This window comes from Sorghum bicolor, chromosome 6 (genome assembly GCF_000003195.3).
Source record: "Sorghum bicolor cultivar BTx623 chromosome 6, Sorghum_bicolor_NCBIv3, whole genome shotgun sequence".
Taxonomy (NCBI): Eukaryota; Viridiplantae; Streptophyta; class Magnoliopsida; order Poales; family Poaceae; genus Sorghum; species Sorghum bicolor.
This window is the reverse complement of record NC_012875.2, coordinates 7,720,286-7,792,374: the sequence shown is the minus strand read 5'-3', so window position 1 is coordinate 7,792,374 and position 72,089 is coordinate 7,720,286. Positions and strand designations below refer to the sequence as shown.

Below are 72,089 nucleotides of genomic sequence, written 5' to 3'. Positions count from 1 at the left end.
TATTCACCCCCCTCTAGCCATATTAGGACCTTTCAAGTGGTCACCATTTGTGATGGCTTAACAACCTCGGTGCTCAAATTATGGCTCAAATAGTGTTCAACCATGTTGGGGGGCAAACCACTGTTCTTTGATGGCACAAGTTCCTTTGACTATTGGAAGAGAAAAATGAAGATGTACCTTGGATCAATCAATGATAGAGTGTGGGAAGTCATGGAGAATGACTTTGTGATCCTTGACCCCGCCAACCCCACCAACAATGAGAGAGCAAACAAGCAATGCAATACTATGGCTCTCAACACAATTTACAATGGCATTGATTCAAAGGTGTTTGAGCAAGTCAAAGATATTGAGAAAGCTAGTGAAGTGTGGACAAGGCTAGAAGAGACATATGAGGGCACTACAATGGTAAAAAGTGCCAAGTTGTATATGCTCAAGGACAAGCTTTCAAACTTCAAGATGAAGGATGATGAATTAATACCGGAGATGTTCTATAGGCTCCAAGTCATCATCAATGATCTCAAGGGCCTTGGTGAGAAAGTAAAGGATGAGGACTTCATTCACAAGTTCTTGATGTGCTTGCCCAAGAGGTTCAAGACATTGAGAACAATAATATTAAGAGGAGGATTGATGGGTGTATCTCCCAATGAGGTACTTGGAGATATCAAGACCGAAGACCAATACAAAGATAATGATGATGATGAGGTCATGAATAAGGATGATGATGATAAGAAGAAGAAGAGCTTAGCATTCAAAGCTAGCTCTTCATCTAAGAGCAAGAATAAGGGCAAGGCCAAGAAGGAAGAATCAAGTGATGAGGAGTGCTCCAATAATGATAGTGATGATAAAGCACTAGCACTCTTTGTCCGCAAGTTTGGCAAGATGATGAAGAAGAAGGGCTACCATACAAGAAAGAGAAGGGACAACTCCAAGAATAAGGAATATGTGAGGCTATGCTACAAGTGCAAGAGCCCCGATCATATTGTGGCGGACTGTCCATACAATAGTGATCATGATGAGCATGAGAAGAAGAACAAGAAGGAGAAGAAAGAAAAGAAGGACAAGAAGATGGTCTTCAAGAAGAATAAGAAGGGTGGATCCTATGTTGTGACATGGGATAGTGATGCTTCTTCGGATGATGATTCTAGTAATGATGACAAGGCATCCAAGAAGAAGGCGCTTGCAAGCATTGCTATCAACAAGCCATCACTCTTCGACACTCCATGCTTCATGGCCAAGGGCCACAATGTACAATATGATGAGAGTGAAAGTGAAAATGAAAATGAACATGATAGTGATAGTGATGATGAAAATGAATTCACTAATGAACAACTCATGGACATGTTAGAGCAAGCCGATTCACTTATTCAATCTAAAAATAAGAAGTTAAAAGCTCTTGAACAATCCTTTATGAGCTCAGTGCTACTCATGAGAGGCTAGTGGAAGCCCATGAGAAGCTTGGCAAGGCTCACACCAAGCTTGAGAAAGCTCACTCCTTGTTATTAGAAGAGAACAAGGAAAAGATTGTTGTATCATGTGATGTGGGCACAACATGTAACTTAATTAAAGAATCACCCAACCTACCTATTGTTGTTGCCACTAACTCTTCTTGTACGTCTTCATCCACCACCACCAACTTTACCTCTACTTCTAGTGTTAGTATCACTTATGATGCTTCACTAAAGGTTGAGAATGAGACTCTCAAGAGAGAGGTGGATGAGCTCACTCACGCCCTAGGCAAAGCCTATGGTGGTGAGGCCCGCTTGCTAAAGTGCTTGGGTAGCCAAAGGTTTTCTCTCAACAAAGGGGGATTAGGCTATACCCCCAAGAAAGGCAAGGCGGCCTTTGCAACTCACAAGCCAAGCTTTGTGAAGAGCAATGGTTGGTATTGCAATAGATGCAAGCAAGTTGGGCACCTAGAGCATAATTGCAACAAAATAAACAAGAACAAGAAAATTGCTAATGTACCTTACATTCCTTTTGATTCTTGTTATGTACTTACCAAGGGTGAGAAGGGTGTGCATACTAAGTTTGTTGGTACACCAATTGTGGGTCCAAAGAAGAAGGCCATTTGGGTACCAAAAAGCTTAGTCACTAACCTCCAAGGACCCAAACAAGTATGGGTACCTAAGAAACATTGATTTGTTTTATAGGTAAACTATAAAGCCAGAGGAAGGCATTGGGTGCTTGATAGTGGGTGCACACAACACATGACCAGTGATTCAAGAACGTTCAATTCAATCAATACAAATGATGACAATGGTGTTGATAGTATCACATTTGGTGACAATGGCAAAGGCAAGGTCAAAGGGCTCGATAAAATTGCTATATCCAATGACTTGAGCATTTCCAATGTGCTACTAGTAGAGAGCTTGAACTTCAACTTGCTATCCATAGCTCAACTTTGTGATCTTGGTTTCAAATGCATATTTAGAGTTGATGATGTAGAGAACATAAGTGTAGATGGCTCTAACTTGATATTCAAAGGTTTTAGATATGAGAATCTATACTTAGTTGATTTCAATGCTAGTGAAGCTCAATTATCAACATGCTTGCTCACTAAATCTAGCATGGGTTGGTTATGGCATAGAAGGCTTGGTCATGTTGGAATGAAACAATTGAACAAGTTAGTTAAACATGATCTTGTTAGAGGCTTGAAAGATGTCACATTTGAGAAAGACAAGCTTTGTAGTGCATGTCAAGTCGGAAAGCAAGTTGGCAACACTCATCCAAAGAAGAGCATCATGAGTACATGCAAGGCATTTGAGTTGTTGCACATGGACTTATTTCGACCAACCACATACACAAGCATTGGTGGGAACAAATATAGATTTGTGATAGTGGATGATTTCACAAGATACACAAGGGTATTCTTTCTTAGTGACAAGAGTGATTCCTTTGCAACCTTCAAATCATTTGTCAAGAGAATACACAATGAGTTTGAAACAACCATCAAGAAAGTGAGAAGTGACAATGGAAGTGAATTCAAGAATACAAAAGTTGATGAGCTTTGTGATGAATTTGGCATTAGGCATCAATTCTCGGCCAAGTACACTCCACAATCAAATGGTCTTGTTGAGAGGAAGAATAAAACCTTAATTGACATGGCAAGATCAATGTTGAGTGAATACAATGTGAGTCATTCCTTTTGGGCCGAAGCAATCAACATGGCTTGCTACTATAGCAACCGACTCTATTGTCATCCAATGATGGAGAAGACACCATATGAGCTCTTGAATGGAAGAAAGCCCAACATTGCATACTTTCAGGTTTTTGGTTGCAAATGTTACATATTGAAGAAAGGCACTAGATTGAGTAAATTTGAAAAGAAATGTGATGAAGGTTTCTTGCTTGGTTACTCCACTACTAGCAAAGCTTATAGAGTGTGGAATTTGGCTAGTGGTACTCTTGAGGAGGTGCATGATGTTGAGTTTGATGAAACCAATGACTCTCAAGAGGAAGAAGAGAATCTAGATGATGTGAGAGGCACTCAATTGGCCGATGCAATGAAGAATATGGATATTGGTGATTTAAGGCCTAGAGAGGTGATTGATGTTGAAGATGACAAAGATCAAGTGCTTCCTACCTCTAATGTGCAAGCTAGTGGTTCTCATGATCAAAATCAAGCTAGTACAAGTGGTACTCAAGTGCAAGATCAACAAGCTAGTACATCATCCCATGATCAACCAAGTTCAAGCAATCAAGTGCAAATACTCCAACCAACAAATATTGCAAGAGATCATCCATTGGATCATATCATTGTGATATTCAAAGAGGAGTGCAAACTATATCAGGACTAGCATCATTTTGTGAGCATTTCTCCTTTGTGTCTCACATCGAGCCAAAGAAGATTGATGAAGCATTGAGAGATGTTGATTGGGTTAATGCTATGCATGAAGAGCTTAACAACTTCAAAATAAATCAAGTATAAGAATTAGTTGACAGACCTAGTGATCACAATGTCATTGGTAATAGATAGGTCCTTCGCAACAAGCAAGATCAAGATGGGATAGTTGTAAGAAACAAAGCAAGATTGGTAGCACAAGGCTATACTCAAGTTGAAGGTCTTGACTTTGGTGAAACATAAGCCCCGGTTGCAAGATTGGAAGCAATTAGGATCTTGTTAGCCTATGCTTGTGCTCATAACATCAAGCTATACCAAATGGATGTGAAGAGTGCATTTCTCAATGGCTATATCAATGAAGAAGTTTATGTTGAGCAACCTCCTAGTTTTGAAGATGACAAGAAACGCAACCATGTTTACAAGCTAAGAAAGGCATTGTATGGTTTGAAGCAAGCACCAAGAGCATGGTATGAGAGATTGAGAGATTTCTTACTCTCTAAAGGTTTCAAGATGGGCAAGGTTGACACCACTCTCTTCACCAAAAAGATTGGCAAAGACTTATTTGTGTTGCAAATATATGTTGATGATATCATATTTGGATCAACCAATCAAGAATTTTGTGAGGAGTTTGGAAACATGATGGCTAATGAGTTTGAGATGTCAATGATTGGAGAGCTTAGTTACTTCCTTGGTCTTCAAATCAAGCAATTGAAGAATGGCACATTTGTGAGTCAAGGCAAGTACATAAAAGACATGCTCAAGAAGTTTGGTATGGATGATGCAAAGGCAATTAGCACTCCAATGGGAACAAATGGAAGCCTAGATAGTGATACAAGTGGAAATATGGTGGATCAAAAGTTGTATTGGTCTATGATTGGAAGCCTACTCTATGTGACCGCATCAAGACCGGATGTCATGTTTATTGTATGCATGTGTGCAAGATTCCAAGCCTCACCAAGAGAAAGTCATTTGAAAGCAACAAAGAGAGTATTGAGGTACTTGAAGCATAGACAAAATGATGGTTTGTGGTATCCCAAAGGTGCAAAGTTTGAACTTGTTGGATATTTCGATTCGGACTATGCGGGATGCAAAGTTGAGAGAAGAAGCACATTGGGCACATGTCAACTATTGGGAAGATCACTTGTCTCATGGTCATCCAAGAAGCAAAATAGTGTTGCACTATCAACCGCCGAAGCGGAGTACATTGCGGACGGTAGTTGTTGTGCACAAATCCTATGGATGAAGGCAACTTTGAAGGACTTTGGAATCAACTTCAAGCTAGTGCCACTGCTATGTGACAATGAAAGTGCCATGAAGCTCACCAACAATCCGGTTCAACACTCAAGAACAAAGCACATAGATGTCTGTGATCACTTCATAAGAGATCACCAACAAAAAGGGAACATTTGCATTGAGAGTATAGGCACCGATAATCAACTTGCTGATATATTCACCAAGCCACTTGATGGGAAGAGGTTTTGCAAGCTAAGGAATGAATTGAACATACTTGACTTCTCAAATATGTGTTGATGCACCCCCACTATATGACATGCCTCTCCTTCGAGCAAAGCAAGGTAAAATTGTTTGACATGTCATTCATTCTTTGCTAAGGACTTGTGTAGTGCATCGAGTCATTCCTTACATGTCTTAGGATCATTCATGAAAATCAAATGAATTTGATGCTTGTATGGTACCACTATTGCTTCTATGATTGACTTGATCTAGTGGTAGCATATAACATGTTTGTGGGCTTGCAATCCTAGTGTTTGATCTAGAATATGAGCAATAAGAGTTTAACTCAACATGGTACAAGATAACCCTTATTTGGAGGTGTGAAAAAGCTTGTCCTTGGATCAAACTGAGTTAAATATCTTAGGCAAGTAATCTAGATTGGACCAATTTGAAAAAATGATCTCACTTCACATGGTTTCACACTAACCTATCTAGAATTTAAGCTCACCTTTTGTGGTCATTGATGACAAAGGGAGAGAGAATTTCCCAAAGATTTGCTAAAGGGGGAGAGAAATCACAAAGAAATACAAAGATATAGAAGTAACATGATAAAAGAAGGGGATCAATTAAAATTTTGAAGCACACAAGTAGGGGGAGCAAGCTCATAAACTTGTATGTTGCATTTGATTGTGCATCACATATGTTTGCTTGCATTAGCATTAGCTTTAGAAACTTTCTCTCTGATACCTTGCTTGTGTGGTGTATGCTAGTTGTAAGTTTGATTGATGAAATGAAGAACTAGCTTGCATAGGTAGTGTAACTAGACCTTTTAGTTGTTTCACAAGTGGTACTAGAACCTTGTTTATAATGTTGATCTCACGGGGTGTTTTAGTTTTGTGAATGTCTAGTTACTAATGGTGCTAAGGATGGTATACTTTGGCAACTCCGATTGGTATCACACTTCAAAGGTCCATTCTTTACACCTTAGCATCATTTGGTAGAAATTGACTCCTATATTTCCTATTCAAGCATATGTGCAAGCTTTTAAATCCAAACTCTTAGCACATATGTAGGGGGGAGCAATTGCTACCAATTTAGGTTTATGAAACTTGTCCATAACCTTTGCAAATGGTAAAATACTTGGGCAAGCAACATGAATCCAAGAAAATTTTATTGAAAATCTTTGTAAAAAGGGTTGTCATCAATTACCAAAAAGGAGGAGATTGAAAGCCCTAGTTTGGTTTTGAATAATTGATGAAACCCTTGTACTAACCTCTATACTAAGTGTGTGTAGACTTAATGAGGTTGGTACATGCCAAGTGATGAAGCAAGTGATGATCATGGTGAAAATGGTGATGACCACAAGATGATCAAGTGCTCAACTTGGAAAAGAAGAAATAGAAAAACAAAACCCTATGGAGATCAAGGCAAAGGTATTGCTTAGGGTTTTGGTTTTGGTGATCAAGACACCATAGAGGGTGTGATCACATTTAGGATAGATAGCCATACTATTAAGAGGGGTAATCTCGTTGTGAAAACAGTTGTCTAAGTGCCACTAGGTGATTGGATTCCTTACATATGCATTAGGACCTAGTGAACCAATTAATTAACCCTTGAAAATGTGTTTGAAAAATGCTAACACACAAGCTCAAGTGTTGAGACACTTTGGTGTTGGCACATAGAAGCAAGGGAAGAAAGTGTAGAGCGTTTCAGTGAAAAACAGTTTTATGTGAGGCACCGGACTCAAGAACAGTAACCGCCTAGAGTCCGTGTAGATCGTCCAGTGAAAACGTTGTCGTGAGTAGCTCCCTAAGTTTGCGTCCGGTGCATACCAGACGCGTCCGATGTGACACCGGACGCGTCCGAGTTAGCGTCCGGTGCAAGCTCATCTTGGAGAGCTCCCTGAGTTTAGGTCCGGTGTATAACAGATGCGTCCGGTGTGACACTGGACACGTCCGGTGTGTGAGTCCGGTGTGGCGTCTGGTGTTGGCTCAGTTTGCAATGCTCTCTGAGTTTTCATCCGGTCCCTCTTGAGACCGTCCGGTGCTTTCAAAAGAGAGAGTACGGTGCCTTGTCAACGTTGAAGGCAGCGGCTAGTTTTCCAATGGTCAGGAGCACCGGACGCTGGTCTGGTCCATACCTGACGCGTCTGGTGTGAACTAGGATGCGTCCGGTGTGGGCGCAGTCAGTGGGTTTGCCTACCAACGGCTAGTTGAAGCTTGAGACTTCTATAAATATGCCTTGGCCGGTTCATGCTCACCCTCTAGACTCTCTAACTTGTTGATACACCTTGTGAGCATACTCCCACACATCCCACTCACCTTGTTCAAGATTTGTTCATCCAAAGTGAGATTGTGAGAGATCCTAGTTACATTTGCTTAGAGTTTGAGCATCTAGTGGCACTAGTGATCATTGAGCAGCGGGTTTGCTTGTTACTCTTGGTGGTTGCCGCCACCTAGACGACTTGGAGCTGCGGAGGAGCTTTGGCACGAGTCGGTGATTGTTCGTGGCCATCTCCCAGTGATTGTGTGGGGTCTTGTACCTTCCCCGGCGGAGAGTCGAAAGGTAACTCTAGTGGATTGCTAGTGTCATTGAGTTACCTCACTTGTGGGTCAGTTCTTGCGGTGTCCTAGTGAGGACTAGGTTCGTGCTACACCTCTTAGCCGCCGAACCACAAAGTGTTGGTCGACAGAACGGGGATGTAGCGTGCCGGCAAGCACGTGAGCCTCGGGAGAAAAATTGTTTGTCTCCATTGTGTTTGTTGATTGGATTTCTCCCGGTGATTGGACTTCATATTATTGATTGGTTCATCCCCTCTACACGGCGGTATAAAGATCAAACCATCTCTCTTACATTCCCGTAAACTAGAGTAGCATACTTACTTGTATAGAAACTTTAGATAGCTCTCTAGTGTAAGTAGTGACATAGCTCTTGTGTGCCTAGTGATCATATCAACTAGAATTGTTGGATAGGTGGCTTGCAAACACCCCATTAGAGCTAGAGCAAAAAGCTATGCTTTGTTATTTACTAACCACTTGTTCTAGTGAGTTTTGTAGAATTTTTAAATAGGCTATTCACCCCCCTCTAGCCGTATTAGGACCTTTCAAGCAGAAGAAAAGAAAGAAAAATCGCTGAGCATATGAACTTACAAAGGGAACTGCAGTTAAAGGAGGTGGATATAGGACTAACCGCGGGAACATTGAAGTTGATCGCCATCAATTCGGTACAGGGTGGAGATGAAGCCAAAGTCTTGAGGTCTCTGTTTAGAGGGTTCTTGCCAGAGGTTGTGCAGCTGCTCGTCAAGGTCGCCGTCGGGAAGAGTAGGTTTTGGGAGATTGAAATGGCAAGGTAGAAGATGAGTGCCTGAGGGGGATATATTTATAGGTTAAACTGGGCAGGGGCATTTCAGACTTATCTATCTGCCATACGCGTAAAAGTCGAGGTTGTTTAGATAGATATGGTAACTGTTCACACGACAATCAAGGAATTGTGTGGATGATTTGATGGCAAGAAATCATGATTTAGAGGATATTCCAGTATACAAAATATTTTAATACCGAGATCAGTAGGGTGGTATGGTTGGACTCTTGCCAATGAGTGGTTGTCTTAGATATAGTCAGGGCAGGGATGGTTGAGAGTTGTGTGATATTTACTAAAGCACAAGGATCAAGGCTGGATTTACCCGGATTTGACGATAGATCTTGTCAAGAAGAAGATAATTATGTAAAAGCGATCATTATCTGGAGTAAATTTCGGAGCATTAATGATTTTATACTCTGAAATTGTGGAGCATGTGTTGATGCCGTTTTTGGTATGGGGCAAGATAATCGAAGTGGACCAATCGGCAATAGGAAAATTACTGTATTGTACTAACAGGAAGGTGCCGACAAAGATTAGCCGATGGAGATTGGTGCCGATGGAAAATTGGTAAAAGGGTTCTCTTAGCTTAAATTGAGAAGTGTTGATTAATAATGTCAGAGATGGTATTTGCCGATTCAAGGGTTATTTGCGATAGAGTTTTGTGGTGATGCGTTGCCGATGCCGATGAGGGAAGATATGAAGACAGCTGCTTATGGCAATGCCGATGGAGCAGGAGCAGATGAGGACTTCATCGTGATTGAGATAGACACAGGGATAGATAGATGTTGTTTTCTTCTTTCTATATTTGTTAGAGTATGCCTTAATATAAGAGTCCTATTTTACCTTAAAAATTGAATCCTGGTCGTATTTGGTTGTAAATCTTTGAACCAGGGTATAAATATAGACCATAGGGCAATGTAATAATATATCAATTAATATGAAATACAAGTTTACTCCTACTTTTGCATCTACTTTTTCGACGACTTCGTCAATTCACATATTTTCTTTCTTACGAGTTCTCATCGGTTCGGCGAGTTGCACTGATGTAGTGCAATTTTCGACGATCCTCGAGTTCCGCATGAGTACCTCTTGGCCGTGACTTCCGGGCGCATTGCTGTTATCGGGGACCAAAGTATTCAAATTATCATCCTTGTCGATTAATAGGTCAAATCGACTGGCACGTCTTGATATCGAAATCGGGTATTAGCTCTTTGTGTTTGTAGATTTACTTTTGCATCAACGGAATAGAACTAAACAATCCTTAGTAGTCTCCTTTATTCTCGCTATTTTTGACCTTAATTGTGAAGTTAAGTTTATAGACTTAGTTATCATCCTACTATTCCTTTGGTTCTATATTAAAACTAGCATAATCTAAGTGAAGTGTGACAAGGTTATATAATATTTATACGCTTGCGGATATCTATATTTTCTTATGTATATTTAATTTATATCAATATGGAACCAACCGATTCTTCCAAAAGGCAATGGATGACTCGGTGCAGAATGGACACATGTCACATGGGTCCATCCGTAAAAATAAACACGCTGTTAGAGCATCTCCAAGGGTTATGCATTTTTAGTTTTGTATTTGATGGAGTTTGTAAAGTTCTAAATAAAAATAGAAGGATAAAAAGGCGTGATCTCCAACGGTCTTGCATTTTCATGTGGCATTTGAGGAAATTTTGGGCCTACACTTTTTTCCCGGAAGGTTTTATCTTTGCGCGCGATTTTCTTCGTCGCCGGTAATTCTTCGCGCGTCGCGCGCCTTCGTATCGCGGCATTCCTTGCTCAGCCGTCGTCGCCCCATCCAGGTCCTCGCGCCGCGTCGTTTGGTCCTCACCCGTCATGAACCTCACCCCGTCCTGAACCTCGCCCGTTCTAAAGCTCGTGCTGTCCTGATCCTCTACGACAAAACTTAGCGGCGCTCGCACGTGGAGGAGTCGCGCGGGTGGACGGAACGCAGCGCGAGTCACGCGGGCGTGGGGACGATCACGATTTGCAAAGCCCGGAGGGCTTGACATATATGCCAAGTCTATACCTCTAAATGCAAGTTACGTAAATTGCAATGTCTAAATGCAAAAATATTGGATAGCATATTTTAAGTTTTTTTTTGCAAATTAGTAAATGCAAAGTCTAAATACATAACCCTTGGAGATGCTCTTAGAGCATCTCCAAAAGCTTTGGCAAATTGACTTGGCATTTGTTGCTATTTGCAAACTTCCATAACAAAATACAAAGGATAACAATAGGTCATCTACAAGGGAATTGGTATTTGGACTTGACAAAGGATAAAAATACAAGGTCTTTAGGCGCGCGCTTTCCTCGCACGTGACTTTGCTCGCGCGATCGGGTTTGCAAAGTCGTCCACAGCTTGGCATTTTTGCCAAGTTTGCTCCCTCATTTGCCAAGTTGCCCAAATTGCAAACTCCAAATGCAAAACCATTGGATACCTCTTTTGAAGCTTTTTGGCAAATTACTTAAGCCCTAATTTCACCTTTTTTCCGAGGATTTTTTTTGAAATGTTTTCTCGTGGAATTTTTTTGACACTAATTTTCTCGTGGAGTTGAGTTCACGGAGGAGGATGTGAAAAGATGGAGAAGAAAATATGCCATACAATCACTAAAGTTGAGCATGCAGCCCGCGGGCCGAAGGCACGGTCCAAAGCACGGTCATTTGGCCCGGCCCGAACACGGCACGGTCCGATTCTAACCAGGCCCGGGCCGGCCCGAAGCACGTAACGGGCCGTGCTTGGGCCGACCCCTCGGCCCGCCGGGCGGCACGGCACGGCCCGCTTTTAATAGCAGGCACAGTGTCGGCCCGGTATTAGAAAATTTGTGAAACTTGAAGTATCGTTATGTGACTTGTCAAATTTATAATTTTTGACAAGTGAAATATGATCTTTGAATATATAGTGTTATATGAATTATGAAATATTAATGTCTACGAATTAAATATGATTTACTTATGTTTTATTAAATTCTATATTAAATTTGGTATTTTTCATATAACGGCCCATGGGCCGGCCCGAAGCACTTTTGGGCCTCGTGCTTTTCGGGCCGGCCCGGCACGAAAATCGGCCCACGGGCCGTGCCTGGGCCGTCAGGCAGGCACGATGGCCTATGAAGGCACGGCCCGGTGGCCCGCGGGCCATACGGGCCCGTGCCTTATCGTGCCGTGCCTAGCACGGGCCCGTGCCGTGCCGTGCCGGGCCGGGCTGGCTCGTTGATCATCCAATCACTTTGACGAAACAAAATTTTTCACTAATAAAAAGTTAAATCATGCGGGGTCCACACTCAAGCATCGAGCGGGTCCGAAAATTGTTCACCGCGGAAAGGGGGTTTTCTAGGGTTTTGGTACGAACCCCCCCTTCGTTCCGTCGCATTTCGTTCAAAATCCCGCTGCCAAATCCGAGTTCGGGGGCCATCGCCGTCGCCCGCGCCCCCCCATCCCGCGAAGATGAGCTATGCGGCGTACAAGATGATGCATTGGCCCACCAGCATCGACCATTGCGCTGCCGGCTTCATCACCCACTCCCCCGCCGACGCTGCCGCCTTCTCCTCGGCCGCGCCCGCCGCCGCTGCCTCCGGACCCGACGGCGATATTGACTCCGCTGCGGCTAGTGCGCCGCGGCGAGTGGGTCCCACCCCGAACCTGGTTGTGTCGGCGGCTAACGTGCTCGAGGTGTATGCCGTGAGGGCCGACTCCGCGACGGGGGCCGAGGATGTGGGGAATTCTTCGTCGACCGGCGCCATCCTGGATGGGATCTCCGGGGCTCGGCTAGAGCTTGTGTGCCATTACAGGTGCAGGGAGATCGCTCTTCCTTCTCTGCATTCACTTTAGCTGTAAATTTCAGATATTGATTTTGTGCATCTTGGAGGACTAATCATTCTCTGAACGGCATTTAGGCTCCATGGTAATATTGAATCGATGGCTGTGTTGTCGGATGGCACGGAAAATAGGCGAGACTCCATTGCGGTCACGTTTAAAGATGCAAAAATAGCATGTATGGAGTTTGATGACAGCACCAATGGCCTGAGAACAAGGTAGCACATAATCCACTTGTTTCTCACTTTGGACAAGCTAGGAATAAAAATTTCTCATTTGCTGTAGGTGGGCACAATGTTGTAAACTTTAACTGTAGTAGCAGCATTGCATATCAGAATTTTGCTGTTGGCGTGACAGGGGACGACAGGGGATAAATGAAATGATATCAACTTACAAAGAAATATCCCCATGTTCTTTTTTTGTTTTAGATGTTGAAGGATTCTACTTTTTTGTCCTTTTATTAGATTCTCTTTATTGGTTGCTCTTGTTGGGTGTCATCTACGCATTGGTCTACCCCAACTTGCTTGGGATTAAAAGGCTTTGTTTTGTTTTGTAGTTATTTTAGAATCAAGATGCTGATGGCTTATACCACAGTACCAAATTTTTTTGTTTTCCTCACAAATAGATATAAAATTATATGTAGCACTGTTTTTTCTTCTCTGGCTTTCTTTTTAATGTACACTAACCTAAACTAATTGCCCTTTTTGATTGAGCTAGTTTTCTGTCCCTTGCCTAACAGCTTATGATTCGTGATGTTGCAGCTCAATGCATTGCTTTGAAGGCCCTGAATGGTTCCATCTGAAAAGGGGTAGGGAATCGTTTGCCTGGGGTCCTATCATAAAAGCAGATCCTCAAGGCAGATGTGGTGCTGTGCTTGTTTATGGATTGCAGATGATAATTTTGAAAGCAGCTGAGGTGCAGTTTGCTTGATGGTCTCCTTTTTCATCATGAAGTTCAACTACCTGTAGTTTCTTCTTATCTCTTATATTTTGATTCATTTAACCTTAATTTGTAGTTTGGTTTTCCAACATTTCGATAACTTCTGCACTGAGCTCTTTCGGACCAGTTACAAGGGTTTTACATATGCTTTATTAGGTTGGGCAGAGCTTAGTTGGAGAGGATGAACCTACACGTATGTTGAGTTCCACTGCTGTTCGGATTGAATCTTCATATGTGATTGATTTACGCGATTTAGAAATGAATCACATCAAAGACTTTACATTTGTGCATGGTGAGATAAGATCTCTTTTCACTTTATTTTCACTTTGGATTTGTTTTCTATATCAAAGCTCACATTTTAATATTTGTTTTCATTGAAAATTTTCATGCATTTTAAGTTATGTTGAACTTTCATGGACATGTAACAAGTTTGTTATTGTGACATAATGATTAGCTGTATTCATTCTTTTTTATTTGTATCTGTCTTACTTTATTTCTAGCTATGTATTGTTATATTGTACTGACATTATGCTTATATCTACTCTTTGCTCTAGCCTATTTTGATATATGTTTTTTGCAACTTTTCTACGGTTGATCATCATATATGACTATGAGTGCTTGTTGGTACACTTGGTAAAATGGTTTTTCTCCTTCGACACAAATGAGGACATAACTAAATCTGTACACAGCCTCTGTCCACAAAAGAATGCCATTCTTGCTTTTTGAGAAGTCAAATAGTTTGAACTTTGTCTAAGTTTAAATAAAAAAGTACTAACATTCGTGATACAAAATAAGTACCATTGGATTAGTTATAGAATATATTTTCATAATAAATTTATTCAGAGATATAAATGCTAATACTATTCACTATAAACTTGGTCAAACTTGAGTTAATTTGACCGTCACGGATCCCATAATTACACTCTTTTGTGGATGGAGGAAGTACCAAGAAACAACAACTTCCATCTTGTTGTGCTTGTGTTACTAACTGAATAAATGATAATCATTTTTAAGATTTTTGAGGATGACTAGCAGCCATGTTTACTGCCATATCGCTTTCTGCCGGGACCTGAAGTTCTCATAATCTCATGTTACACCCTGTGTTCCAAATTGTAAGTTGTTCTAGGTACAAAAGCTGGCCATGGAGATTGATGGTGTGGCCTGAGATAGTGGCGGAACTTGACAATAGATTTTTTTTTTGGGGGGGGGGGTCTATATAATTGAGGATTATAATGATGAATAGTTCAAAAATCACTATTTAGACAATGGAGATCACATTAGGCAGGGGTTGGCCGTGCCCCAGCTTGGTCTTAACCAAGCTCCGCCCCTGGCTTCTGATATGGTCGGTGTCTGCAGAAATGGATGGCGTGGCCATGCAGAGAGTGTGGCGCGAGCGACGGAGAGGGGTGAACTGGAGGGAGGGGGGGGGGGGGGACCCAGGGGAGCAGCTACAGGCTTGATTTCTCGTACACTATAACTTGGTGATGATTTATGTGACAGAGTTCTTTAATTTTGTTCTTTTGCTCTGGCCACTGCTTCTAGTTCTGTGTATCACAAATTCCTTTGTTGCCACACATTTTGTATACATGTTTGTTAATAGTGGTACAGGCTTATCATATTCAGAGCTATGACATTTCCATTTTATGATGCCTTCAGGTTATATTGAGCCTGTGTTGGTCATACTTCATGAGCGAGAGCCGACATGGGCTGGGCGTATCTCATCAAAGAGCCAAACATGCATGCTATCTGCATTTAGTATAAGCATGGGTTTAAAGCAACATCCGATGATATGGTCTGCTGCTGTAAGTGTGCAAGATCAGTTGTAAGCTTTTGTCAATTCTTATCTATGTTTTCTGTCCTGCATATGTATTTCAACATTGTTTCAGCAAAAGATTCTTGACATATTTATATGGCTTGGTTATCCAAGAATCACCAAATCAATTTGTTATATCTTATTCAAGAAATATGCTAGTGTAGTAGTGTTGTTTTTTTAATTATAAGTTCTGCAATTTTATATAAATGATCCATATTTTCACAGGTTTATATAACTAGTGCAACCTTTAAATTTAGGTCCTCATTGCCTGCATCTTCCATTTTATTTTTCTCTGGAAATTGTTTGGAGGTTTATGCGATGACTTTGATTATTATTGACTTTTTTCTGTTGTTTTGAGCCCAGACCTAATACATAATTACTTGCTAAGCTTACATGATTTGTACTTAACTGTTTTGATGTCCTTGTTTTTGTGGGATTCGAAAAGTTTTATTAATTTTCAATTTGTTTCACGGTGCCTGCTGTAATGGGTTGCTGTGATTTTCTCTCTCTCTCTCTCTTTAGTTTAGTTTAGTTTAGCATGGCTTCTGTCCTCCTATCTTGTGATTCTGTTGGGCTTGTTGTGTTTCTTTCCTTTATGTGTTTATGGCAGGCCAGCACCTCGTAACATCCATTTTCATGGACTCAATATAAACTTTACACTTATCTTTACAAAATACTGTTTGTTCTTTCCAGAAACTTCCGCATGATGCATATCAACTTCTTGCAGTGCCTCCTCCTATAAGTGGCATTCTTGTGATCTGTGCCAATTCAATCCATTATCATAGTCAGGTTTGTTGACCTATGTACTCATGCTTCATGAAATTTATTCATTGATTGGTTGATCTTTAGCCATTGATTCAAAAATTATCTTTGTTGTTGCAGTCCACATCTTGTTCACTTGCCTTGAACAGTTTCTCTTCGCAGCCTGATGGAAGGTTCTTGCTTAAAATCACAATCCCTACTTTCCTTGTGACTTGTCCTACTTCTCATTAGAATAAGTGCTTGCTTGTTATTTGCCAAAAAAAAATGTTTCTCGCTTTCAACTCATAAGCTGCCTTTTGTTATTGTTATATCCTTTTTCACACCTTTTACTAAGTATACATGCATATATCTACTGTGGCATTCACCATTATACAATAATGTCCATGACCTCCACCACTCATCTGAAACCCCTCTTGGACATACTATTTACACTCTTTGTAGAATGTAGATACAGTACTGGAAATTTGATTCTAGTTTAAGCAGCAAAAATAACGCAACAACTAAGAATTTGTTTGCTTGCAGGCAGGTTGCTAAAAGTACTGAATTCAGTGAAACGTCTCATGTGGGCTTGTAAATTAGCTGAACTGATCTAAAGCTCGTCATTTTCTGTGGTCAACTTTTTGTAAAATGATAACCTCATAACAATCCGTGTACCTGAAAAAAACTAGTCTCGGAACATGTTCTGTTTATTTCAGCTGACCTTCTAAATATTAGGATCATATGATCTACAGTTGTTTCTTTCTCACTAAACTCTTTGGCTCAACATTTTTTCTTCTAGATTATGGTAAAATAAAAGTTAGGGAACAAGGTTCCACACTGCTTGGAAGAGTGCTGACCGCCACCTGAGCAAATGAGCAAACTGTTAGTTTGTTTTCTGGGATTCATGCAACTGACTCCTTTGCATTTCCCATTTCATGAATAATCTCCTCAGCTCATTGATACTTTGATTCGTAATAATGAAGGACACTTTTGCTAAGAAGTAAAAAAAAATCTGAACTTTAAATTTCAGAATTGATTTGAAATAGATCTTGAAAGTAATTTCGTTTTGGACAGAAAGAAGGGTTCCTGGCTGTTGGATTTAGGAATTTAAACTCCGACTGCAGGCCCTAGTCACCGGAGTTCCCGGAACGACGGATCGAGGAACGACGAACCGGGAACGGGAACGACGTTTTAGATGCAATTTTTACACTGTGGGAACGATTTCGTTCCCGCGTTCCCGTCCCGAACGCTCGTTCCCGGAACGTGGAACGCTGCATCGTTCCCGTTCCGCGGTGACTGGGCTGCAGGCTGTAAACTTGAACATGCTTTCAAACCTTATGCATACAGCACACCATGGAAGAATCTATACATAGTGTGCGATTGATAAATGCAAAGACTCGTGGTTATGTGTTCTCGTTTCTCACCATACAGGAAAATTATACGCTAATGTGTTGGCTGTCCTACCATGCAATACAATAACTCCTTTAGCTATGAACTTTGAATAGAAATTATAGACTGATGTGATATAAATCATAAATCAAGTGTGGAGAAGTCATGTACAAAGATATAAACCTTCAACTGCATAGTTGAAAGAATGGTACCTGTATATGTGGTGTAGGCTGTAGGCATAAGTGTGTCATTAGTGCAATGCTGAGTTTGTAGCCCAGAGTTCAGTTGGCGTGTAGGCTAGACTATAAGATGTAGAGGCTTCCTCTACCATATTCTCCTAAAAAACCAGTGACAGCTGTTGTGTTTGCAGTATGTACTGTTCCCTCCGTACACAAATATTGAAATATAAGGCATTCTGAGTTTTTTTTTTATTTTTTAAGTTTGTTCACAAAGACAAAGAATTCTGGCACTGAGGACCCCACACTTAATTAATTCTCTCCCATTCTGTTGACATCCTTCCATTTAAATACAGTGGTGTAGCCCAACGGCCGCTTGAATTAAGGAAATTAGGTGTGGTCCTTATCCTTTATTCAGGAGCACACACATCTATTCTATTCCTAATCTGTCTTAAAGTCTCTAGAATGCCTTATATTTGTCGATCGAGGTAGTAGTCAACAGGGTGCCATTGCTGCTGCTCATATTCACTTGGCGGTGCTTATCTAGCATGAAAATTTTATAGTTGGGTTTGATATACAATATAATTTTTTACTTTGATCCATCCATGACTGCAGATGCTGTTTCTTAGTTTCCTTACTCTTCATTGGAGGTTTTAGATGGTCACTTTATTTTTCTCTATCAACTTGGCAGCCCAGAAATTCTTAAGACAAGTTTTCATGTTGAGCTTGATGTAGCTAAAGCAACATGGTTATCCCATGACATTGTGATGTTTTCGTCAAAGAATGGAGAAATACTATTACTAACAGTGGTTTATGATGGGCGGTATGGCACTATTATCACTCACAGTTCATTTGAGAAAGCCATACTTAGTTTGTACAAGTGTTTTAGACTTCATATTGATTATTATTATTTGATTTTTTTATTTACAGAGCTGTGCAAAGATTAGATCTTATGAAATCCAAAGCATCTGTTCTTAGTTCGGTTTGTTATCTATGCCTTTGTTTTGTTCCTTTTTTTTTGACTCAACTGAAGGGATGATGTTTTTATGTTTACTGACCTGCTTGGTATAGGGTGCTACAACTCTTGGAAGTTCGTTCTTCTTTCTTGGCAGTCGTCTGGCAGATAGCCTTCTTGTGCAATTTTCCTGTGGCGTGCCAACATCAGTTCTGCCTGATCTAACAGATGAGGTTAGTTTTATGACCTCTCTCTCTGGATGTGCCTCTTAAATTTTTGTTTTTGTTTGAGAACTTCACCCTGTATGCTTAAAAAATGTACTGCTCACTTCAAATGAGTTCTTGCTTACTGCTACTGTGACACTGTGTAAACATATATAGCTAAAAAGTGCCATTATTATCATATTTGCAGCTAGCACTAGAAATTTTCAGTAAAATAATAATCTTTTTAAATTTCAATTTTTACAGTGAGCACTCAAAAATTTTCAGTAAAATAATCTTTTAAGTTTCTTTCTGTAGATATATAAAGATCCCTGTATGTTTTTCCTAGTTTCTTGTCGCATCATTCTCCTGGCCATCTCATTTGTTCTCTCCTTATTGTGCTGTGTTTATTATGCCTCTTTATTTATGCATTGCTTGTCGTATCCTCACATTGACCCAATTCTTCTCATCTCAACTTATCTTCTCAAGAACTACTAGTCTCAATATCAGCATTCTCCAGTTCCCAACTGTGATCTGTGAGTTTGGTCACCAACTTTAACGTCGAATAAGGGTTGTGCATTGGAGAGGAAATATACACCTTTGCCCAATTTTGTGGCTACTTTGGCTCTTTCTGTATTGTGTTTATTCCTCATGCTCTCCAATGTGGCCATTGGGATACTTTAAAGAGATGGAATTAACTAGGAAAACATGGATTTGGGGATCTAAGTATTGTTGTAATGGGTTGCATCCGAGGAGATGGATTATAGGGTAGAATTGGGGAAATTAGGGCGATTAGAGAAGGGGAATGACTGCCCTAGGTGTTAGTAAATAGGAATTGTACCGCATTGTACGTGGGGTGTTAGTCCTATGTACTCTATATAATCAGCCCATGAGGCCCAATGCAATACAGTGAATATTCCACCAATTCTATTCTTACATGGTATCATGAGTCCAGTTTTAGATCCTAACCCTAGCCACCGCATCGCGGGCCCCTATAGGCTGCCATCCTCGTCGTCAAGTAGTAGATCGGGCCTTCTCGCGACACCATGCCACCTCGTTGCCCTCTTCGTGCTCGCCGTGAAGGACGCTAGAAGTCGTCCCGTCCCATGCCGCCGTGGTGGTGGCTCAGGCCAGGTCAACCCCAATGAGCCACCATGGTGCCAGCCGGCCAATTTGTGCTGTCCTCGTGTGACCCGCCCCGCCGCCGCCCCGACATCTGCTCACCGACACTACCACCGTTTGTCCCCACCGTGCGCCCCGCGCCATTGCACTGGATAAGTCATGCCAGGCCACACTATCGCCGCGTCGCAACTAGTCGGGTCCTGCCTAGTTGCCTCTTGGTCTCCCCGCACCACCCCTCCGTCTGTCCTCTCCCAATCTGTTCTCTTTGTGTGCATGAAAGAGGTCAAAATAGGAGAACAAGGGATGGGGGTTATTGCTGGGTACGCCCAATCCGCTGTTATATCCTTTTGGTTTGCCTGATCACTGTTTGTGATTGAGTCGCCCATCGCCTGACGACCTCGCGTGCTACTCCAAGTACGCCGCACATCTTCTCTAAGAGCATCTCCAACAGTTTAACCATCCGACTTTCCCATCCTTAACTTTTTGGCAAAATAAGAAAAAACTCTCTCCAATAGTTTGGTATCTTCCCTCCCCATCTTTCCCAACCTCGCAAAAATTTATCCTGGGCATGCATATATGCGCGCGGCTTAGGAGCGAGCATCTGGAGTTTCCCGGCCCATCTAGTAAGCAGAAAGAAAGACAAGGTTCCAGGTGAGAAAAACGCAAGAGAGATTTGGTGGAAGGACTTAAACATGTACATAAACAAATTTAGGGTTCCTGATACAAAAGACCGGGTCGTAGGAAAAAGTGACGAGAAAACAAATTTTTGGATAGAAATATAGGAAACTCTTGGAGATGACTTCTTTTTTCCTCGTACTAATTTAGGAGTGGGCAAACACCATATTTTGGGGAACAAAATATGAAAATCTCTTGGAGATGCTCTAAGCAATAGAGCTTCTACTATGTCGCCTTATTAGGCCTCAGCACCGCCGCTCCTGGGTTTGCCTTATTAGGCCTTAGCACTGCCGCTCCTGTGTCTGCTTCGCTGTTGTATCTAAATTACCTTCCCCTATGCATCGACTGCTGTGCTGCGCAATCTTTGTTGTCCCACATGTTTGCACAAGGTCTTTGTCCCGCTGATTGGGTCTTCATCGTCAACTTGGAGCTCGACCTGATGTGCGTGGCGCTTCGTGTCTGGACGGTCACTCCTGAGCATCTGCTCTCGCCCAGCTTGCTGCCTTCAGGTTAGACGCGTCTGCCTTCGGACAACTTCATTTTGCGCAACCATGTCGCCAATGTCGCCGTCTCATCCTCACCTACTTCGTCTACTCGAACACCTGCATGCTGCATTGACATCTTCTACCCCACCATTGTGCGCACTGCAACCACCACCGAGGCCTTCTCTGCTGGTCACTCAGGCAGGCGTGGATGCATGGTTGGGCCCCCCTACCACGTATGTCCAGTATTGGCAACACTGGTGCGTGCCTTCATCCACGACACAGCAACCCCGACGCAAGCTTCGTCCTTGGCAGCTGACTACATCAACTCTCCCTTGATTGTGTCGCCATCTTCAGCTACGTCTTTGATGGCCCTAATTGTGTCAACCTCGGCATCGCCCCGATGCCTCCTTCCATGACAATTGCCTTGATGCGTATCCATCACCTTCATGGTGCATCGTTGTGCCTGTGGCTTTTGTGCGGCCGTCTGGACATCGGTTACCTTGACTGCTACTTTGATCTCTAGCACGGCTCCTCGACCATGGCTCCTCCGCCCTCGTGTTCGGCAACCTTGACATCGGCACAAAGCGCTACCGCTTTGCATGAGGACTTATTGGCTTCTTCTCCAGCCATAGCATACGCGACACATCAATTGTTATGACTGCGGTGGGATGTTAGCTCGTCAGCTTCTTCTCCAGTCTCATCGTCTGTGACTGTGAGGGCATGTTAGATTAAATAGTAATAGTACCACATTGTCTATCCACGTGGGGTGTTAGTCCTACGTACTCTATATAATCAGCCCACGAGGCCTAATGCAATACAACAAATATTTTATCAATTCTATTCTCTTACACTGGGGCTAGCTGCACCTTAGAGAGAGGGAGGGGGCAGCGGTGATAGTAGGCTGCACCTGATTGGGCGGAGGGAGAGCGGCATGTCCAACGGCAGCTCGAGCGTGGAGAGGCTAGAGAGGTTTAGGGTTTTACCCCTTGATTACTCTTGCTTAATCTCAATAATTACATCTCCCCTTATATTTATAATTTTATATAGGGAGGACCCATCCTGACTTGTCTTACGAGCGGTCCTATTTTATGGACTCCTAAACCTTGACTTAGATGGACTTGCAGTCTGCTACAGTACCCACGGGTGCTGTTCACACAAGCCTGCGCTGGGCTGCAGTGGGCCCTGCTTGACCCATGACAATTGTATTGCAACTTTGCAGCGACTTTCTAAGTTCCACTTGGCTATGATTTTATTGTAAGTTGCCCTAGCTCTGAAACATTAGAAGCTGCTATTTTTTTGATAACAACATTAGAAGCTGTTATTGGAATCTAGCTGGATCCATGCTACAATATTGGCCCTGTTTGGTTCGGCTTATGAGATAGCTTCTCATTGAAAAAAAAGCTGAGGCGGAGCCAAATGTCAGGCTTTTGAGGGGCTTCTTCTGTTAGCGCTTCTCCATCATAAGGGGCAAATATATAAGGTAGAAGCTGGCGACGATCTCATTTTCTTAGCTTATTGACTCTCCCCATGCCCTCTGCCTCCATCCGCGTTCCCTGTATAGAAGATTGGAATAACACCTCACTCCATTAGGAGGGGTGGATCTCATATAGGGTTTTTTGGATTTTTGCCATTACAATTTTTCAACTTTTGAAAAACACCATTACAATTCACGTTATTGGAAACTTGCCATTGCAATTTTGTTTCTCCCACAACCATGCCCTGATCTACGGCTGCAGCGTACCTAGTCCTAACTGCAGACGGTGTATTTGCGTATATCCCCGTATTGCCCCTAGTTAGAGGATAAGGTAGGACCTGCGGCGCTGACCTTCATCTTCTCAAGCGTCAGCTCGCGCCGGTTTCTTCTCGGGCCTTGCGGCGCTGCGGGTGCGAATGCGGATGCCACGGCGTGCCTGCTGCTTGAAGCGCAAGCGCAAGGGGAGGTGGAAGGGGAGGCTGCGCAGCTGCTCGTGGAGTCCGGCATCGCGCCAACGCCGGACATCTTCAAGGCGGCAACGGTCATGAGACCAAGGAGTAGTGGCAGCTAGCTTGGGTGCTTGCGTGCTTGCTCGGGTGCTTGCACGGCGCTTGTGTGCTAGCGCAAGGTGGCTCGACACGACAGCTAGCTAGCGTGTGCTTGTGCAATGTTCCGCTCGTGCGCTTGCCCAGCGGCAGCCTGCTTGCGAGCGCTCGCCGGCCATGGTGAGGTTGCCTGCTTGTCTGCTGGGATGGCCTGACGACAACTTGACTGGGATGGCGCGACAGCCATGGAGGGTGGCCGAGGTGCCCGACGGCGGCTGCAGTTGGGAGCTGGGAACCGCAATGCGAACTCTGGGTAGCCTCACCCCGACCTCGCCAAGCCTCCCTTGACACGCCGCGTGGCACCGAGCGAAACCATACCTCTTCGCCGCACCATCCGGAGCCTCACCTGCCGGGCTCCTCGACATTATGATGCGGGAGCCCACCTCGACGTCACGCCAGGCCGCGTCGCACAGCACTGTCTTCCCCACACCACCAGCCAGGACTGCGCCACAGCCTCACCGTTCTGCTCCGCCCGCCTCTACACTAGTGCCGCCTCCGCCTGCAAAGGCGCCACGCCAGAGGCGGGTCGGCGTCGGCGCAGTGGTCCTGCCTTATCCTCGTAAACATGGGCAATACAGGGACACATGGGAAAACATCGCCTGCAAGTGGGCCTAGGTACGCTCCATACGAAGATCAGGGCATGGTTGTGGGAGAAACAGAATTGCAATGGCAAGTTTCCAATAAGATGAATTATAATGGCGTTTTTCAAAAGTTGAAAAATTGTAATGGCGAGAATCCAAAAAACCCTCTCATATATATAGCCAAGATACAATATACATGAGCTAGACTTATACATATCTCTAATACGTGCCCGCAGTCACAGTGGGAGGGAACTGGATGCAGAGACTGGTCCCTAGCCATAATGTCCGCAAACTGATGAGCTGAGGGTACATGTAGCACTATGAACTGCCCCAAAGCCACCTTCTCACAAACAAAGTGAATGTCAATCTCAATATGCTTCGTGCGACGATGATGAACCGGATTGGCAATAATGTAGATTGAGCTGACATTGTCGCAATAGACAATGGTCGCCGAAGGGATCGAGATATGAGACTCCTCAAGCAGCTAGCGCAACCAGCAGCACTCAGCAACTGCGTGAGCAATAGCTCGGTGCTCCACCTCCACACTTGTGGTCTGCCGTTTTGAAGACTAGGAAACCAAGTTGTCTCCGAGGAAGATGCAGTAGCCTCATGTAGACCGCCGAGAATCTGGACATCCAGCCCAGTCAGCATCGGAGTATGCCGTGATGGATGACATGCTGCAAATGCTGAGGTGTAGACCAGCGTCGAGGGTGCACTTCACATAGCGCAGAATGCGCTTGATCAGAGCAAGATATGGCTCTCGTGGGTTGTGCATGAAGAGGCAGACTTGTTGAATGGCATAGGCAATGTCTGGCCGAGTCAGCGTGAGATACCGCAAGGCGCCAGCAAGGCTCTGTATTCTGAAGGCTAGCACCTGGAGCTCCAGTGGTGGCAGATAGCTTGGACTTGGAGTCAACAGGTGTTGCCGTGGGGTGACACTCAGCGATATCGGCCCGCTGAAGAAGGTCGATGGCATACTGTCTCTGGGACAAGTGGAGGCCGTCGGAGGACCAAGTGACGGAGATGCTGAGGAAGTGGTGTAGAGCCCCAAGGTCCATCATGGCAAACTCGTAGCTAAGACGGTCGATGATGCGTCGTAAAAGATCCGAAGAGGATGCTGTGAGGACGATGTCGTCGATGTACAGGAGCAAATATGCCATCACTCCATGAAGATGAAGAGAAGCATCAGACTTGGCTGCAGTGAAGCCGTGGATGCAGATGTAGGTGGCAAACCGCTGATGCCACGCGTGAGGAGCCTGCTTGAGGCCGTATAGTGATTTCTGCAATAGGCAAACATAGTCAGGAGTTGACGGGTCGATGACGCTAGCTGGTTGGTATGCGTAGACTGTCTCCTAAAGGGTGCCATGAAGGAACGCTTTCTTCACATCAAGCTGGTGAATCGATCAGGAGCAACAATGCTGAGCACAGTCTGGATCCTAGCAGGCTTGATGAGCAGATTGAATGTCTCGTTGTAGTTGGCGCCATGCTGTTGGGAGAAGCCGCGGATAACCCAACGAGCTTTGTGGTGTGCAAGGGAGCCATCAGCATGATATTTATTCTTGAATAGCCACTTCCCTGTCGCAATGTTGGCACTGTCAGGCACTGTCAGGTGCCGTTGTCGAGTAACTAGACTCTAGGTGCCATTGTCGAGGTCGAGGAACTAGACTCCAGGTGTCGTTGTCGAGGAGAGCCTGATACACGTCCGCCATCGCAGCACGACAATTGGGATCAGCCAACGCACTGCGATAATTGGCGAGCAGCGCAAGTGCCGATGTTGCAGACAAGCCCTTGTAGTTGACAGGAGGAACAACACCGCTCTGTGTGCGTGTGGTGGGCTGATGCAGGCCCTAGCATAGGCCAACATGGAGGTGGAGGGGGCTGCAACAGCCCTGAAGGAGCATGGGCAGCATCGGTGGGAGGTTGCGGCCCATGCATAATGCGAGGCTGTGGAGGCCTGCCAGGTGATAGTAGACGATGATGGCGACGCAGCCGTGGTGTTGGATGGCAGAGCTGGCGAAGAAGACCGGCGCTGGTACACCTTGCCGCTAAAACATTGATCAGCTGGCGCTGGTGCTGGTGCTGGGGGCCGATGCTAGTAGGTGAGGCCAAGCTAGCCTGTCCATCCTGAAGGCGTAGCAGGGGCAGGGCCTGGTGGCTGTGCAGGATGACCGGCCGTGTGTACTAGGAGGCCAGTCGGCTAGTCAGCAGGGATGGCCGGCTGAACAGAAGGCCGAGCAGGGCCAGCCATGATGATGGTTGGATCATCGCGGTCTTGAGGCAAGGATTGCTCAACCTCTGTAACAGAGGATGCGACCGCTGTAGAAGAAAGTCAAGCGAAGACGTCGGAGACAGGGTAGCAGCAAAGGGAAAAATTGACTCATCAAACACAACATGGCAGGATACAATCACACGCTGAGTGGAAATGCCAAGGCACTGGTAACCCTTGCGAGAAGATGGATAGCCCAAAAAAATGCACGGTGCAGAGCGTGGTGCAAGCTTATGGGGAATCGTGGCATTGAGATTAGGGTAACATAGGTAGCCGAACACACGGAGGTGTGAATAATCCAGGACGGAGCGATGGAGTTGGAATGGAAGCTGATTGTCAACAGAGCAAGATGGGCGCTGGTTCAGCATGTAGGTTGCTGTAGCAAGCGCCTTAGCTCAGTAGGTGGGTGGCATGGAGGCATGAATCAGCAGGGTGCGTACAGTGTTATTGGTGGTATGAATCATGCGCTCAGCTTTGCTGTTCTGTGGAGAGGTGTAAGGACAAGAAAGATGAAGCAGAATGCCACGACTGGATAAGAAGGCATCTATGGCATGGTTGACAAACTTTGTGCCATTATCAGCTTGGAAGCACTTGGGCACACGACCAAATTGAGTTTGGGTGTAGGAAACAAAGCTGCCAAGATGACCATAGACTTCAGATTTTTGACGCAGCGGAAAGGACCAATGATAATGACTAAAATCATCAATAATGATCAAATAGTATTTATAACCCAAAGTACTAAGGACTGTAGAGGTCCATACATCACAATGAATTAGAGCAAAAGGTTCAGATGTGGTGGAAACTGAATTACTGAACGACAGGCGAGTGTGTTTGCCAAGCTGGCAGGCATCACACAAGGATCTTGCTGCTTTATTACACGTGATGACCGATTGATTCTGGAGGAAGGTGATGGCAGAGGCTCTCGGATGACCAAGACGGTGATGCCATAATGTGGATGAGACAAGCGGTGATGGGTGGTGATGCGGATGGTATGGTGTAGAGATCGCCGTTGCTATTGCAGCGAAGAATCACACGCCCCATCCATGGATGCTCAACAGGGAAGCCAAAAGCATCAAATTCGATAGAACAACGATTATCATGTGTAAATCAACGAACAGAAAGAAGGTTGGTATAGAATGACCATTGCCCATAGTAATGGATGAAGGAGGGAGGCGGGTGAGCAGTATACCATCCGAAGAAGCCATGTGAGATGTGGCACCGGTGTCCAGAACCCAGGGACTAGCACTCTCAATGGCCATTTGGTTCAAGGCGCGATGAGACCTTCCTGGTTCCACCCACCAGCTTGAGGACCTGGCAGGGGAGCAAATTATGGCTGCTGAACGACGGTCGGAGTGGAGAACTCAGTAGGAGCGAAGGTTGAATGTGCATGTGGAGGAGCCCCAAGTAGCCCCTGTCCACGCCATTGTGGCTGCTGCTGAGAGGGGGGGGGGGGGGGCGAAATCAGGGCTGCTGTTGTACTTGTTGTCCAGGAAGGGGACCAACACAGAGCCACTAGCCACTTGGGGGTGGAGCACGTTTGCCACCTTGCTGCCGCTGACCCCCTCCTCAACCACCTTTCTTCTTGTGGCGGTTCGAGTTGGTACTGCCTCCGCTAGGAGTAGGACAGGCCGCGCCGAAGCAAGCAGAGGCCTCGCAACATGCTGTGCAGGAAACCTTGCCTTCATTGGTGAGGCGAAGTTCCTTGAGAACAAGCTTTTGGCGCGTGGTGTTGAAGTCGGCCAGAGGCGAAGTGTCAACGATGTCCATCGTGCTAGAGAATCGTGGATTGAGGCCTTGGAGGAGGTTGAGGACGAGCTGTGACGGCGAGACAGAACAACAGTCTTCATGTGCTGGCAGTAGTCATTGATAGGTAGGTCCCCTTGTCTCATGGAGGAAAATTCCTCATTCAGGAAGAAAGCGCGGTGCTCCTTGTTGGAGAGAAACAAGCCCTCGACGACAACCTAGAGTTGGTGTGTTGTCTGATCGTCCTTCGAGGCGAGGTGCTGGACATCAGGGCCGACGAACTCGAGGAGCCAACCGTGGATGTAGGCTTGTCTATGGCCCACAGGGTCCAGTGGGATTGGCCGGAACAGTCCCATCGATGAGGCCGCAAAGGCCGAACTTCCCGAGCAGGGACTTGAAGAAGGGCGCCCACTTGTGGAAGTTGGGGTGTTGCAGCTCGAGGACGATGGGGACGTGAGAGTGGACGATGATAGTGGTGTAGGGTGCGACGATCGGACCAGCGGGGACGGAGCCCTTGGTGCAGGGGAGACCGCGACCCGCGACCTTTAGAGTCGGTGTGAGAGCAGAGGAGACTGCAACCTTGAGTTGTCGCGAGTATGGGAGAGTAGAGGAGACTGCGACTCTTGAGTCGTCGTGAGTACGGGAAAGGGAAGACTCGCGCACGCATGGGAGCGGTACGGCAGCGCAAGGCAGCGTCGCGAGGTGGATGGCACGCTTGTAGGGGTGCGCACAGCTACGTAGCAAGGGAAGCGGCCGTGGCTACGCGAGCGGAGGCGGTGAGGGAGGGAAGACGGGGCCAGCGGTGTAGAGGAGGCGTGCGCGGGCGGCTAAACAGGGCAGTGGGAAGGCGAGGTGCGCGAGGGAGGCTGTGCTCGCATGTGCAGCACCGTTGTGGGCATGGAGGGAGCGAGGCCGCGGCAGAGGCGATCGAGCAGACCAAGAGAAAGGGGTCTGGGTCTCTGGTACCATGTAGAAGATTGGGGTAACACTCCATTAAGGAGGGGTGAATCTCATATACATGCGCTAGACTGATACATATCTCTAATACCCTGCAACCTCCGCCTCCATCTGCTTTTCACGCGCCTCCACCTCCGTCCGCTCTCCTCACTCCCTCCACCCCCATCTCCTCTCCTCTCTCCCTCCACCCTCATCTGCTCTTATCACTCCCTCTGCGTCCTTCCATCTCTAGTCGTGGTCCCTCAATCTCCACCGAACCTTCACATCTCAATGACGTCCATTAAGATTCCCTTCACGTGGTGCGTGGCCGGTGTTGGCAGCCCTTCGGCCTGATCTCTCTTAGTGGCGGCAGTTTGGCTTGGTTTGGCGTGGTGGTGGCACCTGTCTTCATCTAGGTTGGTAGTTGCGCTCCAGCTTGGTCTAACTCGGCGGTGGTTCTCTGGCTCTATCTGACTTGACGACACTTCTAGTTCGTCGAGTTTTCATCCTTCGGTGACGTGAGCTCCAGCTGACCACCTCATGCGAGATCCCGTCCTGCGCTGCCTGGAGTCGTGCTTGTGGCCTTGTTCCTCAAGAGTGCCACACGCTCGTCTCATCCGCTGCCGTCAGGGACTCACATGTAAGTGATGGTGAAAAAGATATAGACAAGCTAAGGTGCCAAACATCAACCTAGGATTTCCAACAAGCAGCTTGTGTGTTGAGCTAAAGAAAAGCTGACTTGTCAAATAAGTTCATGAAAAAAGCAGTTCCAAACAGGGCCAATTATCTAGATTCACATGGTAGGAATGGTAGTGCAGAAAAAAACCTACATTGTTTGTTTTTCATTGGGCCTGTTTGGAATACTTCTGAGCCAACTTCCCATTAGAAAAAGCAGACCCCGTGTCAATTGTCTTGGCTCACCAATCGTCAACTGTGCCTTTTCTTTTACATTATTTATAAGAGTTTTGTGTAGTTCATTAAATTGTTAGTACCTTATTGATTGTTTTTTTTCCTGATTCTGACAACTGACACTTTTTATGATTTATTATGCATCATCTTCTTTCTGTACATACTTCTGGCTATGCACGTATCATTTGTGACACGTGCAGTTAGCTTTTGGGAAGTATGCTAAACTCCTTGAATATTGAAGGTGACTGATATATGGTTGTCTACTTGTGTAACAGTCTGCTGATATCGAAGGTGATCTGCCTTTCTCAAAGCGCCTGAAGAGGATTCCCTCTGATGTTCTACAAGATGTTACCAGTGTTGAGGAACTTTCTTTTCATAATAAGACTGTGCCAAATATTGTAGATTCAGCACAGGTATAAAGAATATACTTTCTGTTGTATGGTAGCTATCTGTTTATGGTTACCTTCTGTTGCGCTGTAATATTTTCCCTTTGCTGTAGGTGATATGATTTGTACTTTGGTTAAGTTCATTTTAATGGTTACATGATGAGTTTGCTGCTGCTCATAGCTGCGTAGCTGCTTCCCATTTTCTTCTTTCTTATTGCTAATTTATTTCACCAAAACTTTACAGAAGATCTCATTTGTTGTAAGAGATGCTCTGATCAATGTTGGTCCTCTGAAAGATTTTGCATATGGTTTAAGAACTAATTCTGATCCCAATGCAACAGGCATTGCGAAGCAAAGCAATTATGAGCTGGTAATTTTTATGATACTCTTACCTTTCAATTGTTGTTTATAATTATTATGTCTACATTTTCATTTGTTCTAGCTTGGTCTAACATGTACATGGAATTTATTACATATTTTTCATGATTGATTTTGCAGAAAACATGGTTGATTAATTGATTCCATCAATTGCTTAAAATGCAAGTGTTTTATGGGATTAATACTAGCTGGGTTTTGAGATGCTTCATCCTACATGCAAATTTAGATTCTGAAGTCAAGGAAAAATAGGGACAAAGAAAATGTGATAAAAGCTTACTAAAACTAACAAGGGAGCCTGACACTGCTTAGTTTCTGTGTATGTCCCCGATTTTTACTTGAATGTGTTTATGCAATTCTCGCAACAAGAACAATGTCAAGAATTGGAGGATGTCCAATTAAGTACATTAAAACATGGAAGATAATGATATATGATCAGGTGCTATTTATACTTCAGATCTCAAAAAACTTATTGCAAATAGGACCTCTAGGAATCAATTTCAGACAATGGACTCAAGGGCTCAGCTCTTATTGGCATGGAGATCACAGATCAGGGTACATTTTTCTCTAATTCACAGGAGAGTTGCGTATCATTTCATTGAAAGGAGAAGAAAGAGTTGTACATAGACCCAAACACACACACACACCTCCTTAAAACATAGCATGCTGCCACATCCTTAAAACGCAGCAAGGTCGGCTTTAGATGTCACAGCACTGAGTTATCTACCTTTCGTGAGATGACAATTAGAGCCATCCTCCTGTTTCCATATTTAGAAATATTCTCAGAGTTAGAGGGTCCCTTTGCAAAGTTTTTCGAAAGAACCAAATAAAAAAAATCGCAACATGCAATTAGCAACCAATTGTTCATGTACATGGCCCTATAGCCCGTTTACGTGCCGTGTAAATGCTACACGGTGGCTTGCCGTGTCCGTTTAATCACCGTTTAGCCTGTTTAAATGTCCGTTTAGCCCGAATAAATAGCTAAACAATAGGTGACTGTTTAGTCTGTTAAAATGTTTAGGCTAACGTTTTCTTTTTTATTCATTTTACTTTATGTATTAGCTGCTGGAGTATTCTTCTGTACTCTGCAATTGACTGATGTTTTTTATGGGGTAAACATTGCTGGAAGCAGATCACCTCTAGTTGTTTGGGATGGGAGAACTTAGATTGGGGTAACGAAGAAACTGGATTTGTTCTTGCTTGATCAGTTAAAGCGGGCTTATGCGGGACCAGCCCTAACACATGGAGCTTACACATCCAATACTTATGCTAATTAACTGAATTAATTTGCGCTAATCATCCTGATTGAAGTGATCCATAATTTTACTCTGGTCACCATTGTTCGCATCAAATCTTTGTCGCTCTTCAGGCAATGAACTGAAAATCTACCTGTCCTGATTTCGTAGTTTAATTACTGAAGCTGTATAATGTTTGTCGTTCTTCATTTAATATAAGTTTCCCTTTGTGATAATATTGGGTGTTTCAGGTGTGTTGTTCTGGGCATGGAAAAAATGGAACACTCTCGGCCCTTCAACAATCTATTCGTCCAGATTTAATTACTGAGGTGCATGTTTTTCTCTTCATTTTCTTTTTGTATTTTTGGTCCAGTCACTTTTTCACTCTTTTGGGAAGCAGATAATTCTTGGTCCATTTGCTTTCTTTGTCAAGATGCCACTATAACACCTGGTATTGTTCTGGACATAATCTTTTTTTCTCGAACCGCGCAGGAGAGCTGTGTGTCATTTCATTAAGGAGATAGAAATACAAAGGAAAGAGGCGAAGTGCCTTTTCCTGACCCCAAAAAACACACACAAAACAAAAAAAAGCGACAAACTTTACAGAACCTTAGATTTTGCAAAATCAGGTTGGATGGGCTGCTGTCGTTATTATGATTGGTAGACAATCTATGTCAGTAGAAAAATGAAACATAAGAGTTTGCTAGTAGCGAAGGCTATAGATGGTTGGTGTTGGAGGCAGATTTGTGCTCTATTTTGGTGGTTGTGTTGTTAGTAAGCAAAGTTTGGCTGTGAGCTTCTCAGTGATGATGAGGGCTCATCAGTGGTTCGTGGTTGTCATGTAGATTTTTTTTTGAACGTAAGGTTGTCATGTAGATAAGGAGGGGGGAGTTGTGTTGATTGTTGGCGATGAAGATGATGACATTGATACGAGGCGGTTGCAATCACTGTCTACTTTAAGTGAAAAATAGTGTAGAAGGTGACAGAAAGTTGGGGAGTAGTTGTTGGAGTATAGGAGTGAGTATTGGCCCATGTGGCTAGGCCCATGAGGCCCATGTATGCTATACTATATTGCTACCCTCCTAGGGTTAGCCTAATCAAGGAAATTACAGTTTCTAACAGTAGGCATAGTAGGAATCTTTATCACTGTTGAGCTGTGTATCTTTGTATTTATAGGAGAAAGAAAAGTGTAACAAAGCACAAGAGCACCCAACCTGGGGAAGAAACTCCCCCACACAGTCCTCTTAACTAATCATGCCCACCATGAAAATAAAAGACTAACAATCATGGTCGCTGCCACCAATCTGACTTGACCACAGGACTCTCAAGCCTTTAGCTTCAGACAGGCACCTTAGGTGGCTGGCCCCAGAGATGTCTCTAAGACGATTAGAAACCCTTGGTGTGGCACCACCTAAAACGCATGCATTCTGATGCACTGATGCTTCCATTCCATAACCACCAGGATCCCAAGATGACAACAGGGTTAAGATAAATCCTTTTCAGTTTTCTTTGTGGAATACAGACCCATACTTGTGTTTTCTCCACCATTCTGCAAATACCAAGTCATGACATTGTGGGAAAGTGTAAGGGAAATTGACATGTTGGAGCTCTGTAGTATCAAAACAATTATATGGTGGATGTTAGCAATATTCCGTAGTTATAGCCTTATAGCTTTACTTTTAGGTTATTCTCAGAATTTTTTTGTTTGCTATCTACTAGTATTTTACTTATGGTTTGTTCATGACTTGTCTAGGTGGAATTACCAAGTTGCACAGGTATTTGGACAGTTTACTACAAGAGTTCTCGTGGAAATACAGCTGACAATAATGAATATCATGCTTATTTGATAATAAGCCTAGAAAGCCGCACAATGGTAACTCTGATTTGATTTTTTTGTTTGCTTGAATATTTACTATAGCGAGTTACTGAGTTATCATTTATAGTTTTTGTCATGTGGACGCACTAAGAGATAATAGGTTTTTTTTTTCGATTCTTGGTACTTAAAGACATTAGAATATAGAAAAAATTCAGACGTTAGTTGACATTTCAATTTTGCTTGATCCTCTAATTTCTATTGAAGAAATGGTTAAATAATTACTAATTGTAAAACCTGATTGTGTGTTACAATAGGTACTTCAGACAGGTGATGATCTAGGAGAAGTCACTGAAACAGTTGACTATAATGTTCAAGCAAGCACAATTGCTGCTGGTAACTTGTTTGGGAGGTATGCCACTGCTAACCTTTATTATTTCATTTTAATAAGGGAAAATTGCAAAAAACCACCCCAAATTCATTTTGTTGCAATGAGCCACCCCCTAGTTTTGAACCACTCCCATATGCCCAAACGAATCTGCCTGTTTTAAGACTGAGATGCCACTATAGGTGAAGCTAGCTGAGTTAGCCTAGTCCAGCACTCATCATGCTGCAGTGGAGACATTGCAAAACCTGGCATGGTCATCCTGAAGTTTTCCTCAATGATTTTCTTGGTGCAAGCCCCAGAAAGTGTCAGGATTGTTGTTAGAAGTATCCTGATTTTAACAAATGGAAGGATCAAAATTGGTGAAAACGGGCACAATAGCAAAATCTGACATGATCTCGTGCTTATGTTTCATCAATGATCTTTCTTTTAAGTTTTTTCTTCTATGTTGGGTGTGTTTCTGTAAGTGTGTCTAGGTTTGTCTTTGGGTGGGAGATTTCTCTCTTATTAATGAAATGATACACAATCTCCTGCATACTATGCAACACGGATACAGATATGTGTATCGATATCGAAAGGATATGGATACATGTTGTAGCACCCAATTTTAAGGACAAAACCAGATACACACTATATATGAGTCCAGAAGTCAAATCTCACATATAGCCACAAATATGGGTAATATCAAGAGACAAATGTTTAGGCCTTGTTTAGTTCGCAAGGTTTTTTGTTTTTGGGTACTGTAGCATTTCGTTTTTATTTGACAAACATTGTCCAATCACGGAGTAACTAGGCTTAAAAGATTCATCTCACAAATTACAGGTAAACTGTGCAGTTAGTTTTTATTTTCGTCTATATTTAATGCTCCATGCATGTGACCAAAGATTCGATGTGACGGGATTCTTGAAAATTTTTGCGAACTAAACAAGGCCTTAATATGTTGGTCTTCAGGTGAAAACTTCACTCCACAGTACAACTGACTGGTTGATCATAAGTGTTAAAATTAGGGTTTCATTACTTGGGCTAACCCTAACCAGGGTGCCATATAATTAGGGATACATGGGTCTCATGGGCCTAGCCACATGAGCCTGTATTACACATACTCCAACACCCCCCGCAGTCTGAACTACCGGCGCAGCGGAATTGCAGACTGGACTCGAAAAGAAGTACACACACGAGCCCCCCCACAGACACAACTAGCCACTGGTGATGTTGAGGCTGGAGCGCAACTCGGCGAAGGTCGAGGACGGGAGGCCCTTGGTGAAGATGTCGGCGAACTGGGAGGTAGTCGGGACATGGAGGACCCGAACATCGCCGACAGTGACCCGGTCCCGGACGAAGTGTAGATCGATCTCCACATGCTTGGTCCTCTGGTGCTGCATAGGGTTGGTGGAGAGGTACACCGCACTGACGTTGTCGCAGTAGACCAGCGTGCTCCGGGAGAGAGGGCTGTGGAGCTCGGCGAGGAGCTGCCGGAGCCAGGAAGCCTCAGCCACGCCGTTAGCGACAGCGCGGTACTCCGCCTCGGCACTGGAGCGGGAGACGACCGGTTGGCGCTTGGACGACCAAGACACCAGGTTGCCGCCTAGGAAGACGGCGTAGCCGGAGGTGGAGCGGCGGGTGTCCGGACATCCGGCCCGGTCGGCGTCAGTGTAGACGACGAGCTCGGTGGAGGACGACCGTCGGTGGAGGAGACCGAAGTCGACGGTGCCGCGGAGGTAGCGTAGGATCCGCTTGAGAGCGGTGAGGTGTGGCTCCCGGGGATCATGCATATGAACACAAATCTGCTGAACTGCATAGGTGATATCCGGTCGGGTGAAGGTGAGGTACTGAAGTGCTCCGGCAAGACTCAGATATGCAGTGGGATCTGTCACTGGTGTACCCTCAGCCTCCGAGATCTTGCCCTGTGTGTCAACTGGAGTGGAGCAGGGCTTGCAGTTAGTCATCCCAGCTCTCTCCAGGATGTCAAGAGTGTACTGCCGCTGGTGAAGGAGTAATCCAGCAGGGTGAGGCTCAACAGTGACCCCGAGGAAGTGATGTAGTCCACCCAGATCCTTCATAGCAAACTCCTGCTGAAGAGAGGCGTTGATCCGCCGAAGGAGTGACTCAGTGGAGGCTGTGAGGACAATATCATCAATATAGAGCAGCAGATATGCAGTCTCAGCCCCATGGTGATAGATGAACAAAGAGGTATCTGACTTGGCCTCCACAAACCCCAGAGTCAGTAGAAAAGCAGCAAACCGATGGTTCCACGTCCGGGGGGCCTGCTTGAGGCCGTAGATAGACTTCTTGAGCCGACACACCATGTCTGGACAAGAAGAGTTAACAAACCCCGCTGGCTGACTGCAGTAGACTGTCTCAGTAAGAACGCCATGTAGGAAGGCATTCTTGACGTCCAGCTGATGCACGGGCCACCCGCGCGTGAGAGCCAGCGAGAGCACCGTGCGGACGGTGGCCTGCTTCACCACCGGGCCGAAGCCCCGGAGAACCCAGAGAGCCTTGTACCACTCAAGGGTGCCGTCAGCCCGGCGCTTGTGGGTCCAGATCCACTTGCCAGTGACGATATTGGAGCCCGGGGGACGAGGGACGAGATCCCAAGTCTGGTTGGCGAGGAGGGCCGCGTACTCCTCTTCCATCGCTCGGCGCCAGTGAGGGTCCAGGAAGGCCTCGCGGACGGAAGAGGGTACCGATGACACCTGCGAGTCCCCGGGCATCGCCGCAAGAGCCCGGGGCTGCAGGGTCCCAGCCGCGTATCGCGTCACCATCGGGTGAACATAACGCGGGTGTCGGTGAAGGAGCGGAGGGTGGTACACCGACGTCGCGACCCGGGAAGCTAGGTGCCTCGGCGGCGCGGTCGGTGTCGCCGGCGGCGCAGGTGACCCCGGCGAAGAGGGGGCCACCGGCGCCGCCGGAGGCAGCGGCGCCAGCCGGGCACGTCGCTGGTAGACGCGCACCGGTTGGGCGAAACGTGCCGGTGGGGCCGGAGTCGGAGACTCCGACTCGGGACCCACGCCGGGAGCACGTCGCTGGTAGACACGCACCGGCTGGGCGAAGCGTGCCGGTGGGGCCGGTGTCGGAGGTGCCGACCCGGGACCCGCGTCAGGCGCAAGGGCCGGGCCGGAAGGTGACCCCTCGGGACCCGGGCAGGGTAGACGCCCAGGAGTGGTAGTGGTGGAAAAGGGAAAGATCGACTCATCGAACACCACATGGCGAGATATGAGGACTCGACGAGAGGTAAGGTCGTAGCATCGGTACCCCTTGTGATCCGGGGAGTACCCAAGGAAGACATAGAGAGTTGAACGTGGTGCCAGCTTGTGAGGAGCGGTGGCGGTGGTGTTTGGGTAACACACACACCCAAAGACTCGAAGGTGATCATAGCGAGGAGGGGTACCAAAGAGAGCGTGGTGTGGTGTGGGAGCTGGACAAGCAGCAGAAGGAAGGCGGTTAAGGAGGTAAGTGGAGGTGTGCATGCTCTCGGCCCAGAAGCGAGCAGGAAGAGAGGCCTGAAGCAGGAGAGTGCGCAGGGTGTCGTTGGTGGTGCGAATCATGCGCTCAGCCTTGCCGTTTTGAGAGGAGGTATACGGGCAAGACATGCGCAAATGGACACCGTGAGAGAGAAAGAAGGCCCGGGAGGTGGAGTTGTCAAACTCCCGACCATTGTTACACTGGACAGCCTTGACAGTGAGGCCAAACTGTGTGGACACCCAAGCGAAAAAGTGGACAAGCGCGGGGAAAGCATCAGACTTTGCACGTAAAGGAAAAGTCCAGGAATAATGAGAATAATCATCCACCACCACAAGATAGTATTTGTATCTAGAAATACTGAGGACAGGAGAGGTCCATAAGTCACAATGTACAAGGTCAAAAATGCGGGCCGCATGAGAAGAACTATGAAAAGGAAGACGAACATGACGGCCCAGTTGGCACGCATGACACAAATGCTCATCGTGAGCTCGAGTACATCGAATATCGGAACTACGACTAAGCTGCATCAAAGCATCACGTCCAGGATGGCCGAGACGCCGGTGCCAAGTAGTAGAGGTAGTGGTGGCGAAGGCAGCTGACAAAACTGGCGAAGGAGGCGAGGCAGATGCCGAAAAGCGAAGAATGTAAAGGGGCCCCGTGCTGTCACATCGAAGGAGTGGACGCCGGGAAGCCAAATCCTTCACACTAAGACCAGAAGAGTCAAACTCCACAGAACAAGAATTGTCAACTGTAAAACGACGAATAGAAAGAAGATTGTGAACCATAGAAGGAGCGACAAGAACATCAGGAAGATGAAAGGAACCATGGAGGCCGGCGGCACCCACAGAGGTGACAGGAAGACAAGACCCATTTGCGACCATAATGGACGAAGGGAGAGAGGAAGATGGAGGGTGAACAGAAGAAAGTATACCGGGGTTAGGAGTGGTGTGGTAAGTAGCACCAGAGTCGGTGACCCACTCCGGCCCAACTGTAGGTGTTAGGGCCATGGTGCTGAAGGAGTGCGCCAAGGCCGCCTGATCCCAGCAGGCAGACCCAGGCAAGGCTGCGGATGGAGTAGCCCACGAGGACGCGGGGAATGGGGCCACCCACGGGGTCACTGAGGGGAACCACAGGGGAGCACCCGCGAGCATGGCCGCCGGCGGGCGAGGCTCGCCACCGGAAGCCTGGAACGGCCACATGGAGATGCGCCCTAACCATGGGTTGTTGTAGGATGGCCAGGGTGCACCCCGTGGAGGTGGCGGTGTCGTGGGGCCCCCACGACCTGCTCCACGTCCCCCACCACGACGACGGCGGCCGCCACAGCCCCCCCCACCCCCGCTCGCCTCGGGGGGAAGAGGACCTAGAAGTGACGACTGTGGTGGTGTGGCGGGACGGGTCGGAGGAGTGGCAGCAAGAGCAGTCGAGGAGGACGAGGACCCCGGAGCGGACGGGGACCCAGGCTGTAGGCCCTGAGTAAGCTCCTCCATGACTAGATCGTCACGGACCTGCAGGAAGGTGGGGAAGGGCCGCTGCCGGGTGATCCACGTTCGGAGGTAGGAGTAACGATCACTGAGCCCACGGAGAATGTTGAGGACCAAGATGCGGTCCTCCACGGGCTAGCCGAGGTCACCGAGAGAGTCTGCCATACCCTTCATCTGGCGGCAGAACTCGTTGTCAGATGTCGCCCTGGACGAAGGTGCGGAAGCTCGTGTCGAGTCGCAGAGCCCGGGCTTCGGCGTTGCCCAGGAACTGGCCCTCGAGTGCTAGCCAGGCCCCGCGAGCACTCGGGGTGTTGCGGACGAGGTCGTGGAGGTCCAGGGAGATCGTCCCCAGAATCCAGGAGAGGACGACGCTGTCAATGCGTAGCCACAAGGGGGTCGGGACCGCCCCCGCGGTGTCGAGGAAGACGTGGTCGTCGATGGCGTAGCGGCGGAGGGTGAGGAGGACCAAGTCCCTCCAGCGAGCGTAGGAGGGCGACTCGGGCTCGAGGACGACCGGGACGAGGAGGCGTATGTTCTGGACACCCCCTGCCTGGTAGTGGAGCTGCACCACATGGGGGTCAGCCGGATCGTGCCAGACGATCGGAGCCGATCCTGAGGACGTGGTCCCGACGTCAGGCGAGGCCGGAAGGCTGAGGAACTGTTCGGCGTCGGCGATCTGGCGGGCCAAGGCGTCAGCTGCGTCACGCTCGCGCTCCCAAGCGAGAGCGGCCTCACGCACGCGGGCCCAGCCCTCCGCAGCCGTAACACGAGCAGTGGCGAGAGCGGCGATGAGGGTGGAGTCCGGACGATGCATCACGGGCGACGGAGGCGGTGCAGGGAATGGGGCTCCGCCCGCAGCTGCACACGGGCCGACAGCGAGCCCCCTGGACAGGGCGCCCCCGGCTGTGAGCAGCGGCCTGGGCAGAGTGTCGTGTCCAGGGGCATGCCAAGGCCTGCAGCAATGGCGGCAGCAGCTCCCCGGGCGTAGGCTGCTGCGGTGGCTTCATCGTTCGCGCCCAGGTTGAGTGTAGGTGCGTCCGCGACGTCCGCCGCGGGATCTGCGCGTGTCCTGTCCGCGTCGCCCGCAGGTGCTCGGTTCCCTCGCACCGCACGCGCTGCAGCCGCGCGCGGCGCCGCGGCGACCCCAGCGTTCGCTGGTGCCGCGGCCGCGACGGCCGCTAGGAGGAGAGGGCGGGCCGCGTCCGCTGGCAAGGGAGCTTGGGGCTGGCCTCCCGCGGCGGCGGCTTGGGACCAGGATGGGTAGGGAAGCGCCGGGAACTGTTGGAAATAGGGAGGAGGGGGAGGAGGCTCCCGGCCTGCCATGGCGGCGGCGGTGGCGCCCAGGCAGCTGGCCGGCCGGCGGCGGCGGCTGGGAGGAGGAAAGCCTAGGTTGATACCATGTGAAAATTAGGGTTTCATTACTTGGGCTAACCATAACCAGGGTGCCATATAATTAGGGATACATGGGCCTCATGGGCCTAGCCACATGGGCCTGCATTACACATACTCCAACAATAAGCCTATTCTCTTCTCCAAACTAGCAATCTGATACCCATCTGGGATTTTTATCCAAATAAAATGTAAAAGCAAGCGTAAGTATATCTCGTACTCAACAAGAAAAACATGGGGTTCATGAGGCTCAAAAGGTTGACACTGGTTTACTGCGATTAGCTTTTAATAAGTCACAATTTTAGCATTTGTAGTCCAAGGCTGCTCATGACCGTGAGCATGTCTGTTATAACAATTTTTAACACTCTGCAAAGGTTGTACATCTTTATCCATAAGTCATGATTTATCCTTTTGCCTGAGGTGATCAGCCTCTTGACCCACTACCAAGGAATGTCAGCAGGGTTCACTATGAAGCCTTTCAAAGTTTCGTCTAACAAGATAGGGCCGCAAGGTATCCAATCGGTGAGCAGATGTAGAGCTTCCCTTTCAAATGACACAATGACGCGCAACCTATACACATAGGGATAGAGGCCGCATTATACCTGAGTCGGCAAGCCTCTTTTGCGCCCTCTCAGGTAACCGCTAACAAGCTAGAAAGGTCCTTATACTGGGCTAAAGCCAGTTATATGGCCCTCATGGTTGTACTGTAAGTCCCGGATGATCACTTATAGATAAGTCCTTAGGGAGGACAAGAGCATCAAATACTCTCAACCTTTAATTCATGTTGTTGAAAAGCACCTTTTATTTCTCATTACATATTCAATTAATCAAGTTACAGTTCATGACCATAGTTCATGGAGCACTAGCATCAGCTATCCACATGCAAATAATTCCTAGGGTGACAAGGAATCAGGATTTCAAATAGCTAGGATAAGTATCTAATGGTTATCAAGGTAGACACATGCATATGATTAAGTGTTTTGAAGTGAATAAGACAACAAGGAAGATCCCATTCTATACTTGCCTTGATGAAACTGCTGATCCTGTTCGTAGTACTCTTGATCACCCACGAATTGCTCACCGTCTATACTCGATCATCACATCAACAACAATCATTCAGAGAAAATCATACAATGCAAATAAGTCTATAATTAGAACAGTACACCAACTGTAGTAAACAAAGATGAAAAGTTTGTAATACAAATCTATGATTACTATGATCACACAGACGCGAGGATCACAAAAAACGGAGCTATAACGAAGAAATTATGATTTTGAACAAGATTTCTTATAGGCCTTGTTTACTTCCCCAAATATTTTGCAAAATATTTCAGATTCTCCGTCACATCGAATCTTGCGGCACATGCATGAAGCATTAAATATAGATAAAAAAGTTAACTAATTACACAGTTTGCATGGAATTTGCGAGACGAACCTTTTGAGCCTAGTTAGTTTATGATTGGACAATATTTGTCAAATACAAACGAAAACGTTACTATTCACATTTTGCAAAAAATTTTGGAAGTAAACAAGGCCATAGTAAAATAATAGATTAAATCTAAACTCGAATTTTAAAAGTGGAAAACATGTGTAACAATGATACTATCATGTAGATTACGCAATTACGAATCTAACGTAACTTGAACGGGTCAAATTGGAGTTAAAACAGAGATTTTATGGCTAAAACAAATTGAGTGGCAATTCTGTAAATAACGTATTTTGAATCTAAATAACTAACTTTACGTTTTTAGAAAAGGAAGACGTATTTTTGAAAAGCGCCATGAACCACGGGTTCTATTCTGAGAAAACAAAGGGGTTCTCTAGCAAAATGGACGGCTGAAGGTGTACGAGCTAATCTCAAGCGTTGGATCTAAAACCTACGGCTGATATTAGATCGGAGGGAGAGGGGGTGGCGGCTGCTGACCCGAACAGGGCTAGCGCGGTGGTGGATATGGTGATTTAGGCCATGATCCGATGAAGCAAGGGCATGCGGAGCAAGAGGAGCTCAAGGTGAACTCACCTAGGGGCTTTTCGAGGTCAGGGAAGGCCTAGAGATGGCCGGCGGCCCGGGATGGCGGGTGGCAGAGGTCCTGCAGCAGTTTGGCGTCGCGACATGAGCAAACCGAAGCGAAAAACAAAAGAATGGTCCGGTGGTTTCGCAAACTCATCAAGAAGCTCGACTACGGCTTACTAAGGAGATCCAGGCGATGAAATCGATGAATTCGAGTTCGGCGGCAGCGCAACTGTGCTGTCCTAGGTTTTGCAGCTACGGCTCGATTCAAGGGCAAAACTGCAGTTAGGGTTCAAAAGGTGGGGGGGGGGGGGCAGCGGACGTGTGCGGCTCCGTTTTATAGAGCCTCGACTTGCGGGACACGCCAAAGAGCACGCACGCATGTCGGATCGGAGTAGAGTCATGCTTGCTCACAACTCGGGGTTGAAGAAGGGAAAGTCACTAACTTGCGGGCCCCACCTGTTGGCGACTGGTGGTGCGGGACCAGCTCGTCAGTCAAAGAAGAAAGAGAGACAGACGTGTCCGCCTTTGGGTGGCCCGGCCTGATAGCCCTGCGCGGGAGAAGAAAGGGGCCGGACTGCTGTGGCTTGGGCCGGGAAGGTGAGAGGGAGCAGCGGGCCAAGCTGGCCGCCTGGGCCGAAACTTTGAGAAAGAGAGAGAGAGGTGTCAGGTGAAATAAACCCTTTTTGTTTTCTTTTGAACTCAATTCAAATAGATTTTTTAAATCCTTGAGTTTCGAAACAAGCCACTCACAAAAAACTTTGAATGCAGAAGCATGAGTGTACAAACATGTAGCTAGGCCTTATAGTTGATTTTATTTTATCAAAGATTATTATTATTTTTCTAAGTTTAAATGCTCACAAAAGGCATATATAATTCAAATTCTCCTAGTTTAAAAACATGAAAATTTTAGGGTGTTACACGTGTATCGGTATCGGAAGGATACGGATACACGGATATGGCAATTCTCAAAAAAAGCCGATATACCGATGCATTTACTATTTTTTAAATGAATAGATAATATAGTTGTGAAAGTAATAAATTTTCATGCAATACAATTGCTGGCCAAAGATTGGAAACAACCCTGATTGTCCATTATCCAAGTCCAGAACACCAGAACTTGCACACAAGAACCAAGTATGAATGAATGTATGCATTACTTAAACTTGAGTAATCACTAATTGGTAGTTCAGTACATACATTATACTATGATGATAGTTTGATCATTATACATCACATTCTAGGCTTCTAGTTTTCAGTCAGGAATAGGAGTGAAGGAGTACTTAGGTTCTATTACAGCATTACAACACAGCAGGTCTCAACTTTTCAAATACGGCAGTCTCAGATTTGGAGATTAACAAAAGGCATCAAGAGAGATGTCAGCCACATATTTGGAGATGCCATCTACTGCATACAAGCAATGGCAAGGCATGGACAACACTAATCAGGAAGTGAAAGTGGGGAACAAAGAAAATCAAGCAACAAGAACTCCAGAAATACAGTACATCGAGAATGGAAAGGCCCTTCACGGGAGGACACTGGATTCACAATGAATTGCCAACAGCGCTGCTGAATCGTCCTCTTTGACTCTCCATGTTGCAACCTCACAGGCGCCGGCTGGCGGCTGGTTCCCTGACGCGGTGGATTGACAGCATGATTGGGGGTGGACGGCCGCGAGCAGAGTTGCATCTCCCGCTGGCGTCGACACGCTTGTGCGCAGACGTGCAGTAGGCGGCGCGTGGTCTGGGCATGTCAGGGTCGGGGTCTAGGCATCGGGGGAAGGATAAGGGGCATTCTCACTTGTCGTTGGACTGGGCCATATCTAGTAGGCGTAATATGTATCTGCCCACGTACTGATATTTCAGAATTTGAACAAAAATCGGATACTTGGAGGGTACATATCTGCTGTGTATCTGTATCGGATATGTATCCGATACGCGATACACCCCCTCCTTGACATATCCATGCAACACAGCATGCGTGTTCAAGAAAAAAAATGGTGAAAACGGGCAGAATCTATAGAGCATGTGCACGGTGGGAGTTTTTTTTGTACCGGAGTCGAAGTAGGAGATGGGTCTTTGCAACAAATACCTTGTTGGGGTTGGGTGGGGGATCTCAAAATCAAGTGATATTTGGGTGGTTTTTGCTATATTGTTATTATTATTATTATTATTATTATTTAGACTATTTGTTACTATGATTTTTTATACTAATAATGAGTATATTCTGTTGGCATCTTGAAAATCTTTTGGGAAATTACAATTGAAGATAGACTTTATTTTGTATTAGGCCATATGGGTTACATTTGATAGAACATTGATTTTACATGCTGTGGGAGAGTGTTAGATTTAGAGTTTTCATTACTCTTAACAGCTATGTTATGAAGGAGCTGTATAGCAAAACTTTGCTAATTGACAGATCATGAGACCAAGTAGTCAATGTTTTTGGGCTTGGATGTTTTTGGTTCAATTTTGAGTAGTCAATGTCCACAGTCATGATGGCAATGGCACTCTTTGTTATCCTTGTTTGTCTACTAGTTTCCCTTTTTTCTCGAATGAGATAGGGGATCTGTTTGCGATGTTATTAAACTCACCCAGACCCACATGGCAAGAGTACTAAATGTACAACACCACACACAAAACTCACCCTGACCCAAACACTCTAGTTCAATGGATACATTTGTGGCACACTTGAATAAAGAAAATGACCAAAGCGAAGAACACTAACCCTACTAATGGGTCCTGGAGGCCATGAACCCCAGCTGTACACCAGAGGGTTCCAGCATCTACTGTCCACAGTACCAAGGACAATTGCCTGTCACCAAAAGGTTCCCTCAACTGTGCACTACCAAGAACCATTGCCTATTTGCCTTGAGCGCTACTAGTTCCTTTCACATGCCATGCCGGTTCTAGCATCTTTTTATAGTTATGAATGAAAATGCTCGATTACTGGATGATGAATGTGCTCAGGACTTTTACAACTGTCTTTATCATCTTAACATATTATTTTTTGCAGGCGCCGTGTCATACAGGTATATGCCAAGGGTGCTCGTGTGCTTGATGGTTCCTTCATGACACAAGAGCTAAACTTTTCTATGCATACTTCAGAATCGTCATTGAGTTCTGAGCCTCTTGCAGCTGCATCTGCTTCAATTGCAGATCCATATGTTCTTTTGAAAATGGGTGATGGATCCATTCGACTTCTCATAGGAGGTATGGTTCATGTATGTCCAGTTTGCCTCTGAAGTTTAGCTATACCTATATCTAATTAAACTGTGCAACGGTCCAAATTAGTCAGTTGGGAGTTGTTAATGCAAGAATTTTTTTCAGTGCAGAAGAAACATTAGAACTAATTGTGCATATCCAACGTTGTAAACTAAACTGAGGTCTGTGATATACTCCCTCTACTCCTGCTATGTCGGTCGGCACCTGTGCTTGTTCCTCTTTGGAACCTAGAAGCTTAAATGCTTGCTACATTTTCTTACAGTTTTTTTTTCTCGAACACGCAGGAGAGCTGCGTATTATTATATTATTAGAAGAAAAAGAGTCATACATAGACCCGAACCCCACACATCCACACCACTGCTAAACAAACACTAGATCGCCGGTTGAAAAAACAAAGAACAAAGAACGACCCAGCAGCAAACCATCAGACTGAACCTCCGGCAGTGAGCAGGGAAATTCCCTTGGCTCCTGCCATGCTCCACCAAGAAACCTCCCCCCTAGCCAGATCCAAGGCCAGGTTAACATTAGGACGTGCCCCATTAAAAATACAGTCGTTTCTATGCCGCCAGATGCTCCAGGCTCCCAAAATGACTAGAGAATTCAGACCCACTTATAATCTCCACTAACAGCACAGTCAACTTTTCTCCACCAATTATCAAAGGATTGGTCAGCAGGTTGAGGAGCAAGCGCTGCAAAGCCAAAGTGCGACAAGATGGAGAACCAAAAGTCTCTAGAGAAAACACAGCCCACAAGAAGGTGTTGAATGTCCTCCTCTTGATCGCAAAGAATGCATCGATCTGGGTGAGGAATCCCCCTCGTAGGCAATCTATCCGCTGTCCAGCATCTATTGTGAGCAGCCAGCCACATGAAAAACTTGCACTGGGGGGGGGGGGGGGGGGGCCAAAACTTCCAAATTCTCCCAAATGGTTCAAAGGGGATTGCCCCCTGGAAAAACGGGTCAAAGGCCCTCTTTGCTGAAAATTTTCCCAAAAAAAAAAACCCCCAAATGGGCTTATCAGGAATTTCCTCATTTAGCTCCACGCCATTCAAAATGTCCCAAAGACCAAGATACTGGACCAGGGCAGTTGGACCGATCCCACCCTGCATGTCCTCAATCCATTTATCCCCAGTCATTGCTTCCAACACAGTTCGCTTTATCACATGTAAAGCCCACCGGAAATAACACTGTAACATTTTTACAACTTCAATTCATCTTATGAAAAGTATTAAACCCCTGAGGCCTTGGACAAATGTTTTTTTTTTCTCGAATTTGCAGAAGTGAAATGGGGTCAGATTAGTAAATACCTTATCCATATTGCTGCAAATTGATGGTGAATTGGTACTCCCGATACTATATCTAGATGATAGTCAGCAGTTGGGTTGGTAATGAACATTCTTGTGACAATTTAGCATTACCAGGTAGGGATGCAAGTTCGATTTGCTTTGGGTTGACCCATAACGCATAAAAATGAACTGGTTCAGATTTGATAGCATTTAGCAAGATAGGGAAAATAAATGAACTAATGCAGTGACCTATACCCATTGGACATCCACTTCCAGCCCTAACCACATGGTTTGAATATTTTCATTTTTGCCACGCTGAATTTCCTTTCCTTTTTTTTTTGGAAAGCACAACAGCTCCATTTCCTTGTATTATAGAGATGAGCAGGGGGGGCATCCCCACAGGATCCTCACTGAGTGAGGCAATTTCCTTTCCTCACTGGGTTCTCCCCTTGCTTGTGGGCAGAAGTGGTACCCTGTGTCATAAAGAAAACTAGTTCTTCAATCAGTTGTAGAGAGAATATCCCCACGTTGTTTAACTTCAGCTGCAAGTACCTGGCGTATCATTTTCCAATGCTTTTCCAGCTCATGTCATCCTTCTAATCCTGTTGGGTTGCTTAAATGTCCCTTGCACTGTTTCTTTTGCACTCTTGATGCATATCATTGTTATATATTTTTGTTATCTCTTATTGTGTTACTCAATTAAAAATTTAATTTGTGATATAAAATTTTAACATCAATGGCAATGTGGCATCATGTTCTGTTCTGTTCATTATACTACCATGCTTCTGTGCTCCTTGGCCGTGCTTGACCTGTTCAAAGACATAATGTGCCGTATCAGCTACCAAGCATGAATGTTGCTTGTCCCATTAGCTTCCTTGCTTGTCCCATTAGCTTCCTTTTATATAGTGGTACCTTCTGTGCAACATGGATCTATGGTGCCAGACACATGCTTACAAAAATATGCAAGGCTCACCTTGGAATCTTCGAGAACTTGAGATTAGGGTGTCTCGCAAATGGGTCTGTTGCCTAGTTGGTCACAAGAGCCTTACTCAGGTCCTGGGTTTGACCCGTGGGAGCAAATTTAAACAGGCCTGGGCCCCTGGGTTAAAAAACACTCCTCGTCAGCTGTATTCCTGAGTTACACGTGTAACTACCTAAGTCATTTTCAGCAAGTTGTAGATGGCTGCAGGCATGTTTCCTGGGTGCTCGGTGGCATGTCCAAGGCAGCCAACCTTCGGGGTGTTTCTCAGCCTGCATGCGAGAAGTTTCTTCTAAATCTTAATGCGTGCCATGGTTGCGGTCTTTCCCATGCAGGTTGAGTTTTAAGATTAGGGTGTCACAGGGGGTGACAAATTTCTTAGGATGGGCATATGAGAGATTGGAAGTCTGACACTCAACAGTGACCCTGAGAATAAATCCTGGCATAAGCTCGGGTTAACGAAGTCATTGTTGGTAACAATATGCATGAAGTGTTGTTGGGACTTGGGAGTGACTGTGTGGCATTGAGATTGACGTCGAGGGTGTAGGTGAGTGCCTGAGTGTCCAAGTGTAGAATTAGATTGTAGGTTGAAATAAATAAAAGCTACTGATACATGGGCTCACATTGTGTTGATGTACATTCGTTTAGTGCCAGCCATTTTGAAAGTTGAAAATACGATAATCTTTCAGAGGTGGTCTAGAAATATAAAAAAGAACCTGCCAATGAGAAGATAGAGCTTGGCAATCACATGCTTTCTCGCAGTTGAATTTATAAGAGATTTGTGAAACTGTGCACTAATCTATTGGGATCCATGCTTGTGGAAGTTTAAGTATCTATTTAGACCTCCTTACTTCAGTGTTAACCTGCTAATCTCGATGACATTTAGACATGATTAGCTTCTGTATGAACTCTATTCAATGGTGTAGATGGTTCATCTGTTAGCACCAAAAAATGGTTTCATGCGAGCTTTCTCTAGATTCTTTATTAGGTGATCTGCCTTGCACAATTTGTGCCCTTTGCCTTGTCATTGCTAGTTAACTGAAACCAGTACTCCTATTTTGTTTGCTATCCTTTTATGATTTTTTTTATATATATAAAACTTGATTACATGTTATGCCTTCTGATGCAGACCATTCTACCTGTACTATTTCTATAAATGCTCCTGCCATATGTGCAAGCTCAAGTGAGCGAATATCGTCATGTACACTTTACTGTGACAGAGGCCCTGAGCCATGGCTGAGAAAGACCCGTACTGATGCATGGATATCCACTGGTATTGGAGAGGTTACTGATGTCAATGACAATTCTTCTCATGACCTGTCTGATATATATTGCATAATTTGTTATGAAAGCGGTAAACTGGAAATTTTTGAAGTACCCAGTTTTAAATGTGTGTTCTCTGTGGATAATTTTGTTTCTGGACCATCTATCTTGTTTGATGCGTTTTCCCATATTTCTACTAAGGGTTCTGGAATAGGGGATCGAGATGCTACTAAAGTTTCTGTGAAGAAAGAGGAAGCAACAAGCATTAAGATAGTTGAGCTTGCAATGCATAGATGGTCTGGGCAGTTCAGTCGGCCATTCCTCTTTGGATTATTGAATGATGGGACATTGTTGTGTTATCACGCTTATTATTATGAAAGCTCTGAAAGCAATGTGCAATGTGCTCCTTCCTCACCTCATGGTTTACCTGATATTGGCAATGCCACTGATTCAAGACTCAGAAATTTGAGATTTCGTCGGGTTTCAATAGATATCTCATCACGGGATGACATATCATGTCTTGTACGACCAAGAATAACAATTTTCAACAACGTTGGAGGTTACGAGGGATTATTTCTTGGTGGCCCAAGGCCAACCTGGATTTTTGTTTGTCGACAGCGATTTCGGGTGCATCCACAAGTATGCAAAATGCTTCTCTCTCTCTATGGGTATCAGAGACGTCATATATTGTTTTCTCGATATACTTATTTGGCTTGGAAGCAATGACATTCTTTTGTTGAGTATTTCATACCTAACCTATTCAGTTACTCTGCTGAATTGTTCTTTTATTCTAAAATCTAAAGGACAAAAAAAAGTTCTCTTTCAGTTTTCAAGTGATTATTATTTGTTTTACTTCATATGGTCTATCCTGATGACCCATCCTCTCAGGCTTCCAGTGAACTTAATGCTAAATTGGTCAGAATTTAAAATTTGTTTCTCAGTTTCAAATGCCTGTGTTAGGGTACATATAACACTTATGGAATACTACTAGTGGAGTTGGGTGTGTTTCCTTAGGTTATCCAGAAATAGCACTTACATACAACTTCAACTGTTATTCTATTTTTCTTCTTTTATGAGCAGTTAAATTTTTGCAGTTATGCGATGGTCCAATTGTAGCCTTTACTGTTCTTCACAATGTCAATTGTTGCCGTGGTCTTATCTATGTTACATCTCAGGTAAAGTGTCATTTGGATGCCTTCTTCAACATAATACTTCCTATGCTTCTTTGTGTTTGTCCGTCAAGGAGAATATAATTGGTAGAATATTGGATATATTGTATTGGGCCTCATGGGCTGATTATATAGGTTACATAGGACTAACACCTCACATGGGTACACAATGTGCTACTATTCCTATTTAACATCCCCTCGCAGTCACAGCGGGAGTGTTGCAGACTGTGAGACTAGAGAAGCTGACAAAGCTAACATTCCCCCGCAGTCATAATAGTTGATGCGCCGCGTATGTTGTGGCTGGAGAAGCCGCTGATGAGTCCTCATGCAAGGTGGTAGCCCTTTGTGCCGTTGTTTAGGTAGCCGAGTATGAGGGCATTGTAGCTGTGGTTGAAGAAGCCGTGCCAAGGATGGTTGAGGTCGATGTAGTTGTGGTCGGGTTGCCTTGTCGATGGAGTTGCAGGCACACAAGGGGCGCCATGGTAATGACAGGGACGCGTCGAGGCAGTCGTCGTGGGAGGGGCGATGTCGAAGTCGACACAATCAGGGCCGTCGTAGACATAGAAGAAGGGCGACGATGCAAACGAGGTAGACAGGGTGGGAACAGGAGGGTCGATGAAGTCGATGCAGTCAAGCCACATTAGTGGTGAGGCGCTGCTGGATTGTCAGATCCAGCAACGCGTTGGGGACTAAAGCACGCGTCGGTGTTGTCAATACCCGAACGTACAAGGGAGAGGGCCCCAACCGTGTGGTTGTGTTGGACGAAGAAGCAATGTGGCAAAAGACGCGTCGGTGAGTAGGTCTCATTGACGACATGAGTAGCGACAGCTTGATGATCAAGACCTAATCAGCAAGACGAAGACCTTGTGCAGGCAGATGGCGCAACAGAGATTGTGCAGCATAGTCGTCGATGCACAGGTGATGGCGATGTAGATGCAACAGTGAAGTGGACACATGGGCAGCGGTGCTGCGGCTAGATGAGGCAACACAACAACAACCCTTTTGCTCAGAGAAGGTACGCGTAATACTCGGCGAAGGTGTCGATGATGAGCCGGTGGGGCGTGCACCTGTGTTGGGACGTCCAATGCATAGTCGATGGTGTGCCGGGGCAGCTGATGGCCCAGTCGATGCTGATGCCGTAGTATGCACGAGGTCGACAGCTGGTGGGCGACTCAATCCCGATCCTCGTGTTGGGACGTCCAATGCATAGTCGATGGTGTGTCGGGGCAGCTGATGGCCCAGTCGATGCTGATGTCGTAGTATGCACGAGGTCGACAGCTGGTGGGCGACTCAATCCCGATCAGTGATCGGGCAAACAAAAAAGATACAATAGAAGGGGATCAGGTGTACCTAGGGAGACAACATACTCGTCATGGCTGGCGGCGTGAGCTGCCAGAGTTGGACAGCGCTGGGGCGCACGGCGGGTCACGCAAGGATGGCACAGATTGGCCGGCCGCCACCATGGTGGCTCGGTGTTGGGGTCGACCTGGCTCGGGCCACCACCACGGTAGCACGGGGCAACGCCCAGCGTCCTCTATAGTGAGCGCGGTGAGGGCGACGAGGTAGCGTGATGTCACGAGAAGGCTGAATGTCTGCTTGATGACGATGAAGATGGCAGCAGGATCAATAGGATCTGGCGCCTAAAGTGGTGGCGTTGCCCCCGACGGAGATCGATCTCTCTGCGGGGGCCCGTGGTGCGGAAGCGGTGGCGGCTAGGGTTAGGATCTAGACCTACGCGAACGATACCATGAAGGAGAATATAATTGGTGGAATATTGGATATATTGCATAGGACTAATACCTCACGTGGGTACACAATGTGGTACTATTCCTATTTACTCTAACAGTCCACATCACACTGTTGCACTTACCAAGGAAGTATGAGTTCCAAGGAAAAACATCTATGTGAAATAACCACCAATGCCCCTATAAAATAGGACAATATATTTTTTCCTCGAAAGCGCAGGAGAGCTGCGCTTTATTACATTAAGAAGAGAATAAAGGGCAAGAGCCCAAACAACACCTCACACACACAACACACTCATGCCCCAACCATTTCAAGGATTACATTCACACCGGTGACGGAACCACACAAGGCGACCACTAGTGAGCTAGACACTTTAGACACTCTAACTACCGGGGGCGTTCCTCGAGCCCCTGCCATAGACCACAGGCGGTGTTCCTCGCCGGCTATGATCAGAGCTCCAGCTAAGTTTGGAGCTGCTCCATCAAAAACACACCCATTGTGATGGTTCCATATAGTCCAAGCTCCGAGAATAATAAGCGAATCAACTCCTTGCCTCATCAACTCATCAGCGGTGCTGCTGCTAGCTTTCTCCCACCAAGCATCGAAGGACATCTAGGTAGGCAAAATAGCACAATATTACCAGTTCTTTCAAAGGGCAGGGAGTGGAAGCGTTGCAATAACTACACTCTTGAACTTTATTTTATTGCGGGATGCAATCAACAGGAAAACATTGTGAAATGTACAAATATGGCGACCGGGTGTTTATATACTTGTATTGCATCCTGCAAAAAAATTATATTGCTTTTCTTTTGGATTTTGAAATTATGAATTATGGGTTCAGGGTTTTCTGAAGATATGTCAGTTGCCATCTGCATATAACTATGACAACTACTGGCCTGTTCAAAAGGTAAAGTTAATCTACATGTCCACATGCTTTACCTTAACTATTTGCAGCATTGTTTATCTTATACAGAAGTTTTTCTTTTCTTTTTCCTTTTTTGTATTGCACATCTGTAGGTCCCCTTGCATGGTACTCCACATCAGGTCACATATTATGCAGAGCAGTCACTTTATCCACTTATTGTGTCCGTTCCTGTAAGTACTTCATCTTTCTTGGTTTCTGTTTTTATAAGCACTATATGTACTGTCATATGGTGCCCGTTCCTGTAAGTGCTGTATACTGTTATTGTGTTTGTTCTTGTAAGTACTCTTTACTGCCTTATACTCATACTATTGTTTACTTACTAGGTTACTGCTTTTTTTATTGTGCTTGTAAGGCTTATCTATGTATCTATGTATTGATAGATTTCTTAGTTTAAGGTTCTTTATTTCATTTATTGCAGCAGGTTCGTCCCTTAAATCAAGTCCTTTCTTCTATGGCTGATCAAGAACTGGGTCTGCACATAGAGAACGATGTTACAAGTGGTGATGACCTCCAAAAGGTCTATACTGTTGATGAATTTGAAGTTCGCATTATGGAATTGGGAAAACCCAGTGGGCATTGGGAGACAAGGTTCACCATTCCAATGCAATCATTTGAAAACGCTTTAACAGTGCGCATCGTTACCTTGCAAGTATGTATGTCTTCTACATTTGTATGGATACTGTATTCCAACTTAAAATTTATTTACCAGAATATTATTGATTTTCACCTCAGAACACATCTACTAAGGAAAATGAAACCCTGATGGCCATTGGAACTGCTTATGTTCAAGGGGAGGATGTTGCTGCTAGAGGACGAGTGCTTCTGTACTCTTTCAGTAGGAGTGAAAATTCTCAAAATCTGGTACTTAAGTAGAGCATTGTTGGACTACTTTGGATAAAAAATTCCTAGTTTCCTACCGACATTTCAACTAATACTATCCTTATCTGGTTACATGTTAATATTTGTTTCAGGTTACCGAAGTTTACTCAAAAGAGAGCAAAGGTGCTGTATCTGCTGTTGCCTCTCTTCAAGGTCATCTACTGATAGCTTCTGGTCCTAAGATCACATTGAATAAATGGACTGGCTCTGAATTGACTGCCGTTGCATTCTATGATGCCCCATTGCATGTTGTGAGCCTGAACATTGTAAGTACTGTAAATACTTCAATTCATTTATATGTGGTGCTTAAGAACCCTTTTATTTTGATAGTTACAAATAATTTTCCTGCTACCAAGTCAAATTTACTTTTTCTGATGTTTTGTTAGAGTATATTGGGATATCTCCAGATATGGTAGATTAGGATCATGTCATACCGGCTTTGCCTTATCCCTAAGGAGGCTTCTTGCCCCCCAAGCAATGTACTCCTATATAATCCACCCATGAGGCTCAGAAAAACAATCAGCTATTCCACCAATTCTCTCCCTCCTACATGGCACCATGAGTTCAAGTTTTGATCTAGGGAAAGACATCGCGTGCACGCCGCGTGCTCTCTGGGAGATCGACACGCCCTGCCGCTGCTCGCGTCTTCTTTGTGCTGCTGAAATCCATTTAGTCTACACCGGGAGCCCACCATCGGCCGCGCCACTTCCGTCGCCGGAGGACGCATCTCACTTGGCCCCTGCCGCCACTGATTCTGATCTGTTGCTGCTTGTATCCTTTTTGGTTTGCCAACAGCCAATTTTGCGCGATCCATCTGGCTCCCGTAACATCCGTCGTCTGGGAGCCAAACTTCAAAGCTCTTACATTCCCATTACATCTTTTCCTGTTTCCTCATCCCAGAGATTACCTCTTATAGGATCTGAACACCAGCTCTTAGAGGCCACTGAGGAAAAATGGATAGAGGACAAACAGGGTGATATATGCACGACAGCCTTGTTTCAGTACCTAGACCTTTGGGACATCTTGAACTCTGTGGAGTTGAATGAAAATTTTCCTGATAAGCATGTCTGGAGGTTATCTCCTTTGGGACAATATACAGCAAAGAGTGCTTACGATACCCTTTTCCATGGCGCAATCTCCTTTGAACCTTATGAGAGAATCTGGAAATCCTGGGCACCCCCAAATGCAGATTTTTTATGTGGCTAGTTGCTCATAACAGATGTTGGACAGCAGACAGATTGGCAAGGAGGGGTCTCCCTCATCCAGAACAATGCCTTCTTTGTGATCAACAGGAGGAAAATATTCAGTACCTGCTTGTGGGCTGTGTGTATTCTCAAGAGACTTTTGGTTCTCCCTCCTGTTGCAGTTTGGTTTTGCATCACTTGCTCCACAACCTTCTGATCAGTTCTTTGATGATTGGTGGAGAAAGGTGGATAACGCTGCTAGTGGAGATGTGAGGGTCTGAATTCTCTAGTCATTTTGGGAGCCTGGAGCATTTGGCGGCATAGAAATGATTGTGTATTCAATGGTGCAACCCCAATTGTAAATACCGTACTGGCTTTGGCTAGGGAAGAGGCCCATTGGTGGAGCATGGCAGGAGCCAAGGGGATCTCCCTGCTCATTGCTGGAGGAGCAGTTTGAAGGACTGCTGTAGATATTGGGTTGTCCTTTTGTTTTTACCGGTGATTCAGTGTTCATGAAGTAGTGTGTGTGTGTGTGTGTGTGTGTGTGGGTTTGGGTCTATGTATGACTCTTTTTTTCTTCTATTAATACAATGACACGCAACTCTCCTGCGTGTCCAAGAAAAAAAAATTAATAATGCATGGCGCAAGACAAAAGAGAAAAAGACTAGTTCAATCTATTAGGAACCAGGTGTCTTTAATTAAGAAATACTGTAATAGGCATCCAAATTGCCTCGACAAGGACTTGAACTCAAGTGTCCTAGGTGTACATTTACACCCTAACCAACTGATTGGCATGGTAATTTTATGGTAATTTTTTAATAGCTGATTGATACATTTAATTTGATTTATTTTGTATTTATTGATTATTTTTTCTCGAACTACATTGGAGAGCTGTGCGCCATTTCATTAAGACAGGAAAAGTACAACGAGCTGTGTAAGATTAATCAATTAGTTTGTACAATAACAGTAATACAAAAAAAATTATTGTCAGTTCAAGTTTTAGTGAACATAGTTAGTACAGTGTAGTTGTGTAACTATTCTATCCCCCTTGCATATGAAATACTATCCTGAAAAATAAATAATCAAGAGGAGAAACAAGTTACTTTGTGATGTGCACTTTTTTTGTATGTAATACCATGCTGCAGTAGGCTATTCAGTACTGTACCAACTACCAAGCACCAACCTATTACAATGACTGACATTCTTTCAATGCCCTAATAGGTGAAAAACTTTGTATTATTTGGTGATATTCACAAAAGCATATATTTTCTTAGTTGGAAGGAGCAAGGTTCTCAATTGAATCTGCTGGCAAAAGATTTTGGTTCACTTGATTGTTTTGCAACTGAGTTCTTAATTGATGGAAGCACCTTGAGCCTTGTAGTTTCAGATTCTGACAAGAACGTGCAGGTAATTTGTCCCATCTTTTGTATTATTAATTTATTTATAAGCAGAACCTTGCATTCCGTCTTCAGTTGCTCTTTACCAATCTCCCTATTAGCTTGCCTGCAATTTATTGGCAGCTTGAAACATCATATCTTCACTTAGTACATGAGTAGTTCTTGTAGGATTATTCTTACCTGGGTATGGGAAACCAGCACTCAATACTTGTTGGCTCCATATCAAAATAAATAAATAATAAAATTGAAATCAGTGTTAAAGAAAGTACTAGGCTAGTGTTTAGCTAGATGGTGCCTAGGCACCAAGCCCTTGTGCAAGTGCATGTTGGTATGACGAATGAACCCCCTTGCTTAACATTTAGGGGGTGGTGGCCGTTGGGGCACCTGCTTGGTGGCATTCCCCTAAGCAGCAGCCTTTGTAAGTTGTAAGCATGCTCTAGACTAATGGCATCCCCCAACTCCTTGTTGCCAACTTACAGTAGATACTAGACTGGGAAGGAAATGATGTCAGGTGCATGTAAAACACACTGTTATATTACTGAGCAATATCAAGCCCATGGGAAACATTTGTTCACAAAGCTCAATCATTTTCTCCTTCCCGACTTTTTTTGTTTTGGTAACAGCATAGTGCAGTCATTTTTATGTATAATAATTATTCTTATGTGGTTCTATTGGACTTCCTGCAAATTGGTCTATGCTACAATATCTAGTTGATTCCAAATGGATCAAAATTTTTTGTGACGTATTCAGAATTTTGATATTTTTCAGTGGAACACAAGGATTTGGCCCTTAATTACATTTCAGTTGATTAATAATGATACCTTGCAGATTTTCTATTATGCCCCCAAAATGGTGGAGAGCTGGAAGGGGCAAAAGCTCCTTTCCAGAGCAGAATTTCATGTTGGAGCCCATGTGTCAAAGTTTCTGAGATTACAGATGTTGCCTACACAAGGATTAGCATCTGAAAAGACAAATCGTTTTGCTCTTGTATTTGGAACGTTGGATGGTGGCATTGGATGCATTGCACCTGTTGATGAATTGACATTTCGCCGGCTCCAGAGCTTGCAGAGGAAGCTCGTAGATGCTGTACCCCATGTCTGTGGCCTGAATCCAAGATCATTTAGGCATTTTAAGTCAAATGGCAAGGCGCATCGTCCAGGACCAGATAACATCATTGACTTTGAGCTTCTTTCTCAGTAAGTGAAACTTCAATGCTTCAACTTGTCATTTCATCCAGTTCAAAATAAGGTTAAATGGTGTTCTATTGAAGCAAAAATTCACACTAGTAAAATGCAAGGGAATGACTTTTACCAAATCAGTAAGATATATTAGACTAAAATACTGAACAAACATGATAACCTTCCAAATTTTGCAGAGCACAGATAAAAAAAGGAATTCATTCTCTTAATGATTCAAAATTGTTTTGTTAGTAAATTTAGTGAACTTTGAAGTGTATTGCTCTAAACATAACATTATAAAATTGTTCGATGTTATTGCGGATGAGTAACAGATTAGAACATATTGATATTTCTTAAACTAACGAACGCTTGACTATCCTCTTCTTTCTGTTGACTAGTTTTTATATAATAAAAGTTCTGAACAAAATTCTATCCCATGGTGTGATTCCTGGTTATTACTATCCCGGTCAAGGAAGTTCTCATATTCTTTATTTTCGTTTATATGGTATCATGCATTCTTAACTATGCGAATTTTCACCTTTTTGCAGCTATGAGATGCTGTCTTTAGAAGAGCAGCTCGAGATTGCACAGCAGATTGGAACCACCCGCTCTCAGATTCTTTCTAACTTTAGTGACTTTTTACTGGGCACTAGTTTCTTGTAAGTGGTAACCTGTGGCTAAGTAACACCATGATGATGATGATAGTGGCGCTTGCCATTCTGACGCCGCTTGAAGAATTAGTCCCAATTCCATCGACATGGTCACTTCCACAAGTTTTATTGTAAAGATGGTTGCTGAACTTTAGATGTTAACGGTGTAACTGGAAGTTGGGTGCCTGGCAACTGATTGCAACCATGTTTTCCATTGACCTGCTGCATTAGTATTGCAAAATGCACTGGAAATGAATTACCTGAAGAGTTGGTATTTTACCTGAGCATTGTAAACCTTCTACTTGATTAAAGCACAACTGCAGTAATGATAACTACTATAAAAAAAAAATGTTTAAGACTGAAGCATTCGATGCGAGTACAGATTCCATGCTAAAGCTAGATCAAGGTAGCAAGAAATGTTACGCATGGAATTTAGATTTGCATCTCAAATCATGTTGATGGCCTAACTATATTATATTTTTGCATCAGTGACCATCAACAAGCTTCATGAAGCTTAAATTTTTGCTTGTCCTGAGCAAAGACTAGGATTTAGCTTGATTTATTGGAGTTGCATCAATGTTAACTCTACTAGAACCAGCGTACAATAAAACACACTATCCTCATACTCTTTGGTTGGACTTCCTAATTTGCTTTGGCTACCAGGAAAGCCAAAAGTCAAACAAAAAGGTGAAAAGTCACAATAGCTTTTACTCTAGTACAAAACCCACAACACCTTCTCCCCTCTCCCTTACTTTCATGTGCTTTTTGGGCCTATGTTTGTTGTCAAAAGTGGAATATCACCTACTGTAACTTCTCATGGGGCTTATAGAGTACCCCTCGTCTCATGTGGTTAAGATAACAGAATAGTAGAGGGCCAAATGCCATCTTTCGTTAAGCGTGTCTTGTAGTTTTTTAATAGAAAGTTTAATGAAAAAACTAAAACTCCTTATATGCTGCTCTTAAAATCTCTAAGCCATATATGCTTCCTCACCAAAGCTTATAAGTTACTGTTGAAAGTGAATGTAAATAAACAGTGATTTGGGAACAACTGGTGTCTTTCATTGATCTCATAGAATACATACATGTGAAGGGATGTCTCCAAGAGACACAACTGTTCACCAAAGGACAGGCCCTTTGATGACATGATTAATTGCTAATTTCTAACACTAATCTTAACTACTCGTATGTACATCGTACGGATCCGTACGGACGAATGAGATCATCAGTGAATGGATGTCTATTGGGAATAGACGTCGTTTCACAACCCTCCCCTTTGATTGAATCTTCTTTGAGATCAATGTACCTGTAAATTTGGATTCCTTGAAAACCCCTGTGGGAAAAATCTGAGGAATATGTATGTATAGATATGCCATAAAATCTCCTTTAAACCTTATATGAAAATAAGGTGAAAATAGCATATATGAGTGTGGTTTAAGTAAATCACTATGTCATTGGTATCCCATTAAAAAACCCTAGTGGGAAAAAATATTGGAGATACGACATATTGATTACTCCACCAAAACCCTTTTTAGAGAAAAATATGAGGAGCAATATAAAGTGATATGCCGCTAAAATTTCTATAAAAATTCAGTGGGAAAATTAGGAGAAAATGTGACGACATATTATTGGTATTGCCTCTTGGATAAATCACATGAAAAACCTTTTTAGGGAAAAACTATGGATGAGTTGTGAGGGCAATGTGTGTCTTTGATATTTCCCACAAAAACCCCTATGGGGAAAACAGAAAATATGACACATGCTTATGTTAATATTACCTCATTAAAAACATTAACAAGAAACCTTTTTGAGTAAAACTTGTGAAAGAAAAGTGTATAATATGATGTTGGTACAGGTGACATCTAGGAGATGTCTCCCCTTGATTCTGGCAAATCTTGAAGTCGCCGCATACCAATTCCATGTACCAAGTTTTGAAACACAGAAGTTGGTAAGGACTTAGTAAATAGGTCAGCGAGATTATCACATGACTTGATTTGCAAGATGTTTATTTCCCCACTTTCTTGTAATTCATGGGGATAAAACAGTTGCTTAGTGATATTGCTCTTTATGTAACCTGTTTGCATCTGTGTAACACAAGCGGAATTATGTTCAGAGATAATTCTTGGTGATTCAATTGAACCAATACCACATGACTGTTGTACGTGGTTAATCATTCTGTGAAGCCATACACATTCTCGTGATGCCTCGTATAGAGCAATAATTTCAGAATGATTAGTAGAGGTTGCTGTTAGAGTCTGCTTAGAAGACTTCTATGAAATAGTTGTACCTCCATATAGGAATACAAATCCTGTTTGGGATTTTCGGTTATGAGGATCAGATAAGTAACCAGCATCCGTATAGCCAATCATACTGGGATCATGATTTTCCTTGAAGAATAAAACAAGATCCTTTGTGCCATTAAGGTATCTCAGGATACACTTCACTCCCGTCTAATGACGGTGAGTCGGGTCCGCACTATGCCTAGCTCATAAGTTTACTGCAAATGCGATATCAGGCTTGGTGCAATTTGCAAGATACATAAGTGCGCCAATGACACTTAGGTATGGGATTCCTGGCCCCAACATCTTCTCCCCAACATCCCGTGGTCTAAATGGATCTTTCCCTATTTCTAAGGAACGAACAAGCATCGGGGTTTTATTAGGGTATGATTTATCCATATTAAATTTCTACAATATTTTTTGGATATAGGCTGATTGATGCACTAAAATCCCTAAAGGACAGTGCTCAATTTGTAAGCCTAGGCAATATTTGGTCTTACCCAAATCCTTCATCTCGAATTCTGTCTTTAGATGTTTGTGTGCTTCTTCTATATTATTTGGACTGCCAATGATATTTAAATTATCAACATATACGGATACAAAATCCCGTTTGAGATTTCTTAATGAAAACACATGGGCAATCATCATTATTGGTGTATCCTTTGTTTAAAAGGAATTCACTCAGTCGGTTGTACCACATTCGTCCCGACTGCTTCAAGCCATATAATGACTTTTGTAGTTTTACACAATACATGTTACGATTTGCATTTGGATTCGGAATTTGGATTCCATCGGAAATGTTCATGTATATTTCTGAATCAAGCGACCCTAAATATGTTGTCACCACATCCATCAACCGCATAGATAGATGATTTTGAACTGCCAATGATATTAAGTATTCGAAAGTAATTCCACTCATTACTGGAGGACAATTTTCATTGTAATCAATATCGGATCTCTGCGTGAACCCTTGTGCTACGAGCCTTACTTTATATCTAACCACTTTATTGTTCTCATTCCATTTTTGGACGAAAACCCATTTAAAGCCTACAAGAAAGACTTTGGAAGGTGTGGGCATAGATTTTGTGACCCTCTTTTAGTGAGCGAGGCTATCGCAGCTTGAATTGCTTCTTTCCATTGAGTCCAGTCTGAGCGCTTTTTGCACTCTGCCATCGTCTTAGGATCTGGATCATTGAGAAAGTGTTGACACCGCTTTTGGCACATGTCAAGATAATCAAAATGGACCAATCGACAGTGGGGAAGTTGTTGTAATGTGCTAACAGAAAGGTGCCAATGAAGATCAGCCGGTGGAGATTAATGCCGATGAAAGGTGGTGATTGATGGAAGGATTGTCGTTTAACTTAAATACAGAAGTGTTGATTAATAAGATCGGAGATGGTGTTTGCCGATGCTGAGTTGAGAACTATTGCCGATAGGGCTTATGGTAATACATTGCCAATGTCAATGAAGGAAGACACGAAGACTACTGCTGGTGAAGCTTATGACGACAGAAAGCATGCCGATGGAGCAGGAGCCAATGAAGATTTCATCGTGGTTAAGGCGGACACGAAAGTAGATAGGTGTTGTTTTCTCTTTTCTATATTTGTTAAAGTATGCCTTATGTAAGAGTCCTGTTTTGTCTTAGAATCGGATCCTCGTCGTATTTGGTTGCAATTCTTTAGGTCAGGGTATAAATATAAGCCGAGAGACAATGTAATAGGGAATAATCAATCAATATCAAATCCAAGTTTACTCCTACTTTTGCATCTACTTATTTTTCGACGATTTCGTCAACTTGCATATTTTCTCTTTTACGAGTTCTCATCGATTCGGCGAGTTGCATCGCCCTAGTGCAACCCTCGATGATCCTCGAGTTCTGTGTGAGTATCTCTTGGCCGTGACTATCGGGCGCATCGCTGTTGTTGGAACCAAAGTACTTGAATTACCATCCTTATCGATTAATAGGTCAAATCGACTGACACGTATTGGATATCGGATCAGGTATTAGTCCTTTGTGTTTGCAGATTCACTTTCGCATCAACACATCTTTTGGCACGCCTGGTGGGACAATTCAACGTGATCAACATGTTCAACTCTGAGCTCGACGCAGACAACATCATCACCGTGACGGAAGCAGATCTAAGGAAGAACAGAAGCAAGCTATGGAAAAAGCTATGGAGGATTACAGGCAGCTTTGCCTGAAATCGTTTAGTTTGAACAGGAGCGGAGAAGTCATCCAAAAGCAAGATCTGACATTGTCTCGGTAGATTACTTTTGACTCCAATCCTGGTAAACTTCAAGAGATAGTTAATTCTACAATTAATCATGCTTTGATTAATCACTCCAATGTGCTGTCCAATACTGTCTACAATGTTGTGGTTCGAACTTTCAAAGAAGGACAAGCACCACCACTCTATGCTGGGCCAGCTTACCATCAACCAGGGCTGCCATCGGTTAGTGCTCCATCGGCTCCCTCATCCGTTGTGGGTATAGAAGTTACTTCTCCTCCAATTTCGGCAGGTGCGCCTAATGATCAATCTACGCCGTTGAGATCAGATCCAATGCCTTCAATCGGGCGAGTTCCACTTAACACGGATCTATTGGCATAAGCTATGTTAGGGTCTGTCTTCCAAAACAGCCAGACTCCTCCTAATTGGTGGGGCTATGGTATGCCTCCGGAGTTTTTTGCCATTAATTCCTTATTATCTCAGGCGTCTGATACAGCAGGAAAAGCCCTTGTACTATCGGCTCCTCTAGTTTTGCCGATGACTCAAGTACCTCAATATGCTACATAGACTACTGTGCGTCCAATTTCAGGAGGTTTTCAGACACCGTCGTTTCAAGCACCTAATACAAGTCCATCGGCAAATCCATTGCCAACGCAACAGAGGACTTTTGCTATGAATCAGCCTGCAACACAGTTCATGTCTCAAGCTGGCTATGTTAATCCAGCGATGTTAGCAAGTTACCAACCATCGGCAAGCTTTGTGCCGATGAATGCTAATAATAGTTAGACAGGACAGTTACCAATTTAGCACACAGTGCAGCAAAACCATTAGGTCGCAGGGATTCAGCAAAGTCATATGCAGGTTGGCTTTCAGAATCAAGCATCGGCAGCTCAGCCGATGGATCCTGTTCAGCAGATTGGTGGACCACAAGCAGTAGCGAACGTGTCATTTGCTGGGGATCGCATGCCACAGAGACACGTGAAAGCATATCAACAGATGCCTCCTGTAGAAATTCAGCCAGTTCATCGACAAGAAGCTAATGCTTATTGGGCCAATAAGATAGCGGAAATTATGAGAGATCAGTTTGGGATAAAACCCAAGGTTAATACTTATTCTTACCACACACCATACCCTCTTGCATATGACTTGATTCCTCTTCCAAATCGGTACAAGGTGCCGGATTTTACCAAATTCTCTGGACAAGACGACACGTCGATGATAGAGCATATCAACCGTTTCATTATTCAATGTGGGGAAGCAGTTAACAGAGACAAATTAAGAGTTCGTTTATTCTCATCATCTTTGTCTAGATTGGCTTTCACGTGGTTTATATCATTGCCTCCAAATTCTGTTATTACTTGGGCTAATCAAGAAAAAACAGTTTCATAAGTACTTCTTTGCTGGAGTTCATGAGAAGAAGCTTATCAATTTAGTAAGATTGAGACAACATAATGATGAATTGGTAGAAAGCTTTGTGCAGAGGCTACGAGATGTGAAGAACAAGTGTTATAGCTTGGTGCTGGATGATCGATAGGTTGCTAATTTGACTTTTTAGGGATTGTTGCCACATCTCAAGGATAAGTATGCTTCCCAAGAGTTTGAAAGTCTAAGTCATTTGGTACAAATGATCTCTGATCAAGACACTAGGGTTTTTGAGCCTAGAAAGAATTGGAACAAAAAGGTGTCATTTGTCGATGAAGCAGAAGACTTTGATTCTGATGAAGAGCCAGTTATCGGTTTGGCTGAGTGGGTTAAAAACAAGAAGCCGATATCTTGTCCTTTTGGTCAGAAAGAGCTAGAAAAGTTCACCTTTGATATCACCAAGGCTGATATGATATTTGATCTCTTGCTTCAAGAAGGAAAGATTAAGCTGTCGCCTAACCATGTGATTCCATCTGCAGAGGAGCTGAAGAAAATCAAGTACTGCAAATGGCACAATGCAACTTAACACAACACAGATGAGTGTAAGGAGTTCAGACAACAGTTGCAATCGGCTATAGAATCTGGAAAAATTAAGTTTGATAACTCTAAGATTCAGAAGCAAATGAAAATTGATCAACACCCTTTTCCAACAAATATGTTGGATGCCAAGGGTAAAACCAAGGTATTAACATCAGAGGTTGCTGAGAAAAACACATCGGTGGATCCTCAGCATCAAGTAACTACCGATGACACAAAAGGAAAGGGTCTATTAGAGGAAAATAGCAGTTCCAAAAGGCCTCCTCAACCTGGTGTTGTAATCACTCATCGGCGGCAATAGGGAGGAAGACAACAGGAATATTGGCGCCAACATGAGGACCGATATAGACGACAACAGGAAGAAAGACGTCGAGAAGAATGGTGTCGACATCTAGACTCGTGGTATAGACACAAACGAGCGTGAATTTGCGTGACTGCCTAAGCCTGGATGGTGATGCAAGTGGAACATAGAGGGTTTATACTGGTTCGGGCTAAGGGTGCCCTACGTCCAATGAGGTCGGAGATCTGTATTGCCTTGCACCCAAAGGTGCTTGTAGTAGGGGAGTACAAGCAAGTTGCGAGAGAGGGCTAGGTCCCAAGTCTCGACTTTGTGATGTGGACAGAGCGCCGGTTGCTACTCTGTGTGTGGACTAGCTTGGAGTCTTGGTGTGTGTGTGTGCTGTGTGTTTGGGCTTGTTGCAGAACCTATCTTTGACATGAGCCCTGGCTCCCCTTTTATAGCCTCAAGGGGAGGTAGGGCTTTACATGAGTGATTGGAAAATTCCCCTGCCGAGAGGTGGATCCACAGTCCCGACCCTGTAGAGACTCGCCCATCCCGTCCTTGAGGTATGGCTGATGGCATGGTTGCTCCTGTGGAGGGTTACCGAGCCCTGTTGGAGTCGTGGGGGTCGGGTCGGTGATACTGCAACCTGTCATGTTAACAGTGAGAGAAGACAACAAATAGTGGTGTTGATTAACCTCTCCCATTCCTCTTTTACTGTGAGGCGGTACACCACGGTAAAAGAGGTAAGGTTACAGTGTCCAGGGTGGTTGGAATAGTTGCCACCATGCCCTGCTGCGATGTGGGTGTCACCGCGCCTGTCACTTCGTGGGTACGGGCGCCGTGAGTTGGAAGCCTTGCTCTAGTTGGGCGAAGCAGTGTTGGCGCCCGAGCCCTGGAGGGGTCGGGCGAAACGGAACTTACGCCCGAGGCCAAGGGGGTCGGGCGAGGCAGTGTCTGCGTTCGAGCCCCTGGCGCGAGATGGAACTTGCGCCCGAGGCCAAGGGGTCGGGCGAGCCGCGATTTGGGCCCGAGATCGAGGAGATAGATGTGTTGGGACCTGCGTCCTGGCGATGGTGGATGGCTTAGTTCATCTTTTGCATTTTTTATTGCTCTGATTTGGGTATCCCTTTTTATGGTACCCAACAGTGGCCCCCGAGCCTTCGAAGGGGTGAGTTCACCTCTTCAAAGGTTCTTCTTTTTTGGAGGGACCATTTTTTGTTGACTGAGAGCTTTTTCTTTACTTCCTCCGGAGGGTGCGCGCGAGCGCACCCGCCGGGTGTAGCCCCCGAGCCTTTTGGAGGAATGGTGTTATTCCTTCAAAAGCTTTTACCCCTGAGTGATGTAGTTGGGAGTATTTGAGGGATAGGTTGCGTGTTCTTTTACACGTAGTGCCTGTTCCCATGGTGCGAGGAAGCCCCCGAGCCCTTTCCCCGCAAGGGTCGATCAGGTTCTTTCTCGTCTTATAATTACGTCCCTCATTCTTCCTTTCGCTCGAAGGAGGGGTGGGTCGTGCCGTACTACCCTCGATGGGCGAGTAGCTACGTTCCCCGGGAGCTGCAAGCGGGTAGATCCAAGTGGACGTCCGAGTCCCATTCGATAGGGGTCGGCTGGTGGCCCTATGGGCACATCTCAAAATACCCGAGGCCAGTCACGGTGGATTTCGGAACCGTTCGCTAAGTTCCGAGGGCTCGGTGCCTCCCTCGATTGGATCCCACTCGTGTGACACCCGCATGGGTCTTGGATACGACTGTCAAAGATGCGCCGACCTTTTGAGGGGTTCAGACCATGGCCTCTATTGTGCTCATCTTCAGTCATCCCTCACTCGGTCATCCTGAGGCAACTGTTTCGAACCCGCTTTGCAGGTCAGTCTCGCAACCTCTGGAACGTAGGTGGCCATGGCCTGGGGATTTTTGGCCTTGAAAGGCTTTTTAGACTTGTTTGTAGTATCGGGGTCGGGCGAGACGGAATCTGCGTCCAACGGGAACCGCCTTGCGATTTTTGCTCGGGGTCAGTAAAGGGTCGGGCGAGACAGAATCTGCGCCCGACGGGAACCGCCTTGCGACCTTGGTCAGCAGGGGGTCGAGCGTCGCTTGCCCCGGAAGGAACCACCCTGACATAACTTTTTAGGGCGCTCCTTTTGAGGCGCGGCGCATGGGGAGTCGAAACGGCTGTGCCGTTGTACCCTGTCTGGATGCGACGTTTCACGAGTGAAGTTAATGCGCACTTGCGGCGGGCGTGAGAATCGGAGAGAATTGGTGCTTCGAGTTTTTCACCTGGTGGGAAGCAGGCGACGGTTTGGTCTTTTTTCCCTTTTGATCTTGCGTGCGGGCGGTGTGGCCGTGGTACGCTCCTTCTATAAAAGCAGCCGCGGGGGTTGGTTTCTTTTCTCCTGCTCTTGCACCCCAAAAGCCCTTGCCTCCTGCCCTTTCTCTTGCTACCGTCTTCTCCACTCCCGCCGCGCAAACATCCTAGTCCGTCCAAAACCATGGCCGGCGATGATGCGTGAAGGCTGGGATCCTCCGTCCCCTCACGGATGCTGAGCTGCCGGAGTGGATCGCTTCTTCGGTGAACGACAGGGAGCCAAACCCGCCCCCGGGCTATGTGGTTTGCTTCTTGTCGTTCTTGGACCGGGGGTTCGGGACTCCGGCCGGTCGCCTGATTCGGGCGATTCTCCATCACTACGAGGTGGAGCTGCACAACCTCAACCCCAACTCAGTGATGCAGGCAGCCGTATTCACCACGGTGTGTGAGGGGTTCCTGGGGGTTCCCCCCCATTGGAACCTCTGGCTCCACCTCTTCAAGGCGGATATGGCCGCCCGCTACGAGGGAGGGGAGAAATTTCCCCTGTGGGTCGGCGGTTGCACGCTGCAGCTCCACCAGCAGCGATCTGCCTAGTATATCTGGAGCGCGATGCCTATGTCGAACCGGGGGTGGCAGAGCGGATGGTTCTATCTCCGAAACGATGGCGGGCTGCTCTCGGCTTACACTGGGAAGATAGTGACGGAGTGCCCCCTGAAGTGGGCGTGGGGCGCCCCTTCAGAGGAGCAGAAGAGGCTCGCCCCGCTTCTTGCGGGGCTCGAGAAGCTGCGTGACGCCCAGGTCACTGCGGCTACGATGGCGACGGCGTTTCACAAGAAGAGTCTGCTCCCGCTAGCGCAGCGGCGGGTGTTCATGTTCGAGATGAGGCCGGGCGTCCCTTGGGTCGGGACGAGGATGTTGGCGGAGCCGGTATCGGCATCGGACATCGCTGCCCGGGTCGCGAAGACGACGCACTCAGACCTGAAGAATTCCCGGGTGGTGCCGATGCGCCCTGAAAATGGCTATATTTCTCTGGTAAGACGTTTGTTCTTGTCTTCGACCTCTGCGCTTGTTTTCTTTTTCTTCCTGCCTTTTTCTTAATTTCTATTTGTTTGCAGAGGATGGGGATCGTCAGGGATTCCCTGCCTCCTGTCCCAGAGGACAAGGAGATCCGGGCCAAGAATCGGGCCCGGAACGAGGAGCAGAAGAAGGCCAAGGAGGAAAAGAAGGCGAAGGCCGCGAGGAGGGCGCAGCGGCGAGAGATCTCCGCCAAGAACCGCCGTGAGGCCGAGAAGGTGGGAGTCCCTCCGCCCGATTCTCCTGAGACATAGGTCTCGGAGATAGAGGGCGGAGGAGACAACGTGCACTGGCTCGACGAGCTGGTGGCGGAGGAGGACGACCTAATTCCCCCTGTTAATGGGGGAATTGATATCCCAGAGGGGTCGAGGGCCTGAGGGGAGTCGGAGGCCCCCGAGGGGTCCTAGGCGCCGGGGGGCGGGCAGACCGTCCCCCACATTATTGTAGACAACGAGGACAGCGCCCCTCGGGAGGGCTTGGTCCCCGTGGCTCCTCAAGAGAGGGAGAAGGCGTCGGGGGGTGAATCTGAGGTGCCCCCTCAGCCGATAGCGCCGGAGGGCCCAGCTGAGCCTCGTCCGGCGTCCGGAGCGGAGGCAGGCGACTTGGTGGAGGCGCCACGGACCGAGACCACCGTCGAAGTTCCCGCACCAACTGCTGGGGAAATGGGGGTCCAGCCGACGGCTCCAGGCACTCTGGAAGGCCCTCAGGGAGTTCCGAGCTCCCAAAAGAAGGCCGCTCCCCGAGCAAGGTGCGTGTAGGTTTTCTAATTCCTCTTCGGATTTTTTGTTTTTCTCTTTCTTCTGATTTGCGTTATCTTTTCAGTCGGAAGCACAAGGCGGCCCCAGTGGCACTGGCCCCCTGAAGGCCGTAAAGAGGGGGGGCGCACTCGACCCCTGGGTCGGCGAGGCCCAAATCGCCGCCCCACCCTGAACCGCGAGGAGGGGGAGCTCCCCCACAACGAGGAGGGGCAGGAGACCGGGCGAAAGACGCCAGATCCCCCGACGGAGGAGGGGAGGACACCGAAGCCCCAGGAGCCGGAGGGGGCGGTCCTGGGCCCCGAGGCTATTCCCCCTGTGGGGGATGTTAGCTAAGGGGGTCATGACGGTCAGGTCAAGGAGGGCTGGGCTGAGGGGACACTCAGCGTGGTGGCCCCAGCGAGGCCTCCCGGGGAAGCATCGGCTCGACCCGAGGCTCCAGCTAGGGAGGGAGGAGGGAGAATGGCCTGGGGCCAAGATCCCTTGATCTGGCCCAACCCTGACGACCCAGAGGGGAGGGCCAGGTTTGTGCTGGATGACCCGTCAGAGTCTTACCTCTAGCGGGGTCTTGAAGAGTGCGGGCGGGCGAGCGTCGAGGCGCTCAACCGAGCGTCCGAGCTCGTGAGCCGCGACATGTTTAATTTCGCCCAGGTATGATCTCTGTCCCTTTATTTGTAAGGTGCTTGCATCTTTGGGCTAAACCTTTGGCTAATGCTTAATTTTTGAACTTGCAGGCGCTCCAAGCCGCTTCCCTGGAGAAGTCGACATTCCTCCGAGGGGAGCAGGACGCCTGGGCGGCCTGCGATGATGAGAAGGCCGCGCGAGAGGCGGCCGAGGGAGAACTCGCGAAGGAGTGCGAGATCTCTGCCGAGCTTCGGCAGAAATGCGCGGCCCTCGCGACCGAAGCTCGGGAGGTCCGGGAAAAGGTTGATCCTCTAGAAAAGAGGATTAGCGACCTGACCCAGGAGTCCCAAGAGCAGAAGGCGGCGGCCGAGGGGTACAAGGGCGAGGTTGCTCGGCTTGAGGCTCTACTCGCCGAAAAAGACCTTGCCCTGAACCAAGCTTAGGCTGACCTTTCTGCCGCTCAGAGCGAGGTGGTCCACTGGCATTGGAGCTCGGTGGAGAATGAGAAGCGAGCCAAGGGTAAGAACTGCGTCTTTTACCTTGGTCCCCTTCGTACTTTGGGTTAACTTTCTTGACTTTTCTCATTTTTTGTTCTGCTTTTCAACAGAGTCAGAGAGGAAGATGGCCGAGGCGACGTCTGTTGCCGAGACCCTACAGAGGTCCCTTGACGCCGAGGTCGCGAACCGCTCGGCTCTGGAAGCCGTGGTCACCACGGCGTGCGAGGGGCTCGGGGTGCCGGCGTCGGGGTCGTCACTGCGGAGTCGAGTCGAAGCTCTTTACTCCCAGGCCAGGGAGAAGATGAGGGAGGCGCTCCATGCCGGGGTAAAGAAAGCCTTGGCGGTGGTGAGCTCTCACTACGTCGGCATTGACTTGCCGGCAGTTTGTGAGGGCTACGTCCTCCCTGATGATGAGGTGGAGGCCCAGGAGGAGTTGCAGAGGCTTGAGGACACCGCGGATGCCCCGGGAGATGCCTTGGTCGCCTTCTTTGATGCCGAGATGGAGCTTCCCCCCCTCGGCGCGCAGCGGCCTGCGCAGGCAGGGCAACAAGGCCCTTTAAGTTAGATTTCTCTTTCTTTTTGTAAATGTTAAGGCTAGTGGGCCTTTGTTGACGGTCCTTAATGCTCATATTTAACCATCAATTAATCATGGAAAAGGATCCAAATGCAACCAACACCTAGACTTAGGGTTTTATCTGACAGAATTCCATGAGTTTTGGTGTTTGTCTATTTCTACAGGGGGTTATCAGGAAATACAGAGGAAAGGCCCATACGTCGGGTTTACATAGAGATATTAATGTGCCGCGCAATTTTCTATCATCTAGAAGACTCCAGAAGCCACAGGAACGAAGCGGAGGCCGAGAGGACTCAGGGACAGGGTGCCCGCCCTCCTTTCCTGGGCGCCCGCCTTCACATAGAGTCCAATCAGGACTCTCTTTCGGGATATTGCCCAACCGACCTAAAGGATCAAGGATAATAGTTCAATCAACGTTGGTTTGATCCAACGGCCCAGATTCATTTGAAAAGACTATATAAGCAAGGCCCCCTGGCCCCTGGAGATCATACCTCTTCTACAGAATCAAAGTTAGGGTTTCAATTCTTCATCCAAGTAGAGAGGATCCCTCTAGTTCTTCTAGTTCTACCTCTAGTTCATCTAGTTCTAGTCCTAGTTTATCTAGTTCTAGTTCTAGTTCCTCTAGTTCTAGTTCTAGTTAGTTCTAGTTGTAATCTAGAAAATAGGGAGAGAGAAGAGGAGAGCGGAGGAGGAGCCGGATCTGTCGGATCTTCCTCAACATTGTACCTTTGCAGCAACTGGTTCGTTCTTCATCGTTCTCCAGGTTCTTCAATTCATAATTCCTGAGTTCTTTAATTACTTTTATTTACATTCAAGTTATTTATTGGATTCCCGCTTGCATTAAGTGCTCTAATCTTTGAAACATTAGAGTAGTAATTAATAGATTAGACGTGGTGTTTAGTCTTGCAATTACCTGGAATTGCACCCATTCCTGCGGATTGTTGTGGTAGCCTTAGGGTAGTGACAGCTCTAACGGTCGACGTATTCCACCTCGTTCGGATCGGTGTTTGTAGGACCGTAGTCAGACCTTCCTAGGCCCCTTCTCATCTCTTTCTGTGGTTAGTGCTCTGATGTCCTGATATAGATAATCTTAAAGTAATTCTTGATTCTTAGATCAACTAGAGAACTCTCAGGAAACATCCTCTCTTCCCACCAAAAATAATTATATAGTTATCCTTGGACGATCTTGGATCTTAATTAGTACACTCACACTCTCTGTGGAAAATCGATACTCTAGAACACTCCCGGGTGAAAGCTACATCGGTATCCGTGCGCTTGCGGATTTTTTCTGTTTGCGTTTAAAATACCCAACAAGCTTTTTGGCGCCATTGCCGGGGAACAGTAGCTGTGCTAGTTTCGAACCAAGTCGTCCGTGTATCCTTTTTCTTTTTCTTTTTTACCACACTCACCTTATCATTTTCACCATACCACATGGATTTCACTCTAAGCATTAATGAGCATGGAATTTATTTCATAGCCACTTCATTTACTCCATGCTCATATGTAACATCTTCACACTCCATTGGTCTCTCCAACATCACCACATTCGAGATATCCAACCCCCTCATCCTTTCTATTTATAAAAACTTTAAAAGGGCGGTTGTCGATACATA

At 45.6% G+C, this 72,089-nt stretch overlaps 1 protein-coding gene across 4 annotated transcripts; it reads left to right on the top strand.

Moving 5' to 3' along the window:
- LOC8069416 (probable cleavage and polyadenylation specificity factor subunit 1) lies at positions 11,948 to 58,273 on the top strand. Of its 4 annotated transcripts, none has more exons than XM_021462281.1 (26): positions 11,948 to 12,453; positions 12,559 to 12,696; positions 13,240 to 13,393; positions 13,574 to 13,709; positions 15,074 to 15,219; positions 15,924 to 16,019; positions 16,113 to 16,165; positions 18,228 to 18,359; positions 18,467 to 18,518; positions 18,608 to 18,724; positions 29,763 to 29,900; positions 30,121 to 30,243; positions 31,735 to 31,812; positions 33,237 to 33,356; positions 33,614 to 33,708; positions 45,043 to 45,239; positions 48,644 to 49,416; positions 49,872 to 49,952; positions 52,534 to 52,599; positions 52,710 to 52,787; positions 53,036 to 53,266; positions 53,350 to 53,478; positions 53,589 to 53,762; positions 55,902 to 56,087; positions 56,906 to 57,273; positions 57,804 to 58,273. In XM_021462281.1, exons 1-26 carry the CDS (start codon positions 12,110 to 12,112, stop codon positions 57,916 to 57,918), a joined length of 4,320 nt encoding a protein of 1,439 aa, XP_021317956.1. In that variant the 5' UTR covers positions 11,948 to 12,109; the 3' UTR covers positions 57,919 to 58,273. The 4 variants fall into 4 exon arrangements, with proteins under 4 accessions (XP_021317956.1, XP_021317957.1, XP_021317955.1 ...); XM_021462282.1 differs by having other exon boundaries at positions 30,118 to 30,243; positions 53,039 to 53,266; XM_021462280.1 differs by having other exon boundaries at positions 30,118 to 30,243.

Excerpts from the sequence above, each read along its gene's own strand:
- LOC8069416 (XM_021462280.1), top strand. The coding sequence starts at position 12,110 with ATGAGCTATGCGGCGTACAAGATGATGCATTGGCCCACCAGCATCGAC. Across the intron at positions 49,953-52,533 it reads TTATCTATGTTACATCTCAG|GGTTTTCTGAAGATATGTCA; the intron begins GTAAAGTGTCAT and ends TTATGGGTTCAG. Across the intron at positions 53,479-53,588 it reads GTGAAAATTCTCAAAATCTG|GTTACCGAAGTTTACTCAAA; the intron begins GTACTTAAGTAG and ends TATTTGTTTCAG.